Source organism: Theobroma cacao, chromosome 2, assembly GCF_053813885.1.
Source record: "Theobroma cacao isolate CCN51 chromosome 2, ASM5381388v1, whole genome shotgun sequence".
NCBI classification, from domain to species: domain Eukaryota; kingdom Viridiplantae; phylum Streptophyta; class Magnoliopsida; order Malvales; family Malvaceae; genus Theobroma; species Theobroma cacao.
In genome coordinates this window covers 42,206,406-42,277,613 of record NC_142640.1, presented here as the reverse complement: position 1 = coordinate 42,277,613, position 71,208 = coordinate 42,206,406, and the positions used below count along the sequence as shown (strand labels likewise).

The following is a 71,208-nucleotide window of genomic DNA, read 5'->3' as shown; positions in this document are numbered from 1 at the left end:
AAATTTCTTTCTTGGATATTTTCATTACTAATCAAATGATCAATTACTCTTTCAGGATGGACAAGAAAATCTGTGACATCTTGATGTGTTATATCTACTTGGTTATAGTTAAATTTATCTTGAATAAAATTTACTTCGATATTTTTTCTTTTAACATTTAGTGATGCTTGATAAAATTCAACGTTTTTTTCTTTAAGCATTCAGTGATGTTTGATAAAGTTCAACAAAATATTTCTACGTATAATAAGTACGTGACCAATGACTTTTTATTTTCATATCACAACGATGACAAGACATTTTCTATATTCTTGTTATTCTGTCGATTTTGTCTTTTCATTATTCATCCACTTTTGGTGGGTTAAAAGTATTCATTCACTATTGATGAGTTATTCACTTTTGGTGTGTTGATAAAGTTATCCATTCACTTCTAGTAGGTAAAGTTATCCTTAGAAGTAGAATAGTGATTAATGTAAATTATTAAATTATTATGGCGATCTCTTTCATATCCATGACCATAAAAGTGAGTTAACTTTTATGTAAGAGACTTTTTATAAGAGTTGACTAAGTATTCATACTGCGACCTATGTTTTTACTCATATCCAAGTATTTACTATTCGAATTACATTTGTGTAAAGAAGATTAGTTCGGATATCTAACTGATTTTTTTAATATTTTTTCACCTTTAGAAGGGATTTTCGAGTATACATAAATTGTTATAAAATTGTTATACTAAATTACATAAATTGTTATATTTATTCATAGCATTTAACTATCTTCTTTAAAATTTTTAACATTTCTTTTATAATAAATACTTGACAACTATTTGATATCGAGCAATTATTGGTATCATATTTTATGTTGACTTATTAAGATATTGTTTTCTTTTGTGATATTTTCTCAACATATTAAAAGATGCTATCATTTGTATCTTTAGGAGTATCGCTGCCCTGTTTGGGATTATAAATTTGAAGTTGGCAATCCATTATGATTAGAAAATGACATGTGGGACTTGTGTTCAATTTACTTTTGAAAAGTGTTTATACTTAATGTTATTTGATGCCCTTCTCATAATATCTGTCATCTAATTGGCTTCAAGTTATAAATTTATAAAAAGCTTAAACCTTCTATTTTTACTATTTTCATAATGGTAAGTAGCACGGTAACAACATTTACTTCATTAATAATTCTAAGAAACCATATTCCTGCATCAAAGGTCGAGACTAAGTATACAAGTTGGATAACCTTTAGTCAAGGAACATGTCTACTCCCGATGATCATCTTAAATCATCAAACTTTAATTTGTATCATTCGAGTCATCAAACTATCTAATTGTTGTAAATTTGATCGCTCTCTTAAATTTAAGAGATGAAATGCTAATATGGCAGCAACATTAGCATCTTTGTCAGTTTACTATGTCCTACTAACCACTTATTTTCTATTTTTATGCTTTTATCCTTTCTTTCAATTTTTCCTTTTATTTTCTTTTACAATATTCACCATTTCTATCTCTTTGATATCGCTCCCTCTCCATTGCTCGAAGCTCTTACTACTATGCCACTTTCTCTCTTAATTGTAAGTCTCTCTGCCATCCTTATTGACACTTTTATTATCGCAAATGCCCTTCCCCTCCTTTTGATGCAAGGGAGTTATTTCCTTTCCCTTCCTTCATATTTGTTTTTACTCTTTTTCAAACATTTACTATACAAATTACATTTTCTATTCAAAGTGGTGTTGCTTGGCATTGAATATGATATTTAAACCTATTTTGATACTCATTCATAATGTTTAACTATTTTCTTTAAAATTTTTAACATTTCTTTCATAATAAATGTTTGACAGCTATTTGATATCGAACAATTATTGGTATCATATGTGATGTTGACATATTAAGATTTTGCTTTCTTTTGTGATATTTTCTCAACATATTGAAAGATGTTATCTTTTGTATCTTTAGGAGTATCACTACTCTATTTGCGATTATAAATTAAAAGTTGGCAATCCATTATGGTCTCAAAAAGACATGTGCGACTTGTTTTCAATTTACTTTTGAAAAGTATTTATAGTTAGTGTTATCTGATTCCATTATCATAATATCTGTCATCCAATTGGCTTTAAGTTATAAATTTATAAAAACCTTAAATCTTCCATTTCTACTATTTCCATATTGGTAAGTTGCATGATAATAGCATTTTACTGCATTAATAACTATAAGAAACCACCTTTATGCATCGAAGGTAGAGACTAAGTATACATATTGGATAACCTTTAGTTAAGGAACATGTCTACTCGCAATGATCATTTTGAGTCATCAAACTTCAATTTGTACCATTTGAGTCACTAAACTATCTAATTGTTTTAAATTTGATTACTCTGTTAAAGTTGAAAGACAAAATGTTGATGTGGCAACGACATTAGAATCCTTGTCAGCTTCTTATGTCCTACTAACCATTTAGTTTCTATTTTTTTTCTTTTATCCTTTCTTTTAATTTTTCCTTTTATTTCTTTTGCAAAATTCACCGTTTCTATCTCTTTGATGTTCGTCTCTCTCCATTGCTCGAAGTATCACTATTGTTGCATTTAAATGTCATGCGTCCATATAGTATGCAACTTTGCTAATTATTTGTGAATAATTAACAAATATTTAATTAATTAATGTTGAATATTGTTATGATATTTCTTAATTGAATAATTGAAAAATGTTTAGGATAGGATATAAATTTAAATTTAATTTGATTAAATTTAAATAAGGATTATCTATGTAATAGTCCATTATATTTAAATATCATTTGTTTAAATTTAAATAAGGATTAATTACATTTAAATTTAATTTATTTAAACTGAAAAGAAATATCATATCTCTACATCCCTAACACGTTATAAATCGTGAACAGACATACTAATTTTTTCACACAACTAAGAGTAAACATGAGTTGTTCTGTAAGTCAGAAAAACTAAAAACTGTTTGTTACAATCATATTAAGGTTGATTTTTAGGGAATGAAAACACTAAAGAGATAGCAAACCACTTATTTAATTTGTTACAATCAGAAATTAAAGACCAACCATCGAAATCCTTGTAAAGCTTGGAGATGATGAAAACAAAATAATATCAAAACTTGAGAGATTAGATAATTGTGCTAATAACTTATGAAATATAACTTGAAAGAACAACTATAAAAGAAATATAAGACAAAGTATTTAAAGAGAGAAAAAATATTTAAAGAGTGTAAAAAGATCTTATTCAAGTGTGTAGTTACAAATAAAGTGAGAAGCCTATTTAGAGGCAAATAACCCTTTATCTACATAGAATTAGAAAATGATGCCAATACTAAGCGTAATATGAATAGATTAAATACCCACACTCTATCAAATTTACTGGTAAACAAACTTGAGAGTGTTAGTCTGCAAGAGGCTTGTTTGACAACAAAGTCTCTAAACTTACAAGTAAATTAACTTGACAATAAAGGCTGCATTTGGTGCCTTACATCGTAAAGAATGTAATTTTTGGTAAAATAACATTACAACATTTAGTATATTAAGAAAAGTGTTATTAAAATGCTGAGAAGATAATATTGTAGCTTTTGCTTTGCAAGCACTTTATTAGTAATGTAATATTAATTTTCATAATTACCCTTATGTATTGAAATGAAAATTTAATATAGTTGTATGTTTTTTATTGTAAATTTTTATATGATATCATCTTTTAAATAAAATTTTCAACAAATAACCAAGCATTGAGCAAATCCATATTAATATTAATTAGAAAATAACTTTTTATTTGTTATCAATTTTGAAAATTTTAAAATATATTGTTATTATTATTATCTTTTTAGGTTTAAATCTATTTTTTATTTTATGAATTTTTTGATCTTTTATAATTTCTTAAAAATAAAAATTATTTTTATTTTTTATCGTTCTAAAATGTTTTTAATATTTAAAATTATTTTTGGTTTTTTGAATTTTTTTAGAATTTCTAAAAATTAAAGAAATTATTTTATGTTTTTCAAAGTTTATAGATTCTTTTTGTCAAAAATTTAAAAATATTTCTAATTTTTTAAAGTGATAGAAATTAAGTTTTAGGATTTTATTAATTGAAGAAGGACAAAATGTCAAATCAAGCTTGAAAACATTGTAGAATAAGTTATAATCTGAAATTGCATTGGTTTTTTCATACAATTGCATTACATCCACTGACTATAATGTGATTGCATTGCAATATTATATTATGTTAGTTTGTTTAAAAACAAACGTTGCAATGAAATTTAAATGAACACATTATAGAAAGTATGGGTGAACATCTTTGCTACCAAATACCCTAGGTATCATATAAAACTTTGAAAGTTGTGGCCTTAGTTGAATGATAACTCTATAATATAGAGTTATTTGAGCTTAATTTTAATAATAATTTAGCTTAGTTCTTGTAGTAATGCATAAAAATTAGTAGATTTTATTTAATTATTTTAAATTTGTTATTTTAGGTGAGTCAATCTAATCACAGTTAATTTTATGCTTAAATTAGTGTTAATATGGTTAAGATAGGTTGTTATTGATTTATTTGTGCTTTTGTAAGTGTTTGAAAGAAGAATTTTAATGGAAGAAGGAGAGTAATTTTGAGGAGTAGACTTACACTACATATATTTCGGTATTTTGGTCATAATTTTCTGTGCAAAGCTCCAAATGAAGTGATTCTTAAACCATTGGAAAAACAAGAGAAAAATCTACAACTTTTATGTTTACCACTTCACTCAGTTTAGCATGAAATATGGTCAAAAATCTTATCAAAGTTGACATACTGCAGTAGTCCTAAAGCAATTACAATTTCTGTTAATTAATTGGGCAAGGCTGCGACTTACATAGTTTGTCATGACCCGGAACTCCCATCGGGCCTGTGACAACCGCCGCGATGTCAGGATAGGCACTCATTACCTTGAATGCCGATCAGAATCCCACAAGGCTTAGTATCAGCTTCCGTATCTCCCCGTTGAGCGACAGTTATTAAATCTCGCATTTCAAGAAATCATAAGTCGTTTCCAAATCAAAACAATAAAATATTATTTTTTGGTTCACAGGGGCATTTTCGTCATTTTTCTTTGAAAATACCGAAACCCGCCAAAAACATGGTGTAAAAGCTAAATATGTTCATACATACTTTAAATCAGATAACTAAAGTATAAAATTACTTTTACAGTGACACGTGGATTCCCAACTAACCAAGAAGGTGTAGGGCTACGAACCTCTACTTTGTAGGATGCAACTCCGAGATTAATTCTCGTCTTAATTAACTATTAATAAACTATCCTGAGCCTGAAAAAAATGGATAGGAAGAGGGGTGAGATTATATAATCTCAGTGAGTTAATAATTACCATCAAAAGCATCTAAAGCCGAGTAGATGAAGACAATATAAAAACGTTATATTTCAATAATGTTCATAACGCAAAATTTGTTTCAATCTATACCAACAATTTCTTTTCATCAAAATTTCCCTGGCTTATGAGTTTCTTAAACTTGGCCTCTGTCAAAATCATTCTCACGCGTACCTTTGTCAAGGTATCCCACTAAGACCGCCAAGGCTGTTAAAAAGTCCCATACCCATAAACATGTTTTCGCATCTGACACACAGCCGTTCCTTAGCGTTGGCTGAGTCTAACTCTCATGTGGTGGCCCGAACGTGAGGTGCACTCAAATCTTATCTCAAGAGATACTTCATTCAACATCTCCCCCAGGAGGTAAATATATAATTGGGTTACCGTGTCCCTCTCATAGGTAGTCCACGGAAACCCCCATCACTGCCGTGACCGTTTAATATACCACCAGACCCATAAAATTTTTAGTAGCATAATATGACGAATAAAATGTAATCCAGTCTACCGAGACTAATCCAGAACTGTTCATATATTTCATGCCAACCCCAAAAATTTAGCCATCATGCTACCATAGTGTCATAAGCCACAATTTCAATAACATATAAAATCATAAATTCAACACAATCTCCATATACTCAATTTTTCCAAAACAATATTTGATTTTCAAAACGAGTATAAATCTCATTTTTATTAAAAAAATATTTTAATTAGAAAACATAATATTTTATAATTTAAACTCACCATTTAATAAAAACATCAAACAAGCATAGTTACTCTAGATATTTAAGACGATAAATTGTCCACTCACAATTCTAGGAGTTGATGTACTCCTAATCCCAATCTTCAAGCACAATCTCTGTACTTTTACCAGTGTAATTTGCTCACCACCTATCCACAATGTACAATACATAATTCACCACATTAATGCTTGACCATTATAAAATCAATTCAGGCTCGGTGTATATGCATGATATGATATGTAACTTATCCGACTATCGCTTAAATGCGATGCTGACCTAATTCAGCTTATTACCCGATTAAATGACAATTGTGTCCGATTTAGCTCAAAATTGCTCCATTTCATTTCTAATATTTCAATTCTCTAAATACAATTCCAATAATACCAATTTCAGCATCAAAACCCTCTCATTTCTTCATGGAAAAATTCGACCATTATAGTGCACTAACACCGTGATTTTTCCTACTTAATTTTCTAACCATTATTCATCATTTTCTAAGCCATTTCTCTTGAATAATAACAATCCATCACCCACACACATCATAGAAGATTCGGCCAATGAAGATTCATGGGGAAAATGGATTCTTTTTTTGTTGTTTTGTTTCTAAACATGCTTAACTAACTAAAAACACTAACATATCCTAAAATCAAATCAATCCAATATCTTTCTCTCTCCTTACCCATTTTGACCAGCCATGAATTCATCATGAAAACATGTAATTTAAGCATGAAAAATAAGGAGAAATGCTTAAGGAAAATAGGTTTCAAGCTTAAGTTGAAAAATCCTACATTTTTCACTTGTTTTCCTTGATTTTTCACACTTTTTCTCTTGAAATTCTTCACCTAGGGTTTGCTCTTCCTTTCTTTCCCTCTCTTCCTTGCTTGGCCGAATATTTGGAGAGATAATGGGCTGATTTATACTGATTTTTAAGTTAAATAATAAAATATCCTGAGCTTGACACTTGTCATTTTCTTATTGGTACAAATTTTAAATATTTGACTTTTAATTCTTTAATTCTCCACCACACATTTCTCAAGGGTCAAAAATGATGATGGGTGAAGACCTTGTGCTGGAAAAATGCTCTGGGGGTGCAAAATTATAGATTTGCCCCAGGGGTGGTAAAATTACTATTTCACCCATGTACTCCAATTTATATCGAAATTAAAATTTTTCACTTCTAAACCTCAAATCATACTCCAATAAGTCAAATGGGGCCAAAAAATCTTTTCTAAAATTTCCATTTTGTCCCCAGGTGGCAAATGACCATTTTGCCCATTGATAGTGAAAATTTCGATTTGACTCCAAATTGATCCTCGAATGCTGAATCACCATTTTGAGTCATCCCTAGATTGTGAAACTCTTAATTTCACCTTAAAATTCCTATTTGAACCAGTTCGAGACTTAATCGACTTAATGGTACCATTAGGGGCAATATCGTCTTTTAACGATTTCTCGAACTTTCTAAATATGCAAACATTCTATTGAGCATGTAAATGACGTCGTAATTATTTTATAGAACAGGGTTTGACATAGTTTGATGAGAAAATCTCAGCTGAAATTGACCTCTTTTTTCACCCAACTAGGCCTAACTTTAAAGTCTATAAAAATAACCTTTCGAAGGACTTAAAGGAAAACAAAAAAGAAAACACCAGATTAACAACGGAGAGTCAAACCCCAGAGTCATTGAAGCTAAGAAGAATTTGCAGGATTCAAGGAGATTTGGAGATCAAGAATACAATTCTTGAGTTTTGCTATATTTTCTTTTATTCACTTATTTTCTTGGTTTTGGTTTTAATGATTAGAATTTATTCAATGATGATGTATGACTTGATGGGGAACTAAATTTTTAATCTAAGATTATGATTGAACTCATTATGTAGTCTGAATTATTTATCTCTCTTTTACTTATGTTTGATGAATTTAAGTTGTTTATTTTGTTCTATTCTTAATACTTTTAATTGCTTGATCACCAATTAAATTGAATTGGAAACCTAGGTTAAACCTTAACGAAGGAGATTTAGGTAGACCTTGAATAGAATAGCGTATGATCAAACACACTTAGTTGATTAGGTGGTTTGATTTGCATATAGGGTAGACATACACTTATAAGCTATACGTAGCCAAAATTAGAGCACAAACTTAATGAATCTTTTTTCAATTTAATTTGCATAGACATATAGTACATTAATTGGGAGATGTATTTTTTGAGAAACTGGATAGAGACTTGTAAATAATTTAGGACTCTAGGTTAGCAACTTAAATCATTAAACCGAGTTAATAGAGAGAGACAATAATCAGATAAAGTATTGAGGGGTATCATAATCTTAGGTCTGGTAGTCATTCACATTTAATAAAGTAAATTTGCATAGAATAGTTTTCAGGGCAGTGATCACACTAGGCAAATTCAAGTCTTGAATCTATCAAGAGAGTTTAAATTACTGAGAATGAAGGATGATTAAGGTATTCAAGCTTATGCAGATAAGGTTTTAAGAATTTTTAATCAGCTGAGATTGTTAAGAGATGAAGTAAAGGAGAAAAGAGTGGTGAACAAATTTCTTGTAAGTTTACCAGAGAGATTCGAAGCTAAGATCTCTTTTTTGGAAGATTCAAAGGATTTAACAAAGATATCTATGAATGAACTGATCAATGTTTTGTTCACACAAGAGTAGAGAAAAGCCATCAAGAGTGAAAGCTTTATTAAAAATACCTTAGTTGCAAAAACTAAGGGCTTGAGAGTTAAAGGAGGTGGCTCCAAAAAGCTTGACAGTAAAAGAAACAAAGTTGAAAACGGGAAGTAGAGGAAGCAATAAGAGAAATACCTTCCTGAAAAAAAAGTGAAATGCAGTCAAATACTGCTGGTATAAACCAAATGTGAAATTCAAGTCTTGTAACTAAAAAGGACATGTTGAAAAGGTATGCAAGACAAAGACAAATGGAAATGAAGATAAAGCTGTTGTAGCTGAACAAGCTGATAAGTTTGAAGAGCTGCTATTTATGGCTTTGATTAGGGAAGATTCTACTAGAAGAAGCACTTTGTTGATTGATAGTGGATGCTCAAACCACATTACTACTAATAAGGACCTGTTTTTTGAGTTAAACAAAAGCTTCAAGGCCAGAATTAAAATTGGCAATGGTGTTTTTTTTTTGTTAACGTTCATGGCATTGGTATAGTGGCTATTGATACTCCTACATGTACTAAGTTCATTCATAATGTTCATTATGTGCCTGAAGTTGACCAAAACTTACTTTATGAAGGTTAGTTAGATGATAATCAATATGCCTTGTTATTTAAAGATAAGCAATGCACTATATATGATCCCACAAGATGTAAATTGTTAACAATTAAGATTAAAAACACGTGTTATCCTATGAATCTTATGGAAACAGATCACAATGCATTTGTTAGTGAAGATGATTCATTAGATATATGACCTAAAAGGTTTGGGCATGTAAACTATGGCTTTATGATTAAGATGGCTTGTGAGGACTTAGTTGAAGGCCTTCTTGTTATAGTGAAACTTAACAAGGTTTGTCAAGAATACCCGTATGGAAAGTAATGTAGAAATCCTTTTCCAAATAAGAGAGGATGAAAGGCTAGTTAGAAGCTTGAATTGATACATACTAACATATGTGGACCAATGAAAACTCTCTTATTGAATAGCAACAGGTTCTATATTCTGTTTATTGATGACTTGACTAAATACTACTAGATATTCTTTATGAAGTATAAGTCAAAAGCCTTGCAGCATTTCAGAAGATTTAAAGCCTCAGTTGAAAATCAAGTAGAGTTGAGAATAAAAACTCTAAGGAGTGATAATGGTTTTGAGTCCACTGTAGCTGAATTTGAAGATTTCTTAGCAATGCTTAGTGTTAAGCATAAGTTCGTAGTGACTTACTCTCCTCAATAGAATGGAGTTTCAGAAAGGAAGAACATGACCTTGGTTGAGATGGCAAGATGCTTGATGTACCAAACAAACTTACTAAGGGTATTTTGGGTAGAAATAGTGAACACTATAAATTATTTGATGAATATGACCTATACCAGAGCCTTGACACTCAAAACACCTATGAAATTGTTGCTTGCTAAATTACTAAGATATTTATTTTAAAGATTTTCTCAATTCAGCAAGGAAATCATGCAAGTGCACATGGTCATCAACAAGTAATATAATGATAAGTTGAGTTTGTCGATCCCTCAAGGAATTGGTTTCTACATGTTGCTAATTATTAAAATTATAACAAGCTAAGTTTTATCCAAGCACTAAAAAAAAAAAAAAGACAAGTTGTTAAAATGAAATGAAATTTAATTTAAAAATCTAAGTAAATCTAAGACTTGCAAACTAAAATGATAGTGGGGGAAACAATGTAATTAAGGCCTAGGACTATGATTTCAACTATTGCTTTATTGGGATATAAGATCAATTAAATACCTACTTTTTATAGGGATCAATGTTAGTCTAGGTTCCTTAAGCATGCATAATACTCCATCGAGTCATCACGTAATTGCCTAGCTTCATTAACTATCTATATGTTTATAGAAAATTAATTAAAGTTAAGTTAATTAAGTTTAGGTCCTATATTTGACTATGTATAATTAATAGATATATATCTATCCTATTAATTAATTACCCACTTAATTTCTCAACATGGAATGAACATACACTACTCAAATTTAGGTTTGTTTAGACTATCCTTGTCAAGCATCATCTAAAACCTTATACTCAACGTGTTGGCGATCAAGCAACAAATGAAGTAATAAGCACAAATTTGAATAAACATTGATATTCCTATAAAAGCAAGTAGAAATCAATCCAAAATATCCAAACTACGTAATAACATCCACCATAATCCTAGATTAATAGCATCCACCATAATCCTAGATTAAGAGTTATAACGCAACATATTCAAAAGACAAATACACATCTCAGCAAAATGAAATATTTTTTACAAAAAGAGTTAGAGAGAGAAAATCAAACTAGTGTGAGAAATTCTTTGGTGCATCTTTTTGATCCTTCAAAGCTCTTGATTTCCTCTTCTTTTTCCTCCTTTCTTTTTTTGTTTATGATTTTTCTCTTCTTTGGAAGTTGCTCTAACCTCTCTCTTTGAAAACCCTTTTAAAATGGCTTAAATATACTTCCTTTAAAACCCTAAAGTCAAAAATTAAGAATTGTAGATTTTAAAAAGCCTGTTTGGGTGCTGTGGTGCTGAGTGGCCAGCGCTGCGGCACCTAGCTCATTGTTTTGTGTGGGAGACATGTCTTTTTGGCTCTTCAAGCTACGTACTAAAGAGCTGTTGCCATCTAGCGACTTTTAATGAGATTTTAACTATGTTCTCTTCAGAACTAGGCAAAGTGATAAACATAAAAGTTGTAGCCCTTCTTCTTAGCTTTCCACTGGTTTAAGAATCATGTTGATTGGACTTTTTTAGCTTGAATTATGTCTAAAATAGCATAGCATATTTGGTGAAGTCTGCACTTGGCCAACTTGTGCAATTCCTTGCCACTTGACCCCTTCACTTTTGAGGACCTTAAAAACATAGGAACTAAATCAGCCATAGCTAAAAGTAGGCATTTTTACCACACAAATGAACTAAAGTAACTTGAAGTAAACTAGCTCAATCATGAGTTAACTAATTAAAGAAAAACGAAAAAAACTACTTAAAACTTTACCCAAACTCAAAGACTTAGCCATTTTATCATTAAAATATGACAAGATAACTCTATATAATAGAGTTATCAGAAATGTGGTACAATCACAAACTTTTAGTAACTCATTTGAAAACCTTTGGTTGTATCTATTATGCTAATGTACCATATGAAAAGAAAACCAAATTGGATCCTAAGTTAGTGCTACCTATACATCTTGGTTACAATGAACTTTTAAAAGGATATAGACTGTCTGACATTAATTTCAAGAAGTTGTTCATTAGCAGGGATGTTTTTGATGAAGGGCAAAATTGAAACTAGAAAAATGATATAGGTAACAATTTTAGAAATGAAAGTTCTAGTAGAGACAATTAGTTGTAGCTTGAATATGATGAATTTACTAATGATGAAAATGAAGCTCAAGCAGTCAGAGGTACCAAAACCCTTCAAGATATCTATAGTAGGTATAATGTTGCTATAACAGACCCTTCAAGCTTCACTGAAGCTAAATCTGATGCAAATTGGAAGGCAATAATGGATTTCGAAATGAATATGATAAAAAAGAATGAAACCTGGATACTTGCTGATAGACTAAAAAATCAAAGTGTTGTTATAGTCAAATGGATCTACAGAACTAAACTAAATCCAGATGACACAATAAACAAATCTAGAGCAAGGTTAGTGGTGAGGGTTTATACTCAGACGTATGGCATTGACTATTTTGAAACATTTGCACTTGTTACTAGGCATGATACCACTAAGTTACTTGCAACATTAGCAACTAGGGAAATCTGGAAAATATATCATTTGGATGTGAAGTTTGCATTCTTGATTGGTGTTCTAACAAAAGATATCTATGTAGAACAACCTGAAGGATATACAAAAAAAAGGTTAGAAGGCAAAGTATGTAAACACACTAAGGCTCTATATGGTCTTAAGTAAGCTTCGAGAGCCTGGTATGAGAGAATTTATGAGCATTTCAGAAGTCAAGGTTTCAGTAAAAGCATCATTAAATCTATTCCCTAAGTGAAAAGCTCAAATAGCTTAGTAATACTCACAGTAGCCCTGTATGTAAATGATTTGCTGATTACTGGCCCTAATGATGGATATTTGAGTAAGTTCAAAGCATCGATGATGACTGTTTTTGAGATGACAGACTTAGGTTTAATGACATACTTCCTTAGAATGGAAGTTCAACGGGCCTTTAGCAAGATTGTCTTGCATCAATCAAAATATGCAAAGGATCTATTGAAAAAGTTCAATATGAGTGACTATAAACCTATTCACACTCCATTCACAACTTATCTTAAGATTAGTAAAATTGATGGGGTAATTGAAGCTGATGTACAGTTACACAGAAGCATGATAAGATCTTTATTATACTTGTCTATAACTCGACCAAACATCATGTTTGCTACAAGTCTACTATCTAAGTTCATGTAATCACCTTCATTAATACATTTTACTGCTACAAAGAGAATTCTTAGATATGTGAAAGGTACAATCAGTTTTGGTCTAAGGTACTTGAAGCATGAAAGTGGTGAACTACAAGGATTCAATGACAATGACTAGGTAGGGTTTATGGATGACTCAAAGAGCATGGGTGGGTTCTATTTTTCATTTGGCAATGTAGTTTTCACTTGGAACTTAAGAAAGCAAGAGGTGGTAGCTTAGTCATCTATTGAGGCTAAGTACATTTTTACTGCTATAGCAACAAACCGTGCTCAATGGCTTAGAAAGGTGCTTTCAGATTTGGGATTTCATCAAAGCAAAGGCACAGTGCTTCAAGTTGACAACCAATCTGCAATTGCTATAACCAAAAATCTAATACAACATGGACGCACAAAGTATATCAGGGTAAAATACCATGCTTTGAGGGAAGTTGTTAAGATCGGGAAATTGAGCTTAAGTATTGTACTATTGATGCTCAACTAGCTAATATATTCACCAAGGGATTAGCCAAAGATAGGTTTGAAATGTTGAGATCTTGGTTGGGTGTTTACCATACTAATGATCATGGGGCTGTGTTGGAAGATGATCATGAATCTGTATGGAAGCATAATAAAAAACTCAAGCCGGAAGCAACGATCCTTTGAAGCAAAAGAACAATTGGGGATAAGCCAAAACAAAGACGTTTTACATTTACCAGTTTATTCTTAGCAATACGTAAGGGTGTAGTGTCTTTTTGTTAAGTTCATAGGTCTTGGTTGGTTAAACGTCAAGCTTTCTTGCCGTTTTATTATTTCTCTTGTTAATTGAGTTAGTTAAACAACAACTTGTATGTCGTTTCTTTATGTTTGAGACTTAAATTTTTTCTTTCCTTGTTGTTTTGGTGTATTTCTGTTTAAAGCACAATCGGCATGTGTTTATTTTCTTTGTTGTTCGTTGGCAGGCACTGAAAATAAATCTTGTTTTCTATGCACAGCTCACAAAGTATTGATTTTATTTTCTTGAGGCTACATCTTCGTCTTCAATCAGTTTTTCAGTTTTAAGTGATGCACGTAAGCTGAATACGTAATGAATTTTGTTGTGATTTCACATATATCAAACACTTGATCTCTCGTTTTTTCTTCTTCTTCTTCTTCGCTGATTTGTACTTTGTTCATCCAGTGTTCTTCATGTACTAGAAAACTTATACTATGAAAAGTGCAACAGACTCCAGTTGATTATTTTAGGTAGTTGAAAAGGGATGTAAATGTCCCAATGATTATACGACGGTAAGGGTACTCATTTTTCCTTATCTATGGTTTTTATCTCATTGGCTTTTTCCATAGGAAGGTTTTTAATAAGACTCTTCGATTAAGTACAGGGACTTAGGATGAGTTGATTACGATGAGTGGATACTGATGTATACATTATAATTTCAAAAAAAAAAAAACATTTTAATTCAAATCAATAAAAAGTTTTTCCAAGGCGCCAGCTAGTTTTATTTCGAATTGTGCAGTTTCAATTGTCAACTTAATTTGCAAAGCACGATTGATTTCTATATATATATGATTAAATATGTTTTAAATATAAATTTTAACAAATGCTCTTAAAATACAGATCTAAAAGTTGATAAAAAATAATTAAATTTATATCTTGAATATTCCCAAGCAAGGCCATTGATTATATGGTCAAATACATAATGACAGATATCTTGATCTTAAATGACCAGCACTTCTACCTATATATTCTAACATATCACCAGAAAATTTTGTTGCGAAAAACAGTAAATATATAGCAGAAGAAACAGAATCGCACTCCAAAGGATGGACCGACCTTATTTTGGGTTCCCCACCGATATATAATATGCCCAACAATCAGAACAAACAGCTAAATCCATTTTCTATTCATTGTTCACACACCATCTCGTATTTGTGAATTTAATTATTGTTAGCTAGCTTCGACGTTAATTCCAAGCACTGTGAGACCAAAGATTTCAAGTTTGCGTTATTAGGGATAAAAGGAGATGGCCTGGTGGACTCTGCAAAAGCGTAATCACAGTTGTCGTAGCCATGCAGTGCTGCGGTGATGCTGGCTTTGAGGTTTCCGGTGTCTATGCCTGCAGTGCCTTTGACGAGACCCATGGCTTTGTTCAGGCTTTCCAATGACGACGCATAGGCTTTATCGCAGGCCTGAACCATCTGACTGTTCCCAAGGACAGAAACCTTGTTCTTTACGCGCTGTGTGCTACTGATCAGTTCGTTTAGAATCATTTCTACAGCATCTTTGGGATTCGCTGCTCCACCAACTTCAGCATTTAGGATTTCACGCCGAGCCGTGGCCTGACCGGCCAGGACGAATAGGGCAACCGCAAGAAATGCCAATGAGAAAGAGATTTGCTGCTTGTTAGCCATGTTTTTGAACTTGATTTATGGGATGCCCTCCTGCAACTGTAATAGGGGGCTGATTGGGATTTATACAGGAAAGGTCATGAAGCTCCGTTCGAATCAAAAAGAGAGCAAAAGGCAGAGGTCATGAACCTGTCAGAGGTGTCCTATTTTTGGTGTATCGTTGTGGTACGTTGTTTCGTAATTTTCTAAACTCGAGACAGCTTTAAATAACCGTAGGGCCCCCCATTGTTATAGTGGACGGTCTCCGGGTATCGGCACAATGTTCCCACTGCCCCCTCTCTCCTTTCACAATTCTTACTCTGATTAGATTTTGGTCAAAGATAGTCCTCATAAGTAGGGATGATCATGAGCTAAGTTTTTGAAATTTGCTCATCAGAGATTTGTCAGTTGTCATTATATAAGAAATAAATATCAGGAGAAGCTCTTGGAAACACGCTTGGAATTCCTTCATGAATTGAGTTGAGTGAAACTGCAGCATTATCGTTTCAGTTTCACCATCATCTCAGCTGTGCGTAATTTCCCCTCTGGACAGAGCAGATTAAATCAAGAAAAAACTAACGCAGCTACTGCTGCTACTGCTAGAAAGCCAAGTCAAACACGGGGCAAATATTGAGGAGAAATAAATAGTAAGTTCAAGGCATTAACAATGAAAAATATTGATGGCAGTAATTAAATGACATTTGAGTTGACGAAATAATTCTACTATTGGCCAATATCCCTCAGCAAGATTGTTACGGTCTTAATATCCTATATAATAATGAAGAATCCAGCTGGATTTGCTTGTACTCTTCTTAAAAATGAAAAAACAAAGCAGAATCTTGCCAAGTCAAAGAATCCAACTCCCTCGGTTCTTGGACAAATTAAAGCTTTGCAAACTCCAAGTCATGCTTCATCGAACTTGTTCCTTTAACATCTCTATCACTTTGGCATGAAATCCGTCTGAGTTCACACCACCAGCCAATAAGAATCAATTTCGAACACACTAGATGCCGTTAATGCACAAACATTGTTTGAAAGGGACAGGTCCAAAAATTAGTTCCCACGTGACATCAGTTGCAAGTTGTAAGACTTAAAAGCTCTATATGGTTTCAGCTCTGAGACACCGTTTACTTCTCAACCTTTCTCCAGTAAAAGAGGAAGAAAAGAATGCGCTAGCTTAATGGAAAGAAAGCTTTAATCTTCCAAAATTCGCATACAGCTTCTTCTATTCTTTCACCCCATATAATTATGGAGGTGCAGGGCACTGTACCGGAATCTCACCCTCCGAAATTCACTCTCCCGGTGGACACAGAACACAAGGCAACAGAGTTTAGGCTATTTTCAGTGGCAGCACCTCACATGAGAGCATTTCATCTCGCATGGGTTTCCTTCTTCTCTTGTTTTGTATCCACGTTTGCGGCTCCTCCACTCCTTCCTATTATACGCGACAACCTCAACCTCACATCAACTGACATTGGCAATGCAGGGATTGCTGCTGTCTCTGGTGCGGTCTTTGCCAGACTTGCCATGGGGACCGCTTGTGACCTGTTCGGTCCCCGTCTTGCATCTGCCTCATTAATCCTCCTAACCACACCCGCAGTCTACTTCACTTCCATTGCTTCTTCACCTGTTTCTTTCCTGCTTGTTCGCTTCTTTACAGGCTTCTCAATTGCTACTTTTGTGTCAACTCAATTCTGGATGAGCTCCATGTTCTCTGCTCCTGTTGTTGGTACTGCTAATGGTGTTGCAGGTGGCTGGGGCAACCTTGGAGGTGGCGCAACCCAGCTGATCATGCCTATAGTGTTTGGCCTTATCCGTCACACTGGAGCAGATAACTTTACAGCTTGGAGAATTGCATTTTTCATACCTGCCTTGTTTCAAACGTTATCAGCATTTGCAGTTCTGATTTTTGGCCAAGACTTACCGGACGGGAACTTTAGGGGGCTTCAGAAGTCGGGGGACAAACCAAAAGATAAATTCTCACTTGTTTTCTATCATGGCATCACAAATTACAGAGGATGGATTCTGGCATTGACTTATGGATATTGTTTTGGGGTTGAGCTGGCAGTGGATAACATAATTGCCGAGTACTTCTATGACAGATTCAATCTTAAACTCCACACTGCAGGAATGATTGCAGCAAGTTTTGGATTAGCAAACGTGATTTCTCGACCTGGAGGAGGGATAATATCTGATGTAGTGGCAAAGAGGTTTGGGATGAGAGGTAGGCTATGGACTTTGTGGGTGGTGCAGACCTTAGGAGGCGTGTTCTGTATCATTCTTGGGCAGGTGGGATCTTTAAGTGCATCCATTGCTGTGATGATTGCTTTCTCTTTGTTTGTTCAAGCTGCATGTGGGCTCACATTTGGAGTGGTTCCCTTCATCTCCCGAAGGTAAGGTTTCCATGAATTCTTAGCTATATTTTTCTAGTTTTCTGCTTTGATCATATGATTTTGTCAAATAAAAATATCTCAATATCAAAAATTCATAAAGAATACTTCTTTCCAAGAGTTTTGCTGTATTGAGAATGCACCAAAAGAAGATATCCTCTTGAGATTTGATAATTGTTTGAAGCACACATTAGCTCATCTCTTGACTTAGCATGAGTCTTAAATACTATTTATAACAGGTAGAGTGAAGAAATCGGACGATGTTTAAAGATTTTTTAGTATGATTTCACAATCTCTGTCCCTTTTGGATGGATAATTTATTGACTTCAATGAACAAATGGAATAATTCAACCCATTATAGCGTTAAGTCTTCAGTTGTTAGGTTATTTATTTTGCTGTTATTGTTATCAGTGGGAGCAAAAAAACAAAAATAAACCTTTCATTGTCAACTAATCAATTCAAAGACGCAAAGCTAGACAAAGTGGGGTGAAATAATATCTTTTCCTATCTGCTGTCCTTTAGGGGAATCGAAATTCTTCAACCAATCACAAACCAGTTCTGTCTGAACAAGATCCGAACTGTCAACATAGCAAGATCATTTGCATTAGCAGGAGTCGTTCAGAGATTTAGGCCCAACAGGACCAAACAGTCTTGTTTAGCTACAGAGGATGCTGTGTCATTGAAATTGAAATTACTCCTTTTTTTCTCATTTAACCTTATCTTTGTGCATATTATTTTACATACGTTTCCCTCAAAAATTTGGTTCTCCAGGTCATTAGGGGTAATATCAGGCATGACAGGCGGTGGAGGAAATGTGGGTGCCGTTTTGACTCAATTAATTTTTTTCAAAGGATCCAAATATTCAAAAGAAACGGGGATTACTCTTATGGGCGTCATGATCATATGCTGCACCCTTCCTATATGCTTGATATACTTCCCCCAGTGGGGTGGAATGTTTTGCGGTCCATCAGACAAGCAGACGGAAGAGGACTACTACATGTCTGAATGGAGTTCAACAGAGAAGGAGAAAGGATTACATCATGCGAGCTTGAAATTTGCTGATAACAGTAGAAGTGAAAAAGGCCGAAGAGTAAAGGCTGCAGCCTTGCCTACAGATGAATCATCACCTACACAAGTTTAAACAGTCTACAACTCTCAGCAAATGAAACCAAGTAACACCAACTTATTGCCTTGATCCTTAACTCTCAAAAACTGAAGGAAGAGGTTGGTTTTTAATGTAGCCAGCCTATTTGTGGCTGGGCAGTCCTAGTGCACAAACTAAGGCACCAAGTTCAGTTAAACTTATGAGAGAAATGTAACACGTGATAGATTCAATATCATCAAATGGGAAAATGAAAATATATTGGGTTTTATGTTGCAGTTTTGGGTTATTAAATTATGGTTGTGGCACCAAAATATGATAGTAAAATGTTGCTAATTAACATAAGCCAAAAATTTTTGCTGTGGAAGTCAATCAGTAGAACTTGCTTTCCTACTAAATTAGCACAGAGAGTTTTTCTGTTTTGGCGTCTTCTCATGTGCTATGGCATTCAATGCATCCAATATTTCCTAAAATAAGCTAGCTAGGATGTTTACCTTAAAAGTCATCAACAGCAGTTTTCCATGTGTGAGCGCATCGCACTGCACATGGTAAAACTATGTTCCGAGAAGTTAAAAGAAGAATTATCTTAGGATATGGGCTACACACACAAAAATGCTGTACGCAAATGTCCAGCACAAACAAACGCTCACAGGACAACCTGCATGAAAGGGGTCCAATAGCGGCTAAAAAGAGTAGAAGTTCAGTAAAGTAGTCTAATGTATTTAGAATATTTTTCATATTTAAGTTTTTTTTACTTGTTTATTGTTTTACTTGCATAATAAGTAAATTTAGTTTTTAAGATATTTATTTTTATGTCATTTACTTTATTTGTACTCTAAAAAGTCTAAGATTAAAATACTTTCTTATTTAATTTACTTGTATTATAAGTAAGTTTAGGATAGATTATCTTTATAAATAATCCATTTTATGTTTCATTGTAAAATTGAATAGAGCTTTCCTTAGTTTTATTATTTTGAACAGGGTTTCCTTGATTTCATTCTCCACAAATAAGGTTTCTTTGTTTTCATTCTCCATGAACAAGGTTTTCTCTGATTCCATCCATCCTTTTGAGATAACTTTTTTTATGGTATCAGAGCAAGTTCCAAACCGAGCTTTTTTTCTTTCAACCATGAGGTTGATTTGGTTGTGGTAAAGTGAAGTCCTTTTCTCGTGATTTGTTCTCCATTGGCAATTGCGGTGTTGTATGTGATTCATTTTCCATTAGCAGTTTTGGCACCATATGTAATTTATTCTTTGTCGATAGCTTCGACACCATACATGATTTGTTTTTCGATGGTAATTTCGACACCGTACATGATTTGTTCTTCGTCGATTGCTTTGGTGTCATGCGTGATTTAAGAAAATTATGACTGGATTTAGATAAGCGATATACTCAGGGAATTACACTCCAAGTATATGAATTGAAGTGATTCATTGCATTACTACAATAGATGCATCTAGAGTTGAAAGTGTTTTCGAAACAGCCACTGAAAAGCTACCTTAAATGAACTTACGAAGCCAGTGGGGACACCGAAGAAGATTGTGGTGAAAAGAGACCATGAGGCAATGAGGGGGTTGCTTGAATCAAGTTGTAACAACCCACTCCTACGACTGTTACCGACACATAAGTCATGTAAGCAAGCTCACACAACCCGACAAGCCTTTTAAATATATTAATCTCACCAAATAAATTCTTTCCTTCATTGTAAACTAACAACGCTATATAACCAGAATTGCAAATTTAATTCTTAAACACTCATAAAAATTCTTAACAAGAGATTTAAAATATATGTATAACACATCTTAAAATGTAAACCTTCAAGCATTACGCTATTTAAATTTAATCAAACAGTAGGTCTCGACCTCAAAATAATCTTATGAATACATCACTTTATTTAAAAACAGTAGACAACTTGACATCTAGACAGTAGAGTGACACAAGGGAAGTGCTATGAGACGTCAATTAACAATATAGTAAGTTGAAGTGCCTTCACCATGGCAGCTCCCAATTAATTATATGAATAAAATATATGTTTCATGCCATACTTATTTTAAAATATGTTGTATAGTAAAACTGCTCCCAAATAACATGTATATGTGCATACCCAGTAATAGATATAATTTATAATAACCATAGCATGCTAAAATCATTTCAAACTCAATATTTTACTTGAATTATCGCAAAACACATGGAAAGTATATATCATAATGTGGTTTCAAAACATTGTGCACATAAGACATTAAATCAAGTCACTAGCACATGTAAATGTAAAACCATGCCATGTAAAACAAATTCAAATCACAATGCCTTGGTTCATTGCTTTCAGAATAGAATAATAGATGATAACAATGAACAACTCTTGGGTAGGTTTTGTCATGACTCGATTTTTGAGCCATGACCGACGCATGAACTCAATGGACATAGTCCACTAAGCCTAAGCAAGCTTATTTACGTAATCCTGCTCATCATCCCATCAACTATTCTTAAAGTTACATCTCACAATTTCAACCCTTAAGTACTTTAATAATAACTATAGCAATCAAAAACTACATTTATATTAACCCAAAATAATATTAACCATTGCCACTCATGGTGGCTTACCGATCAAAATATACATATATGGTCTAAGGCATGCATCTTAATACTTTACATCACATGTACATATTTATAAACAAAAATGACTCTGGGCTTCGAGCGGAGTGACCAAGGTGAAGGTACGGCTACTGAATGCCAAGATACCTACTAGGAAGACGAAACTACAAGGATACCTCAATCTAGGCTCCAATTGCCTCCTGATTTGAAAACATGAAGTTGAAAACAGTGAGTACAAACTCAATGAGTGAATATAAGAAGGGAACAAGCAACGATAAGGAAAGTTGATAATCATAATGCACTTATTTGAAAACAATGCAACTTAGTTCAAGTTCTTACTAAAATCCTTTCATTTAACCCTCGGTTGTAAAATCATTTAATGATGAAGGAACCATGTTCGGCATGAAATTGGAAAAAGAGAAAATTTTCAGCAATCATCCAAGCAAGGCAGCATAAACATCATGTTTCTCACTGTAATAAAATCAATTTGCAAGTCAATGGGAAATTTTCAAGATTCATCATACCATACAATCACATATTATAATCATGATCTTTTTATTACATATACATATATTTAAGCATATACTAATTCGTATACCACCCCATCTCACCCAGCTTATGTGCATCCCCCCACATCGTGCACATAGCCGGACATCCTATCTCATCCAGCTCATGTGCATCCCTCCACATCGTGCACATAGCCAGAGTCATCGTGTGCATCCCTCCACATCGTGCACAATTAATGCAATCGTGTGCATCCCCCCACATCGTGCACACGGGCAGTATCACCATCCATCTCCCTCACCACCGTCATCACTAGCAAGTGCACACTCACCCCGCACATGCACGGTTGCATTTGTCACATAATGGTACCATTTATGACATAGTATATATATATATATATGTCAACATTATACAGAAACATATGAATTCATCACACAATCCATTTCATAACATAAAAACATTTCATAAGGGCTTGTTCCCGTGCAAGTTTTGAAGAAAGAACCAAGTAAAACGTTTTAAGGGATTCAATCAAACATATATGTGTATATCCCAAAACCTTTTAATGCAAGTTCACTCACCGGTATTTATTAAACCTTTAATCGACTCTAACTTCCCTAATGGTCCAAATGGGGTTGAGGGGCCTTGTTGAAACCTATCACGCATAAAAACATCACAGCCAATCCAATTTACATTAATATCACTACAAAAGTTGTTTCCCAAATCAAACTTCAATAGCTCTTCCTATCTATCTTTCAATTACCATTTGATTGGCTATTTCGTTTCTCTACTTTAGTAACCCTAGAAATAGATAAACAATTTTAGCAAATAACATAACTCATAACTCTAATTACTAGCCATTATCAACAACTTAAAAATAGTCCTAATTCATCACTCACCTTGGTGGATTGTAATGAAATTTCTTCCCAAGAGTCCTCAAGCTAACATGAAACCTCTCTTTCTCTCTCTACAAAGTTCAGTTGGTGAGAGAAAGTATTGAAGAAAGACTTTTAAGGGTTTGTTTAAGGTGAAGGAGTAAAAGAGTATGAAAAACCCTACAGCAAGGTGTGTAAAGCATGAAAATTAAGGTTAGTTTGAGAGAGTGATGGAAGCTTGAGAGAAGCTTTCATGGAAGATGAGAGAAATGTGAGATGGGAGGAGGAAAAAGAAGAAGAAGTTGCTAGAGATATGTAGAAGCAGCTGAAAAAGATGAGATTTTTATAGTTAAAGCTTATCTAATTTCTCATGCAATTACAATAATGCCCTTATCAAGGCCACTTGTCTTCCTCCTTTTTTTCTGCAATCTTTTTACTCTTTTGACATTGGGAAAAGGTCCAAAATCCTCTGAAAGAGGTCCCTTAAGTAGCCCCCAAAAGTCCAAGTTTTAAAAATCCCATAAACTTGTTATTTGTGAAAATTACGGTGAGGGCTGCGGCTCTTAATTTCCAGCGCCGCGACGCTCAAATGTTCTGTTCGAATCTGTTTTTTTAGCGCAGTACTTTTACTTCAACAAAGATTGTGACCACCTTTCCATCAAAACTAGGCAAAGTAGTAAACATAAAAGTTATAGCCCTGACTCTTAGATTTATAATGGTCCAAAAATCATATCATTTGGACTTTTGTGGTGGGAGATATGATTGAAAAACCGAAACATATGCAAATAGAGCAACAACCCACTATGCACCTTTCTTCACCAATTGAAATTATTTTTTAATCCTACTCTTATAATGACATAAAATAATTATAAGTAACGTAAAACTAGCATCATTAGCTCAAATTAAACCTTTAAACATAAGTTCTATCTCTAGTTACGTGTCTATGAAGATTGAGGTTTCACAGGTTTAATATAGCCCTTAGGCTTACTTTCTCATGTCAATAACATCATCGCCTATTCCCAAGAACTCCCCACGCCACCAAGTATAATCGGGGCTTTAGGTCGCCCTTTATTTACTCGTGGAAACTCCTTATGCCACCAAATATAAATCAAGGATTCAGGTCCCCTTTTACCTACTAGTGGGACTCCCCACATCACCAAATATCTAATTGGGGCTTTAAGTCCCCATTTATAATCAAACATCAATTAACAAGTAACTATTACTTTATGCACAAAGACCACACAAGCCTGGTGTGGTAACAAGCCCTATACCCAAGTGCTTATTAATGTAAAATCATATTCATTTCATTCAAGCGTAAAACACACTAATGGAGCAGTAGGTAATATACTTTATAATTCAACATAGTATGCACAAACTCATTTAAAAGCCATGATGCATATCCTAAAACCATCATGCATATTCACAATTTCAAATGGGTGAAAGTTGAATTTTTTTTTTTGAATCACTCAATGGCTATTCTCAACCTAAACAACACACAATCATTTGCAAGGTAGATTTTGAAGCAAGGTCTTAGTTAATGGCTTGTTTCCCATTTTTAAATCAATAAATATAGTCTAGTATGTACGTTCTTATTTTTTTTCGAAGGCAATTGATAAATCAATGGCACAATCACAAAAAAACCTAGTTGTTTTCTATCAACTCATGCTTTCCACAATAGATTCAAGTATCTGAGAAGATGTTTATGTATTATAATTTGTATGGAAGTATAGTTCAAGATAGTTCACCCACTCATCTCAATTGGTGCGATTTCTCACCAAAATACCAAATACACCTGAAATGATCAATGTTGTATCTAATTCAAGGGCCAAGTATCTTAATTCAAAACTAGAAATGTCAATATCGTTTCATTTTACACATGCTTCCCACAAAAAAATTCTCAGCTTCGGTTTCATATTTCACTTACCATTCTTACTTTCAAGAATTAATTATCCCAACCAAATCTTTAGTGCTAGCTAGGCCTTGGATTCAGTTTTCCAACAAGCTTTAAGCTCTTAATCAAACCTGTATGATAGCATTTCCAATATTTCAGATCAATTTCCAGCACCCCATGTCATCATTCAATCATCACTTTGCACATCAATTTATATAGCATATATGTACACCCAATTATTTACTCTTGGAGGCCAATCAATTTCAATAGTATCACTTATTTCAACCTCAAATCAACATTCCAACCATTATACTACGTTTTTGTCAATTTTTCCTAACGTCAAATATTCAATAAAAATTCATAATTTCAAAACCATCTATCATGCTCCATTCATTAATGATAAAATCTAAGATTCAATTTTTGTATCATAACTTAAGGTTCCTTACCTCAAGAAATCAAAGTAACTTGGTATCCAATCCAAATTCCAACTTACTACATATGAATGGGCTGCAAACATAAATAAAATTTTAAACTCTTTAAATTGATTCCAAACAACTCAACCAAATCAGCTTTTATTTGAATTCACTTACCATTTTCCCAACAAAACTAGTGCACATTTCCAATCAAACCCCAATCATTATTTCTTTTCTCTCCTTCTTTTTTTTTTTTTTCAGTTGAGCCTTTTTCACTTTTCTGCAATTCACTTTTCGACGTAGCTCTCTTTCTCCTTTATTTTATTCTTGCCCAAGCCCTCTCTTTCCCATTTTCTATTTTCAGCTTTAACCTTCACCATTGGTATGAGAGACTTGAAACTTTGAATGCTTGTAGTGTTCTAGTTTTTAGATTTCGAGGTAGGTTTGGTTTTGGCAAGAGAAGAGATAATAAAATTAATGGCCTTTCAATCTAGTTTCACCATCTTTGCTGTTAATAACTATGTAATAAGATAAGATTTGCATGCAATAGACAGCCAATAAATAAGGATTTCTTGCATTTGCTACCAAGAAGACTCGGCATTATTAACTTAGAAAAGAAAAAAAATTGCATGCATATTCTGCCAAAGTAATGTGGTCTTAGTAATAGTATTTTAGTTTCTAGATTTCAAGATAAGTTCGGTTTTGGCAAGAGAATAGAGAATAAAATTAATGGCCTTTCAATCTAGTTTCCCTATCCTTACCATTAATATCTATGTAATAAGATAAGATTTGCATGCAATAGATAGTCAATAGATAAGGATTTCTTGCATTTGCTACCAACAAGACTTGGCATTATTAACTGAGGAAAGAAAAAAAAATTGCATGCATATTCTACCAAAGTAATGTGGTCTTAGGAATAAAAAGAAAAATAAATAAAACATGTTGGATCAATTACTCATTAGTCATCCCAGTTTTACTTACTTTTTTCCACTTTAGCCCTCCAATCTTTATTTTCTTTTTAATTTAGTTCTAAAATATTTTATCATTTACAATTTAATCCTCCAATGATTTTTTTTATTTTTTATTTGATCTTTAAACTTTTATTATTATTATTATTATTATTATTATTATTATTAGTATTATTTAATTGTTTTCAATTCAATCATTCACTTACTCATTTTATCCACCATTAATAAAGTTTAATCCTCCATTGTTTCATTGCCTTTCTTTTATTTTGCCATTTCATCCTCTTTCCATTCCATCTTTATTCTTTTATTTATCTTAAGCCTTTCTCCTTCATTTTCTACTTAGCACATAATTTAAATCTTTAATATTCTTAACTTGGAACCTATATTCACTCTTGAGCCTAGTGAGCAACTTCAATCATTCTAACATGCGGAGGTTAAGATGTTACACAAGTGGGAGAGAATGTCATGGTGGTTTGCGATCCCGTGACTAGTCCAGCTCGACAAAAAGCATGGACCAACAACACACATTTGTGCTGCACATGCCATTGGCGCACATATCAGCCTTGGAGCGACATCACTAGGGGACCCATTGACAACTAGCATCTAACCATCATCGATTGGAGGTTTTTAGACACTTCACACACTTGCAGAGCCAAGTCGCACTAGTAAAGAGCCCCTAGACAAGCCCTACAGCACAAGTAGTAAGAGCACAAGAAGACTGTACACTTGAGTGCTGCACATGCGCAAAGAACGCGTATGTGCCGCGCACACTGAAAGCTCGCATGCCAGAAGAGCATGCAGACACAAGTTGCACGACAGTGAGCTACGCACATCATAGCCCCACGACAAGAAGAGCTATGTGTAATACAGTCATGTATACTTGGAATGCGCACCTACAACAAGCCCAAAAGGCATGGACATGGGCATCATATGGGAAGAAAATGCGCACGAGCTGTGCACACATGGTGTTCAAAAAAGGAATGAATTAAACAAGCATTGAGACTTAATCAAGCCAAGAGAAAATTATGAAGACAAAGACACTAACTAATCTGTTTTTCATTGAATATATATATGCAGTAGTTACAGAACCGAGAGAGAGAAAATACAAAACAAAAAATCAGTACATAACTAAGTAATTAAACCACCAATAACCGTTTAGCTGTAGCATGATATTAGTGGCTGACATCCTAACAAACACAACTCAACATGGTAAATCCATGTTGCTAAATTGACATAATGCTGAAGACAAAAAAACTGAAAATAACCAACACATAAACTGCTACTTTAGACTAGTCACATGCTGCTGCTCGTGACCTCATCTCCACCTATTCAAACCATCATCAAGTCACCCTCCATTGAAGCTAAGATATATTCCAGTTTTAACACACCTCCTTGGAATTTATCTCGCATATTCCAAGCTTGCTCTTGAGAAAATAAAACTTATCTTTGTTCAAGCTTTTTGTAAATATATCAGCAACTTGATCATTGGTGCTGCAGTGCTTGATTACAACTTCATCATTCTTCACAGCCTCTTTGATTGAGTGAAACTTCACTCGAATATGTTTAGTTCTTGCATGCTGCACTGGGTTCTTTGCTATCGAAATTGTAGACATGTTATCCACCCATAAGACAGTGCCAATAAATTGCCTAAAACCCATATCATCAAGCAATTTCCTGAGCCATAACACATGATTAGTTGCAGAAGATGCTGCTATATATTCTGCCTCAGCAGAAGAATGAGCTACCACCTCCTGTTTCCTTGAGTTCCAAGAGAAGATTTCACTTCCAAATGAGAAACAATAGCCAGTGGTGCTCTTTGAATCGTCCACACTCCCAGCCTAATCACTGTCACAATGGCCTTGCAGATGATTACTGTCCTGTTTCACAAACTTAAGCCCAAATGTTGTTGTGCCTCTGATGTACCTCAAGATTCTTTTTGCAGCTTTCATATGCATTTCTGATGGTTCCTGCATAAATCGAGATAGGAGACTTGTGGCAAACATAATATCAGGCCTGGTAGCTGACAAGTATAGAAGACATCCTATTATACTTCTATAGAGTCGAGCATCAGTTTTAATCTCACCATCATCTTTGCTGAGTTTCCAACCCATAGTTAGTGGCGTTGGAGCTGGTTTACAAAAGTTCATCTTGAATTTTTTAAGTAAATCCTCAGCATATTTACTTTGATAGAGACAAATTTGACCTTCCAATTGCTGAAACTCCAAGCCTAGGAAGTAAAACATCTTTCCTAAGTCAGTCATATCAAATTCAAACTTCATTTGAGCTTTAAATTCTTTTAGAAACTCATCATCAGGCCCTGTTATTAACAAATCATCAACATACAATGATACAATCAGTTTCACGGCATTACCAGATTTCTTAACATAGAGTGTAGCTTCATTGTTGCTGCGAATAAATCCTTTTTCTCGCATGTAGCTGTCAATTCGGTCATACCATGCTCTTGGGGCTTGCTTGAGTCCATAGAGAGCTTTGACAAGCTTGCACACCTTGTCTTCTTTTCCCTGTACCACATAACCTTCAGGTTGTTCAACATAAATGTCCTCTGATATAACCCCATTCAAGAAAGCTGATTTCACATCCATATGCCAAATGGACCAATTTTCTTTGACTGCAAGTGCTGTTAAGACTCGAATGGTGTCATATCGAGCCACCAGTGCAAAAGTCTCTTCAAAGTCCACTCCTTGAACTTGTGAATATCCTTTTACAACTAATCTGGCCTTTAATTTGTTAACAGATCCATCTGGATTCAGCTTGGTTTTAAATATCCATTTAACACCAATTACCTTTTGCCCTTGAGGTTTGTCTACTAAGTACCAGGTCCTGTTCCTTGCTATCATTTGGATTTTAGCATCCATTGCTTATTTCCATTTCTTATCTTTTAAAGCTTCTGCAACTTCATTTGGTTCAATTACTGCCATAATACATCTACCATAAATTTCTTGGAGTGGTCTTGTTCCTCGAACAGCCAAGCTTTCATCATTCTCATCCATACTTTCCTCATCATCAAATAGATTCTCATCACCATCAGCATTATTCTCATCAACAGCTATTTCCAAATTCCACTTCAAACCTTCATTCACATCACTAGTGGTATTATTTGACTTTGATTTCTCAGTAGCAGTAGTTTTCCAATTCCACTTCAAGTCTTCGTCGAATCTCACATCACGGCTTACAAAAACCTTCTTAGTTTTCAGATCATACAATCGATATCCCTTTGACAAGTTGTTGCAGCCCAAGTGAATTGCCAATTGAGACTTAGGATCGAGTTTTGTTCTCTTACCATCAAGAATTTTGGCATAACAAATGCACCCAAAAACTTTGAGGTGCGCTACTGATGGTTTTGTACCATGCCAAGCTGCATAGGGGCATTTAACATTTAAAGCTTTTGTTGGGAGAACATTTAGTAAATACACAGCAACATTAGTAGCCTCAGCCCAAAATTTCTTTGGCAAATCTTTCTCAAATAACAAACAGCGTGTCATCTCCATCATTGTCCTATTTTTACGCTCACAAACTCCATTTTGTTGAGGGTTATAGGCAACCGTCAACTGGTGTTTGATTCCTTTTCGAGCGAGAAACTCTTTAAACTAGGTTGAGTTGAAATTTCCTCCATTATCTGTCCTAAGAATCATTAAATTGCTCCCAGACTCATTTTCCACTGCTGCAACAAACTTGGTAAACAAATTGAACACATCAAACTTGTGTTTCATAAAAAATATCCAACTGTACCTTGTATAATCATCTACAAAAATCAGATAATATAAACTCCCATTCAATGATAGAGTCTTCATAGGACCTCCCACATCTGAGTGCAATAATTGAAGCCTTTGTTTTGCTCTCCAATTGCTAGATTTTGGAAAAGAGACTCGGCATTGCTTACCATATTGACAAGTGCTACAGATTCTATCTGTTTGAGTCAAACTAGGGAGTCCTTCAACCAAGTTGTTGGATATCATATGCATTAAAGACCGGTAATTTACATGCCCCAATCTACGGTGTTAAATTTCAGAATTAGTGGACAAGCATTGGTAAGCTTTATGCTTAACCTTCATCCAATCTACAGAGAAACACTTATTTCTCATTTCAACAGAGAAAAGTTCCTTGCCTGAGGCATCAAGGATAGTGCAAGCATTGGTTTTAAACAACAAAATATATCCATCCTCAATCAATTGCCCCACACTAAGTAGATTTTGAGAAACTTCAGGTACAAACATAACATTGGAAATTGATTTCATACCTGCAAGTGTATGCACCGCAACTGTTCCTATCCCTTGAATCTGCAAATTAAGTCCATTTTCAATCTCAACCTGAGATTTATAACTCTTGTCCAAGGTAATAAAATTTTCTTCCTTCCCGGTCATATGATTCGAACAAGCGCTATCAATTAGCCATGTGTGCTTCTTGTTTGAAACTTCAGATTTCCTTGCCATGAATAAAAATTCATCAACTGTTTCCTGATGTTCTGCAACAGCAGCCTTCTCCTCAGGTCTGTTTCCCTTCAATTTGCAAACTCTCTCAACATGTCCTAATTGATGGCATGACCTGCATTTAACATTTGGACGATACCAACAATATTTTTCAAGATGTGTTCTCTTTTTGCAATGAGAACAAACAGGATACTTAACTCTCGGCTTGCCTTGTTTTCCATCTCCAGATCTCCTGTCCTTGTTTCTCTTCTCTGAATCATTCTTTCTGTTGTTGTCACTCCATTTCTCCTTTGTTCGAGTCATGAAGGCTCCTTCTACCGTGTTTTCTTGCCTAAGAGCTCGTCTTTGTTCTTGTGCTTGGAGAGCATTAACAAGCTCTGTGACAGTAAGGCGTGAGATATCATTGGACTCTTCAAGTGAGGATATCTTAGCTTCAAACTTATCCGGTAGGCTTACTAGGACTTTATTCACAATCCTTTTCTCTAAAAGGTCTTCCCCAAGTAGCCTCAATTGATTCACAACTTTCATTACTTTATTAGAATACTCCTTAATAGTCTCACTGTCCTTCATTTTTAAAACTTCAAATTCCCTCAACAAATTAAGAACTTGCATCTGTCGAGTCCTATCACTTCCATGGAATTCCTCTTGCAACTTGTCCCAAGCATCTTTAGGATTCTCGCAAGCCATAATCCTAGTGAATATGGAGTTGGATACAACAGAGTGGATACACGAAAGGGCCTTGTATCTCTTAGCAACCTCTTCACTATGCTGCTTCAATTGTGCCATTGTAGGATTGGCATGCCTTTGAACCGGAGGATCTCCACCCACCTCCACAACTACCCAAAGGTCAAATGCACGGAGATAAGCTTTCATCTTCACTGCCCAAATTGGGTAGTCATCTCCGTTAAACACTGGTGGAGCTACAACATTGAAACTGGTTGAAGCCATAGGTTAAGTATTCTAATGGAAGAAATGAGACAGCAAGATTAAGTATTCTAAAAAAAAAATTGCTTTCACAAGTCCCTTAAGAACACATGAAAGGCTCTAATACCATGTTCAAAAAAGGAATGAATTATACAAGCATTGAGACTTAATCAAGCCAAGAGAATATTATGAAGACAAAGACACTAACTGTTCTGTTTTTCATTGAATATATATATGCAGTAGTTACAGAACCGAGAGAGAGAAAATACAAAACAAAAAACCAGTACATAACTAAGCAATTAAACCACCAATAATCGTTTAGTTGTAGCATGATATTAGTGGCTGACATCCTAACAAACACAACTCAACATGGTAAATCCATGTTGCTAAATTGACATAATGCTGAAGACAAAAAAACTGAAAATAACCAACACATAAACTGCTACTTTAGACTAGTCACATGCTGCTGCTCGTGACCTCATCTCCACCTATTCAAACCATCATCAAGTCACCCTCGATTGAAGCTGAGATATATTCCAATTTTAACACATGGGAGTCTCGCACTAGTGGGTCGTGCACACCTAATTCACACCCAACGAGGCCACGCACACAATGGACGGGCCCCAAACAGCCTCGTATTGGAGTACTGCGCACATCAAGACCCCAAACTGATCAATTGCACATTAAAGGGTCTTGATTAAAACACTCGCGCACTTAAAGGCCTTGCATGAGAGAGATGTACCCCGGTGGCCAAAATGGTTACAACGTAATGCCTTATTATTGTTCTTTAGTGTGCAATTGGGAACTCCATAAGTTAAATGTCAATAGCTTTTTTTTTTCATGGTAATCTTGAAGAAAGAAGTCTACATGAAGATTCCTTAGGGCTTTACCAAATAAGGGGAGCATCGAGTTACAAACTGATTTCCTCACCCATGAATCAACAACATAAACTTGATCTTGATTCAAGACAACTTTGTGATGATCCCAAACAGTGTAGATGTCTCATTGGTAGATTATTTTATCTCATGATCACGTGTTTGGATATTAGTTATGCAGTGCACATCCTGAGTCGATTTATGCACAAGTTGAGACAACTACACTTTGATGTCGTCATATGAATTCTTCAATATCTCAAAATGCACTCAGACAAGGCATTTACCTCGATTGATTTCATTTTAATATCAACTAGTGGACATATTCAATAAGACACTTGGTTGTGAGCAATTTCAAACTTTTTTAGGCAAGTTGGGCATTTCCAATCTTCATACTCCAACTTGAGAGAGAATAAAGGAGAATTAACTTAAGATATGAGTTATACACGTAAGAGAGCCATACGCATACAACTCACATAGACAAACGCACACAGGATGGCCAACATGAAAGAGGTCCAATAGTTGTTAAAAAAGTAACAATCAAGAAAAGTATTCTAAGGAATTTAGAATATTTTTTATATTTAAGTTTTCTTTACTTGTTGATTACTTTACTTGCAAAACAAGTAAGTTTAACTTTTAGGACACTTATTTTTATTTCATTTACTTTACTTGCACTCAAAAAAATTAAGATTAAAATACTTATTTAATTTACTTACGTTACAAATAGATTTAAAATGGATTATCTCTATAAATTGTCTTTTTATGTTTCATAATAAAATTGAATAGAGTTTTCTCTCGTTCTATTATTTTGAACAAGGTTTTTCTAATTTCATTTGTCAATAGGGTTTCTTTGGTTCCATTTTCCATATACAAAATTTTTCCTTATTCCATTCTTTTGAGAATTTTATTTTTCAGATGCCATTGTTCGTTATAGGTGATGCTTACTGGGAGAGTTTAGACTACTCTTTGATTAGTAAGTATTGTTTTGTCTCTGACAGACTTGGCAGGCTTAATGTGGAAGATCTCCTATTCATTCTCCGCGGCCTCAAGTATGGGGAAGCAATTTAGAAGATTCTTGTAAGTCCCATGTGCTTAAAATCATTTGTGAAGAAAATGCACCGCTAATATTCCACTGACATTTTTTTACAAGTATTTACACTTTAAATTAATCTATCATCTGCACCACCATTTGTGGTCTGCTAATGGGGATACTGCTCAACACCTATCTGCAAAGAATTTGAACGACTACCCACAACAACCAAATTCCCCAGACAGTGCTTTTTACAAGGTTTTTAACTGTAAAAACTACTGCTCATATGATTTAAGAGGTTCAAGCATTAAGATTAAAAAAATACTCAAACAATCAAAGTTCAATTGCAACATCATCGCATTAACTGGCCATTAAAGTTGCTTTGCAATTCCGATCCCTCATAAGTTTGTTTCGTCCTTTCTTTTTGTCCCTTGTATGATTGTAAGTTGGATTCAACCGATGGCAATGGAGAAAAGGTTAGTTGGAGTAGTCAGGTGCTACCAGGAAAGTTGATGACTGGCAAAATCAATAAATAATTGTGCCAATGTTTGGGTAGAAACTAGAAACGCTAATATTTTATCCGAATCCCACACCAATATTTTCACGTGAGGCAAATCAGAATGGCCATGCTTATGCAAGTTTGGACAGAAGCTAGGAACATGCAATCTTTGTTTCTTGTTATGATCTCTCTCGAAATCCGTGGGAAATGGGAGCTTTCTAAAGTTGCCAAAAAGGTTGAGAAACACTAAGCTTTTCCCAAGTTCTGCTGCCTAAATTTTCAAAAGAATTGATCGGATACCAATGAAAAGGCCGTATTATTTGTATAGAATCTCAGCTTTGATTCAAATCAGTCCCCCCCACTGTGATCAAAATTTGACTTCCAGGTAAAAGTGGAAATACCGTAAACCACGTTTACAATTCACACGCAACATAAGTACCCTTCCCACCAAACCCAATAAAATAAGTCCACAAGATTACAAAAAAAATATCCAATTTGAGATAAAAAAAAAAAAAAAGAAAACTGCTTGGGGCAACCGTATAAAAAGTCAGCAACTTATTTGATTGAATGGTCCAGCTTCTGCAATTAAGAGCATATTAGTATTTAACTTTGATATTATTGTCCAACGGTGGGCAATAAAAATCACAGATTGCAGTAACTTGACAGAGACGGGAAGAAGAAGACACCTTCGTAGTGCTAGTAATTTCCTTCAACAAGGACTATGAACCGAAACCTGGCCTACTGGCTACTGCTAGTAAAAGATATCAACAGGTAGTCCAAGGACGAAGGATCAAAGCTGTCTCCTATTAGTCATGGTCGACGGACAACTCCTTCCTGCTAAATTATTAAAGGGGCATGAATGCTGCACCTGTTAGGTAGGAGGCTTGAAAAGAAATTCCTGCAAGGCAGCAGGGGGGCCCAACCTGTGAGCAAACTGATAGCTGACTTTGACTCTGTAGGCTGCGGCTACAAGTTTGGATCATCCACGTGGCACTGGCACTGGCACTGGCACCGCCTGCGGCCCGTACGATTCAAGACTACAGCAAAAAGCAATTGGCCAATAATTCTGTAATCGGCATTGAATATTCTCAGAATTATCTAAGTGATTCTATTAGCCTCGTTGAATATTCCCACCCAACCAAATTAATGCATTATTTTAATAAAGAAAAACCAAATGTAAAAAGACCAAAATACTCTTAATTGCAACAGTCTAAACAAGTTCAAGCCATTACTCCTCAACCTGGATTATTGCCTTATTGGAAGAAGTGCCCAATTAGCCTAGATTTTTTTTCACTAAAGGTAAAGAAATCAATATTCTGAAAAATTTGATGTAAATTGATTGAATTTACCAAAAAGTACATTAACTGTAGGAGAATGGAAACAACAAAAATATCCTATTGTTAGTCCACATCACTGTTTGTCAGAATTATTGTCCTACTCATGTTTGGCTCCCACAATTCTTGTGGAAAGGTATCATTAAGCACTAAATTACCACATGTTTTAGGAACTTGGTTGTACCTCTGCTAGAGAAAGATCCGGGCACATTGGTATTTTCACACCACGAAAGGAAACGTCAGAGAAGAATCTGATACCAAGTTCAGTTTCGAAACTGAGGCCCCCAGCTCCCAGACCTCCAAAGTCAATGTTTGTATACTAGCGTTCTCTTCATTTAGTACACAGAAATCGTTCTGGTTTGATGCCATCGGCCGCTAAAAGACTAAACTAAACTTTGAATTCCAAACTTTTCAACTTCTTTTCATATTAAGGTATGGTTAAACAATGAGACTCGGCGCATGGGCAGAGCTCTGCTCATCTTTCAAGGTTGCCTTTTTCACCATCAAACAGTCATTGCTGAACAACACAATCCTCCAAGTCACACATTGTAAAACCATTACCTTTGTGAAATTTCATAGTGTTACCGATTTTCAAAAGACAATGACAGCTACCTTGTATCTTTCAATAGGCAACTTGTTCTTATTTAATACATAAATATCCATATTCTTTCCACAATTTTATAGAAGACATATCCTATTCTGCTAAAATAAAAAAAAAGATTTGCGTATGTCACAAGAAATTAACACCATGGGACTTAAAGTGCCAGACTCAGCACTATAAAAGAGAATTTTCCCTCAAAAATGAGCCAAGAAAGAGTGCAACCTTAGAATCTTTCCAACTGCTTTTTACCTAGTCCATCTCTATCCAAGCATAAGAGATGGAAATATCCAGCACCATTACAGAAACACAGCCTCAAAAGTTTGCTCTTCCAGTGGATTCAGAACACAAGGCAACTGAATTCCGATTATTCTCAGTAGCTGCACCCCACATGAGAGCATTTCACCTGTCCTGGATCTCATTCTTTGCCTGTTTTGTATCCACTTTTGCTGCTCCACCCCTCCTCCCTATCATTCGTGACAACCTAAACCTCACAGCAACTGACATTGGCAATGCAGGGGTTGCATCAGTCTCTGGTGCAGTCTTTGCCCGGATTGCCATGGGAACTGCTTGTGACTTATTTGGACCACGTCTTGCTTCTGCATCCCTGATCCTCCTCACTGCACCAGCAGTTTACTTCACCTCCATTGCCTCATCACCTGTCTCCTTCCTCCTTGTCCGCTTTTTCACAGGCTTCTCCCTTGCTACTTTTGTGTCAACACAATTCTGGATGAGCTCCATGTTTTCAACTCCAGTAGTTGGCACTGCTAATGGTGTTGCAGCCGGATGGGGCAACCTTGGAGGTGGGGCAACACAGCTCATCATGCCCCTTGTTTTTTCCGTCATCCGTGACATTGGTGCAGTCAAATTTACAGCTTGGCGAATTGCATTCTTCATTCCTGCCCTGTTTCAAACATTAGCAGCCTTTGCTATTCTGATCTTTGGCCAGGATTTACCTGATGGGAATTATCAAAGGCTGCAGAAATCTGGGGCTAAACAAAAAGATAAATTCTCACGTGTATTCTACCATGGGATTACAAATTACAGAGGATGGATCTTGGCGTTGACTTATGGATATTGTTTTGGGGTGGAGTTGACAGTGGACAACATAATCGCAGAGTATTTCTATGACAGATTTAATCTGAAACTCCATACAGCAGGAATTATTGCAGCAAGCTTTGGTTTAGCAAATTTGTTTTCAAGACCTGCAGGAGGTATAATCTCTGACAGGATGGCAAGCAGGTTTGGAATGCGGGGTAGGCTGTGGGCCTTATGGATAATACAAACCTTGGGAGGGGTGTTCTGTATCATTCTTGGGCAGGTTGGATCTTTGAGCGCATCCATCATAGTGATGATTATTTTCTCAGTCTTTGTCCAAGCTGCTTGTGGTCTTACATTTGGAGTGGTTCCTTTTGTTTCCCGGAGGTATGGTTTCCATAATTCACCTAGACTATACTTCTGCATCGTTTTCACAAATAATTTGCCACACATTGCTGCTCATGATAGCAAATTGATCAATATTGATAATTTGAGGAACAATTATACAGAAACTGAAATGTGACTAGTCTTCAATCAAAAACTCATCATCAATGAATAAGAAATGCAAGGGCCAAACTCAGACATCATCTAACTCATTGTATAATATATATGCATATTAGCAATAATGAACTTATGAGCAATTGATCAAAACAGTGAAAAGTTTTCTTTAACTATCTCTGTGAGAACGGAAAAATATTCAAGCAGTCTTTTTTGTCCGATATCTCCCTTATTTCCTTAGGTCTGTTTGCTTTCCGGTAGGGTATAACTTATGACTTTGTTAAATTGTGGGATCACCAATTAAGCAAGGGCAGAACAACCAAACCAAAGAAAAAAGAAGATGCTAAACTTCTGATGGATCACCTTTCCAGACAAACAAAATAGATGGAGAACTTCTACTGCCTCTCAAATCATATGACGTACATCAATGGGCTTCTCTTCTCAGTCATGACATTTCTTTACTTCACACATGCACAAAGAAATAGAAAAAGGCTGATTTTACTGTTTACATTGATACCTCATTGCAATTGGTGCAGCCTCTCATTTAAAGCCTATTTCTCTTAATCCTCCAAATATCTTGACTTTGCTTTCAGGTCCTTGGGCGTAATATCTGGGATGACAGGAGGAGGTGGAAATGTGGGTGCAATTTTGACTCAATTAATTTTTTTCAAGGGATCCAAATATTCTAAAGAAACTGGAATTACTCTCATGGGTGTCATGATCGTATGCTGCACCCTCCCAATATTTCTAATATACTTCCCACAATGGGGTGGGATGTTTTGTGGTCCATCATCAGAAAAGATTGCCACAGAAGAAGACTACTACTTGTCCGAATGGAGCTCAAACGAGAAGGAAAAAGGTCTACATCAGGCAAGCTTGAAATTTGCTGATAACAGCAGAAGTGAAAGAGGAAGAAGGGTACACTCTGCAGCTATGCCTTCTAATGGTACTCCACCTACAACTGTTTAGCCACTCCCACAAGTTTTCCCACTATCTTTGCATGTAATTTTTGTCTATATTTCTTATGCCAAAGTATTTTCATGAGCAGGTTAATGGTTGCAAGTAGTCAAAGTTACAATAAAGACATTTGTTAATTAATCACCTTAGAGATCTATGTTTATATAGGGTTTCTCTCTGTTCTTTTTTTTTTTTTTTTGGTTTTGGTCCTTCTGATTTGGGTTTTCTCCTTAATGTTTTTTAAACCCTTTATCCTAGCTATTACATAGGATTTTCATTAATTGAAAATTTTCTTGTGAACAGCACCAAAACCGTTTTTTGAACTTGAAAAGCAAGAGATTTGACTCTATATACAACAAAACGTAATATTATATTTGACTAGTTGAAATGATTTATCATTACATGTTAAGGGACCAAATGTACGAATATATGGACATGCAATCCTAGAGAAAAAGATAATTCTCCTCACTAACGCAAATCCTTCCTAATAGGTTAACTTAGGTCTTAAGTTCATAAATTTCTTAATCTATCTATTTCCAATTGGAGATCAAAGTGGTCATTTCACTAATAATCCTATCATCAGAATTGACATAAATTTTATCACAGCACCCAAAATGGCTTGAGAACCAAAAGCAGTATCCCAAACATCACAAGATTAGCTTGAATTGGGTTGTGAGTCTCATTTTAAATGCTAAGATCACCGCTAAGTCAATGATAAATTTCAAGAAATCAAGAGGAGCTTATCCACTCATTACCTAATATAAATAAATCCAAGTCAAGGTTACCATATGTTATTATTAGTTTAAATGTTAAACATAAGTGACAAACAAACAAGCACCAGTCAACTAATTCTCGCCGATTTGGAAGATAGCATCTTGAGATAGCTGCATTTAAAATAAAAACCCCACAAACCAAGAATCATAACATGGCAAAACGAAGAAAGGCAGAAGGAAATCATAGCCAACCCCCCGCGCACAAAGAAATCTACTCGTTTATGCAAACAGATAGAGTGATGTGACAAAATCGAAAAGTTTTTTTATTATAATGGCTTGGTGTACAATTGTCAAAAAATATTTTATCAACAGCCATGGAAGTGTAGTTTAAAACTAAGAAAGAACTACATGAGTCAAGTTGTCTAATATGGTCCATTTTAAGGTTGTAACAGTGATTACTTGCACATAGAAACCAACAGGAAATACCCTTAAAAATTCCAGCAATTTTTAAGGAGTAAAACATGTTGGTTAAGACAGTAAATCAGCAACAGAATGTATGGCCCATGGAAGAAAACATAGGTTTTGAGTGTATTTATAATGCAAGATCAAATCATGTGAAGAAAGAAGGAACATAATACCTCCGCAGTATCGAAACCCTAGAAGATATTCCTTTGTTAAACAAATCAAACACTTTGTTTCTGTCAGAGCGTGTCTTGTATATAATTATATACATATATACATAAAGCAAGCTACAGACTTTCCCAGTTATCCATCCTAAAAATGGATAACGAACGACCGTGAGCGCTAAGCCGCTAACCAGAGGTAAAAGATGAAAGGTTGGGCCGAGAGATATTGGGGCCTTTGATTATTAGTGAGCCCATTTCTCAATTCACCAAGAAAAATACTAATTAGCCCATTTACACGACATGTGATTTTCCTCTACTATTTTTCTAACCATTAAATGAGCCCATTTAGACGAATGTGACTTTTTTCTTTTTTGTTTTCTTTACGGAGGGGCGAGAGATTCCAATTTCGCTTTTCGAATAAAAGATCTTTGATTTATTTTAATTAGTTAAAATTAGAGTTCATTTATAACATGTCAATTTTTTTATGCATGCGGTTTATATTACACCATGAAAAATAGCGCTTTCTCATTTTATAAATTTCATCTCGATTGACAACTGTTTGTAACATATTATACATGGTTATCTATTTAGATTTAAGAACAGAAAACTTTTTTTTTATTTTATGAAAATTATAATAATTATTTAAATTAATAAAATGTCAATTTAACTCTGATTCAAAGTATTTCCAATTTTATTCTCACATCCCAAATATTAAAAATGTAGAAGCAAAAGTATTGAAAATATCACAACTTGATGTTCCTATTTCCTTTCATGTGTTTCAGTTATAATGTTTTAGTATACACTATTAACCCCAAAACTTTTTCCTTTTAGATTATGACGTCTCAAGTATACATTCAAGTTTTACACCTATACTATAATGGATCCTTATAAATTTTCAATATTGGATTAGAGGTGCCACAATCTCCCTGCTAAGCCTTTGGTGTTCCTATCAAGTCTCCACTGTTGAGTGCTCTAATACTGACGGTGGATATTGGCATATTTTACTCCATTGTAATATATTATCTGCGTTAATTTATAAAATTTTATAATTTTGTTCATAAAAAACATCTTATAAATTTAAATTTTTACATCATACAACATAACTAATTCTCACAAATTCTCATAAATGTAAATTCAAGTTAATGAGATTGCTAAATCTCCCTCCTCAAGGCTTTGACATTCCATCAATTCTCCATTGATGAATGCTTTGACAGTGACTATGAAAATCCACACCCCAATTAAAGGGGTGTTGTTCGCTTTGATTTAAAGTCTTACAATTATTCTCAACACGAGACTTGGCTGCCACAATCTCATAAGGGGAGATTGGCAAGCCCAGGAATGATTGAGGAATAACTAATAAGGACCCACGTTTTTATTTATTTCCCTTTCTGGTTCGATGCCCCACGTTCCTCTTTTACCCTTTCTGGTTTTAGTCTTCCTTTTATGTTTCCCTACTAAAAGTTTGTACTTAGAAACCATGCGCGTGCAGTGAGATTCTCAAAAAAGGGATGGGTTAATGGACGGTGCACGCACCACTCCATCAGCCCCATCACCACCAAAAACCTTTTCGGTAACCAACACCCTCCCAACTAACTCAAAAAGCCAGCACCAAACCAACCTCTGCAAGAGGAGGAAAAAAAAACCTGCACCAGCTGGTACATGACTAATTAAGATATGTAGCCCTGGCAGTAGCATATCATGAAACCCAAGGCTCTGCCTTCTTCTCAACTTTTTTTTCAGTGAACAGAAAAGGATTATTGTAGATGCATGTTTGAATGCTTACTGCTGTTTGGGAGTTGGTTTGAGCCTTGAGCATCTAGGGCCTTGCTCTCTAGCTCGTGGCTGTTGCCACTAGAGCAAGAGAAACATATTCTTGTCACTCTTTGATCAATTTATTTTCGTGTCTGTATAAAACGAATTGAGTTGGTTTTTTTTAATTGCTTTTCTTAGCCTTTGGAGATAATTTTTTTAATGCAACATCTGGATAAAAATTTGCAATCACCCCTTTTTGTACCGTGGCAATGATATAGCCAGTTGAGGAGGGTAAGCCCATAAACAGGATCTATCCCCCATTCTCTTACTTTGTTGCATTGGTGGAGCGCAGACTAAAGGTCGTCTAAGACGCCGTAGCTCTCAGTCTCCTTTTTACTCTCGTGGGATGGGAACCCCTGTGCTTCCACAACCCTAGTCATTTGGGCACTCCGCTACCCTAGGCTAGCCATTTTTGAGGTTTGGCCTCTCTTTTGTTACTTTTTAAGGGGAAAAGAAAATTAGTTAATAATGAACCTCATGTCTCTCTCTTTCCCCAGAATCTCTAGGACTACCTACAAGAACCATGTGCCAATACCTAAATTAGTTAATTTAGGCACGATGGATTAATTTGCAAGCTAGAAGCAGCTACTGCTTAATTTGCTTGTTAGCATCTCATTGTAGAAGAATAGCATTATGACTATATGTTAGTATATGTGGTTTCTTTACATAATTAAAAGGTTATGTTTGGGGTAGTTAGATGGGTTTGTTCGATATTTTGATCAGAAAGAGCTTCCTTAATTTTCAACCTACCTTGTAAATTCGAATGCCATCATTGTGAACATTAGATTATCGTTCCTTATTAAACTTATACTTTGCTCTGCCATTGTAACAACGATCACTAGAAAATTGTACCATATTCTTTTTACTTTATAAACACCAATTAGCTAGGCTACATTAATTACTTCGGAAAACAAATTACATTCTTTTACAAAGCATCACCTTCTCAGTGACAAAAAATTGTAGAAGGGAAGCATCAAACAGCATATGTAAACCTAGGAAACGGGGCGCAAATTAAAAGAAGCCAATACATTAAACCTGACCTAACTATTATAATTTCTAAGCTAAAAACAAACATGCTCGCGAGATCTAGCTATTCTCTTGACTGAACCACCATCCCTTCTTAGGCAAGAGTCTATGTTTGAAGGAAGCAAAGGGGCCTGTGATTTCCCATAAGAGTTCCAACATAATGCTTGATGGAAACCTCGATATCTAAGGGAGGGTTTTAATTGAATATCGATAAGATCAACGTCAGTGCATGGGATGTCATTGCTACAAGCAAGATGAATCGGTTGTACCGAATAAGTTCCGATTATTTGATCATATGTAACACCAGATATTGCCACGGCTCCTGTTTGGTTCTTGCAAACATTCTTGTCACAGTAGTACTGGTCAATTATTATAGGAACCTTTACGTCAGAGACTTGAATATTGGAGAATGAGACGTTCTTGACAGATCCCATACCACCCTGTATCATAAAATTTCCAAAATTGAGGTTGAGCCTGGTGAAAGCTGAAATCTACTGTGCCCCTCGTTCGGAGGTGAATATCGGATATGGGTATGTATCTGACACAATATGTTCCATTTTCATCGAAGTTTTTCATGGATTTAAAGGGTTGTACTCCATATCCATATCCGTCAGATACAAGAATTTAGAAAAAAAAATGAAGAGTTGAAGCAATCGTGTAACATCTACTCCAATTTTGAAAAAGAAATCAGTTTACAATACTTATTGCATGCAGAAACTTTGTACCTGCCAAGTCTTGATTCTAACTCCAGCTAGTGTATTCAGCAGTGAGATCTTTTCAACAACTATATCCGAGACACATGCAACACTCTTGTCTTTCCCCAGCCCTCCCAAACTGTGATTGTAAGGAAAATGCATATCCAAGTGTCAGATTTCATTACCACATTAAAATTAGTCCATATTGCTGAAGCAAGCATTTTATGTACTCATATTTGGCTTTCAAACATGGAATTTAATTTACCTAATCCCATGACCAGGGCCGCAATTAACATGGTGAATATGAACGTTCGAGCAACCTGTCTGAATGGATACACAGTCATCTCCTGCCGAAAAGAGAAACCCATATAATTAATTAGTGTATTAAACTTTGGCAAAACATAATAAATTAATAATAATCATGTCTAGGCCCCCACAGGCTCGAGTCTACTTTTTGTCCATGCTTGTTTCAAAAGTTAGTTTGGTGTGACAGTTATTATACCGTTTAAAGGGTCTTGAAACCAATCATACGTCTTCACTATAAGATGAGTAACTTTTTCACTGAAAAAGTATAACGTGCTGTGCACTATCTCAAGCTCTGATTATATTTTACTGGTTATGTATCGACAAAGCACAATTAACTTTGTTTTTGTAGCTTACTAGCTAGTATGCATATTCATTGTGTCCTATTTTAAGATGAATATTGATCATGAAAAATTTCTTTTGGACCTTACCACAGCCAATATTGGAATACAGAATTTCTACATCTCGAGTGTTTTGCAGATGAATACCATCGGTATTTGGACTACTCTCTGGAGAAGAAATTGTAAGGTTGTTTACTTTGATACCACCTGAGCTATCAAATTTTAGGTGGCATTGAGGGCTGTTTATGATTTGGATGTCGCGAACTGTCACATTGTAGCTTGAGTAGAATCTTAAAGCCTGTAACGGCCCGCCAAAGTAAATCAGAATCGTAATTTGGCATAGCAGTGACTAGTGAAATAGTCGCACTAAAAAGAAGCTAATTAGCTGTAAAAGATTAATGAACTCTTACGGTTGGTTTCCAATTTGGAATGTGTTTGAATTTTTTCTGCAAAAGGGACATTAAAAATGAGGTTTAGCTATTATTTCAGGTACTTGTAAAATCTTTCAACTCGAAGTTTCAAGAAATAAGATGGTATGTATAGATAATTAACCTGAATATAATAAATCTGATCAGATGGAGTCCACCACTGAGAGCCTTGACCATCAACAACTCCAGTACCTTGAATAGTAAAATTATGGATCCATTTGAAGTTTATCCATTGAAACAAACTGGACTTTGGCCATGAACCCACTTTTGGGGGGGCTAACAGAGCTCCATCTATCTGTTGGAATTCCATCCGGATTAGCTTCGTGCATTGGGCATTTTAATGTAAAGAGAGATAGTATTAAAATCTGACACAGAATATACTTCTTGCCGTTTTTATTTCTTTTTAGGTAAAATACTTTTTGAGAGTCAGGGTGAGGGAGATCAGCTAAAAAGAAGAGAAAGCATACCTGAAAAACAAGGTTAGGCATGCATGGACCTTGAAGAGTTAAGGGCTTGACCAGGAATTTGAATTCTGATGGAATTTCTACTGTAGCCCCAGGCACCTTGCAGGCAGCTTTCCATGCTGCTAGAAGTGCCTGTTGATTAGTTGACATTTTCAAGCATTACAACTTTTAGAACATTAAGTCACTACTAAATCATCGTCTCCTTCTCTAAAGACAGATTTATTTGCACCACTAATTTTACCTTTGAATCATCAGAAACTCCGTCACCCTTGGCTCCAAAAGACAAAACATCAAAAATGTTCGAACCAGTTGGATAATAGTCGTAACCAGGAAGAGGCGCTGGTGCAGGGCTTGAGTGTGGAGCGCCGTTACCTTTGTGGTTCTTATCTTTTTGATGCTTATGAGGCTTGCCTTTATTGACATTATGCTTTCTTCCCTCGACTGAGGTTATAGAAGATGTGATGAATACAAGAAACATGATAGCCACAAGTGCTAGAAGATATAAACTCTTATCTCTCCTCATCTCGAGCTTTCTCCTTTTCTTTCTAGTTAGCAAGTGATGAAGGGAGCTCAGGTGGTATACTCTGTTTGAAACAAGGAAGGTGAGGCAGTTAAAAGACAGTTTATATAAAGCCAGTTTTACAAAAATAGCCTTGTCTGGGTTCTAATTTGCAAGGGTACCCTAAATCTGAACTTGTTAAATAATGCCCCTGTTAACCCCCAGGGTGCAAACATTAGCCACTTGGACTGGAAATCGTACGCAAAAGCTGGCCCTTCAATTAGGAATATAAGATAATTAATAAATGTGATTAATTCTTTTTTCTTTTTTCCATCGTAGTGATTAATTCTTTTCAAGTAAGCAGTGGATAATGTAGGTATAGCATCAAGGTTCAAAATTAGTGACTGTTGGATAAAATCCTCAGCGATATAGTACTAGAGTTTAACAGTTTGTTTGGCAATAAGTGATTTTAGTCGCCATTGTTAGAGTTAAAGCATGCATCGACTTTATCATTTTGTCTATTATGTATTTTGCTTCATTGTACTGGTTGTTAAGTGTTGTACACCAGTGTGTTATGAGGTGTCGTTGTGCATGGTTAGCTTTATAACACTTGTCTCTTATATTAACAGGTGTAATCTCGTATAACTTGTATAAACATTTTGGTCATAGTTGAATGAAGACAATGAACCTTTAACATATTCCTCTCTGTTTTTAGCTTTTCTCTTCTCCGTACCAGAGCAATACATGATTGCATCTGCTCTGTTATAATTTCATCTTTCTTTCACTGTTTCCTTACAGCCATTGCCTCATTTAGCATGCATATGTATACCTAAGGGCACTCCATTATTTGGCTTAATGGAAGTTGGATAAAGAAAGCAACCTAAGTTATATCTTTTGATTGGATAATTTTACTTAGTCGCCTACTGTATTATTGGATAGTTTTCTAATGGATAATGATCTGGACACCCCTAGTTTGATAATGGAGGTACCTTTACTGTGCTACTACTTTTCATTCTGTTAGAGGGTTCACCAATTTTTATTGAAACTTTTATTTTATCTCTTTGAAGAACATAACTTTTGGCAGGACTACAAAACACTTACGAATTTATTAAAATGAAAAACAAAAACGTATCCACCTCACAAATGCCTGTTATTCCTAACTTTTTGATGAAAAATGTGCTAAGATAAGAGCACAAACTGGAGGCAGGTCATCGTCGTCCTAGGTTTTAAGTTGCAGACAAATGAAAGTTGGCCACTTGAGCGGTCACTCTGAGAGGCACCTCTCACCAACATTCTGCTTGTTTAATAGCAAAAAGAAACTTACTTTTAAATATTCCAGGACAGCCAGCATTGGTTTAAAGAATTATAGAAATTAAGCTAGGTAGACTACTTTAAAGTCCAAAAAAAATGAAGAAACGATACAGAAGTAGACATAAAATATTGGAGTGAAGTAACAAAAGTTAAGGCAGTTTAGACTGTTGAGTCATTAGATGAGGACCCCTAACGCTGGGCTTGAGGCAGGGAAAGTGGTTCTCACGTTCACGAGACGTGGGGGATAAACATGGGTGAAAAAGTGGTTTTGGCTCCCTCCTAATTTGAACCCTAATTTGTAGGTTGTATGGGCAGCCAGGGATTGTTGAGCTACACTGACGATTTGTCTCTGGCTTTCTCCTTACACGCGGACAGGTCACAGATTGGTGCCATACTTTTTCTTTTATTATTAATAAGTATAGTATGTATCTTATACGGAAGCTAAGAAACAAACCTTTCTTAATTTTTTTTCTTTCTTTTTTTTTTCTCATTTGTACTCAACATTAGTCTCTTTCCGCAATTATAATGAGAAATTTACACACACACATATATATAACTTTGGATAGATTTGAATTAAGGTCGAGTTAAATTTTTCTAACTTTTATTACGATTTACAATGTGTATAAAAGTAGGTTACTTTTTATGTAAGAGACTTTTTATAAGAATTGACTAAGTATTCATACTGCGACCTATGTTTTTACTCATATCCAAGCATTTACTATTCAAATTAGGGGAAATTTTTTTTTTTAGCTCTTAAAAATAAAGTGTTTTTGTAAATAAGCTTCTAGATAATTTTAACTATTTTTAACTACAAGAATAGATTTTGGGACAAAAATACCCTTAATGAGCCATCTTAGTTGAGGCGCACTCTCAAACAAGCAGAAAATGAGAAAATAAATATGTAAAGAAATTGCGAACATCTAATTTTATGCAAAACATCTATTTTTTTCTCGAAACTTGTGCAAAACAAAATAATATTGTATGAAATGGTTTTTCAGAGATTTTGGACATGGTATTCAGATAATAGGAGAAAAGTGATATTAAACCGAACGAGGAACCGGTCGTGATGAATCGAAAGTTTGGAGAATGATGTGAAACTAGAAATCCCTGATACGGTGGTGAATCGAAAAGAGAAAGATGTGAATCCAAAGCACGAAGTGGTCGTGCTACAACAAGCCATATGTGAGACAATTGTGGTAGGGTAGGGTTTAGAGTTTGTGAAATGACATGTTGGGAATGTGTGACACGACATTGTGGGAATGTGTGACACGGTTGTGACACATCAGGGTTTAGAGTTTGTGACACGACATGGTTGAAATGTGTGACACGGCTGTGACACTGCAGGGTTTAGAATTTGTGACATGCCATGGTGGGAATGTGTGATACGGCTGTGACACGCTAACGTTTAGAGTTGGTGACACTTTATGGAGGGAATCTGTGACATGCCATGGAGGGAATCTGTGACACACCAGCATTCAGAGTTTGTCAGACTCCATAGAGATCCGTGACACCACTAGGTTTAGAGTGGGTGACACGGCATGGCAATTGATGGGTGACATGACATGGTTTGAAAAAGGAAAAAAAAAGCAGGCAAATAACGAGGAAACCGATTGGACTTCAACTAAATGAATTCAATAAATGAATATTTATGGAGAAAATTGTGAGGCCATTTCATTTTAATTAAATATTTTCCATAAATCGCAAACGTTTATGTTCTTCCTCATTCCTCATTCCCAAATATAGCAGAGTGTTTGACTTTCTTCTTTGCAAGCTTGAAGACACCACAACAACAATGTCGGTTATCAGTGAAGAGGTCAGTCAGTCTGAAAATAAAACTTTTAAAACTTTCTTCTGTTCGTTGATTTTTTGCTGGGTTTGTGTGATATGTTCGTGTTTTTTCAATCTTTTTCAATTGTTATGTTTAAATTGTTTTCTTCCCGGTTTTAGGGTCGTACCAAAGTTTTGAAATACAACAGATATGGCGTGTAGTGGGTAAATTACTTTTTGGGGTTTTTAGCTTGTCACGACATTAGTTATTTTAAGGCAGTTCGTGCAACGGGTCAAGAATTACACTGATTGGCATGTCACACTCCACGGGTATTTTAGGCCAGTTCGTGTAAGGACACAAGAATTATAGTAATTGACGTGTCAGCGTTGGCGTGTTACAACATTTGACTTGATATGCATGGCGTGTTACAATATTTTACGTTATATGTATGGCGTGTTACCACATTTTACGTTATATGCGTGGCATGTTACAACATTTTATGTTATATGCATGCGTGTTACCACATTTTACGTTATATGCATAGCGTGTTAAAACATTTTACATTATATGCATGGTGTGTTACCACATTTTACGTTATATGCATGGCGTGTTACAACATTGTACGTTATATGCATGGTGTGTTACCACATTTTACGTTATATGCATGGCCTGTTACAACATTGTACGTTTTATGTATGGCGTGTTACCACATTTTATGTTATATGCATGGCGTGTTACCACATTATACGTTATATGCATGGCGTATTACCATATTATGGGTTAACTCACTCGTGCATGTGTGTCATGTTTTGCAAATGCAGTCCAGACAGTATGAGGATCTTGACAGTTTGCTTATTATGCTGAGGGAGAAGTGGGCATTCAATGTCGCTATTAACACCCACTGTAAATGGTCGCAACTGCATTACATCAACAAGACCCTCTAAGAGAAAAGGGAGTACAATGCAGTGAAGCGTACATGCTTCAAAATGCTGCTGGACGTATATCCTCAAGGCTACTTATCCGCTGGTCACCTACATAACATCATGATCCGTCGAATCACTATGACAGATTCAATGGAGCATGAGTTATGGTTTTCCATTGGGAAAAGTAAGGTGCACATATCAAAGCAAGAGTTCTGCCTTATCACCTAACTGAAGTTTCGTTGAATGCCGGATGTGTTCACAGGATCGTACGAGGTTGTTGTAGATGAAATTCATGCGCGATACTAGAACGGGCAGCAGAGTGTTAAGCTACAAGCCTTGCTTGATACGTTCCGCTGAGGCAACTTTGAGCGACCGAGAGACGCGACCAAGATGGTAGTCATCTTGATCACAAATAACATTTTATTTGGTCAAGATTACGATAGACGGGTGACGTTTTGGCTCTTGTCGTTGGTGGAGGACATCGACGCTTGGAATGTCTTCCCATGGGGTCATTACGTTTGGAGGCTGACCTTGGACTACCTTTTGAAGGGGTTCGAAGTGCCTTCCTGAAATGTGCAGAAGGATCATTTACGATACAACATTTAGGGATTAACGTGGGTGATACAGGTACTATCACGTAACATTTTTCATTTTCCTTTTGACATAATAATTTATGGTTGCAATCGTTTATCATTTACAGTCTAGTAATAGTTACATTTGACTTGCAGTTCTGGGCAATGGAGGCAATTTTGGCCTTGTGAAAGATAGTTGCCCCCTCTACTCCGAAGGACATCTACCCACACATGTGCAGATGGCAATGCAACTAGAAGCCAAAAGACTTCTACAATGCAATTGAGATGTTGGAGTCATCTCAACAAGTGAGTGAACAACTACTGATTTTTTCTATGAATTTGTATAATAATTTTTCCAAAAATTTAATCGCAATCCCTATTTTATAGTTGTGGTAGTGGAGACCTTGGAACCCACCCCGGATGAGGCCAACTGAGATTATTTTGTGGACATTGATGTCCCGTTATTTGAGGGCCACCAATATGTGCCAATAGGGCACATGGAGGATCGGGATGGACTAGGGCTTAAGTGCGAGGGAAAAGAGGAGAAACTTGAAGTAGAAAAGAGCCACTAGTTCCATGAAGCGGAGGTGCACCGTCGCTGCTGTCGATCCTCGAGTTTATGGAGGAAGGTGACGACTATGGCAATGGTAGTGAAGAACCAATAAGGACGATTCTAAAGGTTTGTGTTAAACAATTCCATATGTGATTATAGAATAACATATCTGTGTTTGCAGTTGGACCATGCGACGACAGCTCCACAACCTCCGATAAGTCCTCCTCAAACTCACAATGATAACGAGGAGCCGGTAAAGACGGTTATAACGGTTTATGTTCAATAATTTCATATGTGATTATCGAATAACATATTTGTGTTTGCAATTGGACCATATGATGACAGCTCCTCAACCAATGAGAGGTCTTCCTCAGACGCACAGTGTTAACGACCCCGTCGGTAAGATCGGTTCTAACAATTTGTGTTCAATATTTTCACATATGTTTATCAAGTAACACATTAATTTCTATTATTGTAGTTGAGGGAGGCAACCACAACTCCTCAACCACAAATCGGTCCTGCTCAACCCAAAGTGGTAACGAGCCACCGGTAAGGATATTAAAGTTCTAACGAGTAATGTTCAACACTTTCATATATGATTATTGAATAAAATAGTAATATATGTTATTACAGTTGACCCATTCGACAAAAGTCAATGACGAAGTAGTCACGAAGCGTTAACTGCGACGGATCATGCACCGGTATAAAAAAGACATGTCGGAGCTGAAGGCTTCAATTCAGTCGTTGACTCTGGTGATGCAAATGTTTGAGGACCGTGTCGTTGGTTGAATTCTAGACGGCCTGAAATCACAAGTATGTTGTTCTATCTTTGCTCATATATTGGTCGTTTACGTTTAGTAGGTGCAGTTCTATTTTTGTTTCTCGGTTTATGGTTTGTGATATTATATGAGCTAAGAAATTTTTCCATTTGTCTCGTTCTATAGGGTAGTCCTTCATCTCACGGTGCTGGTGAGGACCACGATGATGCTGATGATGGGCACCATGATGAACCTGGTGTGCACATTTACGATGACATTACTAGTGCTGAGGGAGACCCTATTCCTAAGGTCGATCTGGTTATCGATGCATCTGTTGGAGGGGAGGGGGACATTCACTCAGTCGTGGCTGAAGGAGAGGATCTTCTTTTGGCCGATGCATTAGTGGAGGCAACAGCAAGAGGGGACCATCTTCCTCAAAGCACTCCTGAAGCCAGGGGCTCACGGTTGTCATCACCAGAGTCATCTGATGTCCATCATCGTGCAGCAGAAATTTAAGACCCAACTGAGTAGACACGGGTGAAAATGGCAAGCAAATATAGGGAAAGCCCATACGTTAACCCCTTAGTGAGCCGTCGGGATGTAAAAAGACAACGGTTGAAACGTACAAAGCTTTCAAGAAAGACGAGTACGCGAGGTAAACTCATAAATAGCATTGTAAATATTGTTATTTAATGAAACATTAATCCACCAAAGCTTTTTAAACTCATTCTGTTACATATGCAGGAGTAACGTCGGGATCTTAGAGGATCAAGGGCTGACTTTTTCACAACATTAGAAGATCCCAAAGAAGAAATGAGTAGTGAACATATAGACGCATGCCTCAGCGTACTTTATAAGCGGATGACAGGGCCGAAGTCGAAGCTGTACACTACCCGTGCATGTGTGGTTGACACGATATTCTTCGTAAGTTTATTTGAAAATTTTTCAATTCTGAAAATACTATGTTTTTTATTACATTAAGTGTAAGCTAATGTATACATGTTTCACAGGACACCATCCATATGCTACACACCTCATTTCCAATTGAAGATGCCCGGTCGACTATGGAAATTCTAGATAAGTTGCAAGCGTACGTGGAGGGTGAGAAGCTGACATATGGGAAAAAATGGGAAGATGTCGATTTCATCCTCGCGCCTTGCAATGTGGGTGGGCATTGGATGGTAGCGAAGATCGACTTGGTGAGGTGGGCAATCAAGGTGGTGGACTCCGCAAGAACTTCGGATGTTAAGGATAATGAAGTGCGAGCGGCTCAAATGACACCCCTTACGACAATTATGCTAATCATCTGCCACCAAGTCGGTTATTTCAACAAAACACGTCGGAAGACACGGGATTTGACGCCAATGCCATTGGAAATTCATTTGCCAAAAGCTCAAGTGCATCGACAAGATGATAGTGTCAGTTGCGGTATGTTCATGATAGGGTACATTGACGATATTTTACAATTGGAATCGATTAGAGTTAAGCAGAATATGATTGCAAATATGCGTCGTCAATACGCTCTAGAAATTTTTTCCAACAGTTGTGAGAGCTAACCTTGAACATATCGACCCTTGTCTGTACATTTTTTGTATATACAATTAATTTGATTAATTTTAATATTCGTACATTTTATACATTACTTTTTCTTTCTCAATTCAAGCACACTACCTTTAAATTAATACTACAACCACGTGGCATGTCACATAATTGGGGCATGGAGTGTCACCCCTGAAAATTGGAACAAGTCAGCTTGTCACGCCAAGTATCTGGTTCCACTCAGCATGTCACCACAATTAGGGCATGTCGTGTCACCCCACAATATAACAAGAAGTTAGTGTGTCACCACAGAAATCTGCATGCACTTAGCATGTCACACCAACTATCTATTTCCACTCAACGTGTCACCATAAGATGGGACGTGTCGTGTCACCCCACAATACTGCAAGAAGTCAGCGTGTCATCGTAGAAATCTGCATGCACTCAGCGTGTCATGCCAACTATCTGGTTCCACTCAGTGTGTCACCACAAGATGGGGTGTGCCGTGTCACCCCACAATATTGCAAGAAGTCAACGTGTCATCACAAAAATCTGCATGCACTCAGCATGTCACACTAACTATCTGGTTCCACTCAGCGTGTCACCACAAGGTGGGGCGTGCTGTGTCACCCTACAATAATGCAAGAAGTCAGCATGTCACCACAAGATGGGGTGTGCCGTGTCACCCTACAATAATGCAAGAAGTTAGTGTGTCACTACAGAAGTCTGCATGCACTCAACGTGTCAACTTAGCATAATATATTTTGCAGGAATTTTGGTCCTTATATTTTAATTTTATTTTTTAAATATTTTAATTTAATAAAAATTAATTATGATGATTCATAGATGAAATTTGATTGGATGATCCATAAATTTTTTAAATTTGTTTGGTCAATCTTGTGTTTTAATATTAAATTTCATATCATATGTTTTTAATTAGTCCAAAATTTTCTCTTTCTAGACTTGCATCCTTTGAAGTAAACTCCTTGGTACAAGATTATTATTATTATTTTGTTAAGTGATTGGCTTAAAGTTTTATATGGAGGTATTAATAAGATAAAATAAACGTTGTGATTAAAAAATTACAAAAACAAATTGAATATGAGGATTTAGAAAGCTACTAAAGTTAGATGAATTAATTTTATATCTCTTAAGAGATTTGATTGTAAGAACATAAAAGGTTAAATCAAATGAAATAGAAAGGAATTAAATTAAATCATTAATTGTTTAATACAAGTCATAATAAAATGTGAGAAAGGAGGCAACAGTATATGGACTTCACAAGTCTATTCAATATTCAAAACTACGGACAAAATGAAATGAATAATCAAATAATATATCTACAAAATTAATAAAAAAAATAAAGACTCATCTACAAAAGGAAACTATGCTACACATCTATATACACATTTAGTTAGGCCAACAAGCTGTCTTCATCCATAAGACACCCTAGTTTTTAGACATTGTCTTTCGTATTGGACAGTTGTTGCGTGTGTGATTGGTTTGTCTGCAACTTGAACATGCTTTCAGTCGGTGCACTCTTGGAGGCGCTAATTGACTTGGAGATGGTGGCGAATTTGTGGATGGAACTGCAAATGGTGATGGGCAATTCTGTTTGTTATGGCCGTACCTCTTGCATTGCGAGCATCTCCGTGCTCAACTGCCTTCACCAGTCGATGGAATCCTTTTCCTCTTAGGTCTTCCCGCTTGGCCTCGCCAAGGTGGTGGCAAAATGACAATTTGTTTCACATGAAGAGGGATGTCCCACTCACTAGGATGCCCTATCGAGTGAATGAACCCCGTATAACCCTCCACCAAAACGGTTGTCTTGTAGTCGTTATCGTAAAATTCAATGGCTTCACATTTGCATTTAATGAAAAATACAATGAACTCAATGTTCAAGCACAATGTAAATACTATGTCAATTAAGATTCAAATAAGAAATAAAGATATTCTGACCTTATTACTGCAATAGCACGGCTGCATGGTAGTAAATCTATTTGGAACTCACAACATGAACACATCTTCGTGGACAGGTTTACAAGTCCGTCCATCTTTCCGTCTTTAACTTCGAACTCCACTCGGTTGATAGGTTTAACCATAAAGCGATGTCCATCATTGAACCATTTGCTCAACTACCTGGCAACCCCAAGGCTAAGAGGCGTGGTCACCTTGACAACCTCCTCGTAATGGTCATGGAACCAACGTTGGAACATGTCTCTAATGAACTTGATCAAAATAGTGATTGGCATTTGTCTTGCATGCTTCAAGCATGAGTTAACACATTTCGCAATGTTGGAAGTCATTATTTGGTATCGCCTTACCGGTGAACAGGCACGTGCCCATCTCACAGGGCCTTTTCTCATAAAGTAAGCATGGGCTCCCGCGTGAATCTGCTTGAGCTAGTTCATATGTCTGTTGAAATGGGAAACCTTATAGCAATCTCGAGCAAGGGTGAAAATCATAGAAACGTCATCGCGCTTGAACTTGTTTTTAAAGTTTTTCTTCAAGTGGTACCCGCATAAATCGTGGTGCGCTTCTGGGTATGCATTTTGGATTGCTTTTTTAATGTCGAGATGCTGATAAGAAATGAACATAGTATTTCCAGGACAACCAATCGCATCACGCAGCCTGCTAAGTAACCACGTCCACGAGTCTTCGTCCTTAACGTGGCCAATACCAAATGCAACTAAATATACGCACTCGTTCGCATCTTTGCATACAATGACAAACAGAACACTTTTGAACTTGCATTTCAGATGTGTCACATCAATTGCAACCGTAGGACACATTACATCCCTAAACCCCCGAATACAAGCCCCGCATGCCCAGAAACAATATTTGAATCTTTTTGCCTTATCAGTAGCCACTGCAGTGGCTGTGTCGGGATTTTCTTGTTCCAACATGTAAAAATACGAGGGTAGTAGTTGAAATGACTCTTTCGGGGGACCAAAAAAAAGCCTCTCCGCATACTCATTCGCTTGCTAGGCCTTATTATACAGGCATTCCAATCCCCACTGAACCCTCATCTCACCGATTATGTCCTTAGGCCTCAATGCTGCTCCATTAGCCTGAAGTTTGTGTGACATAAGTTTACCTATTATCTTCGCACTCGTGGTTGCAAATCGCCCTTACAAACCATCAACAGTACACGTGTGTACTTTGTGGAACGTCCGAAATTGCCAAAATTCTCCTCTTTCAGGTAACTTCGTTGCACGCACACTGAACTTGGATGCCTTGTATTTGCAACCAACCTCATAACGAGCTTTACATGACCTTTTTACTCTTATCTCAAACTGCTCTTTTAGAGCCAACATGTTTAAAGCTCGTTTCAACTCGACCTTCGAGGAAAATATTCTTCCTTTGTATAAGCAATCATCGACACATGTCGACTCCTCAATTGTAATTGTTTGGAAGGAGAACCTTCCTGCACCTGGAATTACCCACGCACGAGATATCCTTGCATTTTTCCTTTCCTGATAACTGTCATGAAGCAATGTACTAGGGGAATGAATCCCGTTCTCATCAGTGATGGGATTATTGTATGTGGGGTCATCACACTGAACATCTCCTACATCAACACCTCCAACAGGTTCCATTTTGCCTTCAACATTATTGCAAATTGGAATGTCACTATCATAAAGCTAGCCCTCTTCTGAACTCTCATCATGCCATTCATCAGGCCCATTATCTGAATTGTCATCAAATCTATCTTCACCAGCAAGGAACAAATCCTCATTTCCCTCATCAGATGCAGTATTATCCTCAAGCGTCGCAGTGTCACCCTCTAACGTCACAGTGTTGTACTCAAGTGTCGCATTCTCATTTGAAATGCCATTACACCCTAGACAATTTCACCCGATCATTTCATTTGTTGGACACAAGTAACTAATTATTTCGATGCATATCCTGATCGAAATTGTGCAGCCAACTGTTTTATGAATGTCGTGTGTCTACCAGGCTGCACAAACTCTTGTGCATATGCCAATTGCCATTGTTGTGGGTTATGGACCGAATGTTGTGGTATATGTGAAGCATTGTATATCTCATTTTGATTGAGCTGCTTACCATGTTGTTCAGCTTCTTCATGTGGTATAACATTTGTTTAGCGTCCCTTAATGCTGACATACACAGTTGGAACATTCCTTTGTTCTACCAGAATTAATGCAACATCCTCATCGTCTTTGATAATTGGCCGTGATAGCTCTCCGGGTGTACTGATCAATGCATGTAACTCAATCTCGCCAATTTTTTAGTTTACCCCAACAACATCTTTAACCACCTTCATCAATCCCACAAACGACAAATCACTAACCAGCGTCATTAATCCCACAAACGACAAATCACTCCTAACCCCCCGCATTCTTGACTCACCACCCTTGTAAATGCCATCCACCCACTGACCACTGTGTTTTATCACAAGTCGCACAATTAGAATCTCACTGAAATTTTGAAAACAACAATAATTTGTCAATCATTTAACACATTACATGACATGCCGTGTTCTAGAATTTGTCAGTCATGTTGTAACATGCCATGCATATAACGTAAAATGTGGTAACACGTCATGCATAAAACGTAAAATGTTGTAACACGCTATGCATATAACGTAAAATGTGGTAACACGCCATGCATATAACGTAAAATGTTGTAACACACCATGCATATAAGGTAAAATTTCATAACACACCATGCATATAACGGAAAATGTGGTAACACGCCGTGCATATAATGTAAAATGTTGTAACACGCCATGCATATAACGTAAAATATTATAACACGCCAACGCTGACACGCCAATTACTATAATTACTGTGTCCTTACACGAACTGGGCTAAAATACCCATAGCTTGTGACATGTTAATCAGTGAAATTATTGACTTGTTAAATGAACTACCCTAAAATAACTAATGTCGTGACACGCTAAAATAACGTTATCACATGTTATAGATGCATGGCGTGTAACAACTCTAGGCGATGTTTTTAATCCATGTTCTGATTTACACCAAATGTGTCACGACCCGAAATTCTCATCAAGCCCGTGACAACCGTCGCGACGTCTCGATAGGCATTCATACCCCGAATACTGATCGAAACATCGTAAGGCTTTCGTACCTGTTTTCTTATTTCCCCCGTGAGTAATCATTCCATAAATCATATTTTAAGAGGAGTATTTTATTTTTATTTTTTTAAAACAATAGAAAAACGATTTACACCTCACAAGGGCATTTTTTTTTGCCAAGACTTCCGAAAATTGATCAAATTATAAATATTCAATAAAAATATTCTATTTTCTTGAAAGGCAATATTTATAGAAATAACAGTAAATAGTTTTTATAACGTGAAAGCAAAGTAAATTTACACATAGTGTAATACAGTAAGTCAAAACATGAACTTAAATTACAGAGACACGTGAGCCCACAAATGAACAAAAGTAGTAAAGACAGTGAACCTACTGCTGGTGAGGTTGTAGAGCCAACTGTAGTCCACGACCAACTCAATTATCTACACACTACTTAGGGCCTGTAATGGGTGAAAAGAATGGTGGTGAGATTAAATAATCCCAGTGAGTAAGCAAACATCACCTAAACAATCTAAAGGCGAGTAAAAAGAGACAATCAAAATAATTCATTCTAACATGTTTTCTTTTTTTCACAACACGAATATTCACTTTATTCAAATAATCAATATGGCTCGTGAATTTCTCAAAACTTGACTCATGCCAAATCCTGTACTCAAGGACACCTGGACTAGGGTATCCAACCGAGTCCGCCAAGGTTGTGAAAAATTTTCTATAATCATAAAACTTGTTTTTATTTTGAAAAAAAAGAGCAGCCGTTCTTGGCGTCGACTGAGTCTCACTTCACGTGGTGGTTAACGTGAAGTGCACTCAAAAAGCCCACCTTAGAAGATACCTTACGCGCCTCTACGATCGAGGTGAGAATATAAAGGAGTTTACCGTGCCCCTCTAATAGGCTGATCCACGGAACCCCGCCACTACAGTAGCTAATCTTTATTCCACCAATTAATCAAATCTCAATAGCATAGCATAGCAATTACATTACTAATCAATTTATCAAAGCAAAGCAAACAGTTCATATTTTTTTTTTTTCAACATAATTATCAAAGCAGCCAATCATGCCATAATATCATAAGCCAACTGATTTAAATCATAATTTATAATAAATCCTTTGGTCTCCAATTACTCTAATTTTAAATCCAACATTTAATTTTCAAATCAACTTATAAAAATTCAGTTTATTTTATAAATTCAATTTATTTCATAAAATTCTCATAAAATAAGAAATTTCACCATTTAAAGTAATTTTCACAAAATCATCAATTTGAATAAAATTACTCTAGATAATTAAGGTAATAATAAGTTTACTCACTATTTTCGAAAACTAAATTCGGGTACTCTAACTATTACTCATGGGGGTGCGATTTCTTTGCCCTTGCTAGAGGATTCGTCACCTTGATAAATTGCACAATTAAGAGGTTTACTACTTTGGTACTAAACCAAAATAAACTAATTTATACTACTAATGCATGATATGAAGTGCAAAATGTCAAAATTTTGCCTAAACGCGGTGTTAGCCTATTTCAGTCTTTTACTCGATAACTCGATATACGCGTCCATTTAAATTCCAAATTAGTTTTTTTTTTCAGTTTCTATACCTCAATTGCACCCAAATTGACTTAATATCCCTCAGTGTGGAGCAAATCATCAGTCCCGACAGTAAATTATGAAAATACCCCTAGTGGGTAAAAATTCGTATTTTTGCTCCGAAAATTCTCATTATTTTTCTAGGCTCATAATTCATCATAATTTCTCAAATAAACATCAAGATCAGCAACCAATATTCCACTAGAAAATTCAGCATAATGGGTTTCAATGGGAGAAAATTATTTCTCTAGCTTATTTTTGCTATATTTCAATATAGCCTAATTAAAATCACTTAATTCAATTAAAATCAACCAAAACTCAAGCTCAAAACTCATCCATGGAGGTTTGGCCAGCATGGGTGTCCATACCCACTTTCTAATTTTGCATGAAAATGAGAAAAAAATGCATGGGTAGTGAAAATCACAAGGAAAATCAATGAAATTTACCTTTTTAATGCTTGATTTCTTGATTTCTCTTGATTTTCCCCAAAATTTTCAGCTAGGGTTCTTATTTCTTTTCCCCCTTTTCTCTCCTGGTTTGGACGGCTTGAAGAAGAAGAGAATTCTGGAAATTTTGACCTTTTTAAAGGCTAAAATAATGTAATATTATTTTTTTCATTTTTTTGTTTTATTAATTCCTTAAATTCTAGCCATCCCTTTATTTCCAAATTTTCACCATACACTTGTCCCACATATCCATAGCTTAGATAAAATTCTCAGACTTATCCAAAGTCTTGGTAGAGTAATTTTTAAAATTTACACTTTTGTCCCCGTAAAAGTCCAAAATTACATTTTTACCTCAAAAACTGAAAAATTGCCTATAGACATATTTTTCATTCCTTATACTCATACCATTCTCCAGTTTGTCAAATTTGATCTAAATTCTCTCAAAATCTCAAAATTTGTCCGCGGGTGGTAAAATTACGATTTTACCCTTACACTTCAGAAATCACCGGAATTAAACTTTTTTACTGCCAAACCCTCAAATTATACTCCAATAAGTCTAATATAATCAATCTTAATCAAACGGGATTAAAAAAATTTTTTTTTTTGAAAATTCCATATTCGTCTTTAGGTGGCAAATTACCATTTTGCCCCTGAAATACTTAAAGTCCAGATTAACTCCAAATCAGACCTCAACTCTGAATCCTCATTTTAAATCAATCCATGGGTTTTAGTTTTCTCAAATTCATCCTCGATTCTCTGTTTAAATTAGTTCAAGACTTATTTAACTGAACCGTACCATTAAGGGCAATACAGTCATTTAACTTGTTTTTCGAGGCAATTCAATATACAAACATGCTATCCAAAGCATGTGAATGATATATCACAGATAATTTAGGGTCGGGTGTTACAAAATGTTTCAAAAATTTAAGTGTGTTGCAGTAATAAACCCAATAACATACCTTGATATCATCTCTACTATAGGGTATATTAATCTACGACAATATGACTAGATGCCAAGAGATAGACCACAGCCCGATGACGATGTTGCTCAACAGAGAGTTGATAGAGCTCATACAGTTCAGAAAGCTAAGAGAGCTGATGACGATGGTGCTCAACAGAAAGTTGGCAGAGTTGAGACAGTTCAGAGAGTTGAGAGAGAAAGATGATCGAACTCAAACAGCTGAGCATTTATTTATTTCTATTTTCTCTTTGGCGAGAGGGAGATATTGGGACCCTAATTTGAAATAATGTTTTTAAGGGCATTTTGGTCTACTCATGCTTCTTTTTGGCTAGAAATAGATAACTTTATATGGGTGGTTATTTCTGAAATCACCTTATCAGGAGGTCCATTTCTCACAATTTCCTCTTCAAATTACATTTGTGTAAAGAATATTGGTTCAAATATCTAACTGATTTTTTTAATATTTTTTCACCTTTAGAAGGGATTTTCGAGTATACATAAATTGTTATAAAATATTGAATTTGAAAGTAATTAGTTGCATGGCTAACTACCAATTCGTGGTTTGAAATGATTTAAATCACAGAGGAACTTAACCTATATATGTCATCGCAAACTGCAAGTCCAAATTTTAGGAGTTTGATTAGAGTAGTGCAGCGAAAGTATGGTGAGCTTACAACTAGTATGTTTTATATTTTGAATCCTTATGAATTATATGTCTATGAAGAAGCATCGGCATTAGAAAATTGAAATGATTCAGTTTTGAACTCTTTTGATTTGAGATATATGTATGAAGGATATGTAACTGAGTTTTGAAATCGTTATGTTTTGAATTCATTTGTATGGTCAACAAATTGTAGGTAGGACACTTATTTGACCTTAGAAATTATAATATTTATGAAGTATGAGCAAAGGGCTCACAAACGGAATATATATACATTTATATACATATATTTACATATGTACATACATATGTATGAATATCTATATATATATATAAATATATAAATATACATATATCTATATAATTTATATATATATATATATATATATATATATATATATATATATATAACTTTGGATAGATTTGAACTAAGTCCAAGCTAGATTTTTCTAACTTTTACTCTATTGTCTATTTAATTTATTTCCCTTCCCCTTCCTCATATTTGTTTGACTAATGATTTACAATGTGTATAAAAGAGGACAACTTTTGATTTAAAAGAACTTTTACAAGGATTGTCTTAGTACTCTTACCGTGACTTATGTTTTTACTCATATTCAAACATTTACTATTCAAATTGCATTTGTTACTCGTATCATGGCCTATATCTTTAGGAGTATAATTGTTGTGTTTGCAATTATAAATTTGAAGTTGGTAATCCATTATAGTCAAAAAATGACATGTGTTACTTGCATTCAATTTACTTTTGAAAAATGTTTAGGGTTAGTGTTATCCAATGCCTTTCTCATAATATCTGTCATCCAATTGGCTTTAAGTTATAAATTTATAAAAATCTTAAATCTTTCATTTCTACTATTTCCATATTGGTAAGTCGCACGATAACAACATTTTACTTCATTAATAATTGTGAGAAACCATGTTTCTACATTGAAGGATGAGACTAAATATACAAATTGGATAACTTTTAGTCAAGGAACATGTCTTCTCCCAATGATTATCTTGAGTCATCAAACTTCAATTTGTACCATTCAAGTTATCAAACTATCTAATTGTTTTAAATTTGGTCGCTCTGTTAAATTTGAGAGACGAAATGTTGATGTGGCAGCGACATTAGCATCCGTATCGGCTTACTATGTCCTAGTAACTACTTATTTTCTATTTTTTATGCTTTTATCCTTTCTTTTAATTTTTTCTTTTATTTTTTTTACAATATTCACCATTTCTATCTCTTTGATATCCCTCCCTCTCCAATGCTTGAAGCTCTCACTACTATGTCGTTTTCTCTCTCAATTTTATGTCTCTTTTCCATCCTTGTTGACACTTTTATCGTCACAATTGCCCTTCCCCTCCTTTTCATGCAAAAGAGTTATTTCTCTTCCCCTCCTTCATATTTGGTTTTACTCTTATTTAGACATTTACTATACAAATTACATTTTCTATTCAAAGTGGTGTTGTTTTGCGTTGGATATGACATTTAAACCTATTTTGATACTTATTTATAGCATTTAACTATCTTTCTTTAAAATTTTTAACATTTCTTTTATAATAAATACCTGACAACTATTTGATATAGAGCAATTATTGGTATCATATGTTATGTTGACTTATTAAGATATTGTTTTCTTTTGTGATATTTTCTCAACATATTAAAAGATGCTATCCTTTGTATCTTTAAGAGTATCACTGCCCTGTTTGGGATTACAAATTTGAAGTTGGCAATCCATTATGATTAGAAAATGACATGTGGGACTTGTGTTCAATTTACTTTTGAAAAGTGTTTATAGTTAATGTTATTCAATGCCCTTCTCATAATATCTATCATCCAATTGGCTTTAAGTTTTAAATTTATAAAAAGCTTAAATCTTCTATTTCTACTATTTTCATAATGGTAAGTAGCATGGTAACAACATTTACTTCATTAATAATTGTAAGAAATCATATTTCTGCATCAAAGGTCGAGACTAAGTATACAAGTTGGATAACCTTTAGTCAAGGAACATGTCTGCTCTCGATGATCATCTTAAATCATCAAACTTCAATTTGTACCATTCGAGTCATCAAACTATCTAATTGTTTTAAATTTGATCACTCTATTAAATTTAAGAAATGAAATGCTAATGTGGCAGCAACATTAGCATCCTTGTTAGCTTACTATGTCCTACTAACCACTTATTTTCTATTTTTATGCTTTTATCCTTTCTTTCAATTTTTCCTTTTATTTTCTTTCACAATATTCACCATTTCTATCTCTTTGATATTGCTCCTTCTCCATTGCTCGAAGCTCTCACTACTATGCCATTTTCTTTCTTAATTATAAGTCTATCTTCGATCCTTATTGACACTTTAACTATCGCAATTGCCTTTCCCCTCCTTTTGATGCAAGGGAGTTATTTCCTTTCCCCTCATTCATATTTGTTTTTACTCTTTTTCAAACATTTACTATACAAATTACATTTTCTATTCAAAGTGATGTTGTTTTGCATTGGATATGATATTTAAACCTATTTTGATACTCATTTATAACATGTAACTATTTACTTTAAAATTTTTAACATTTCTTTTATAATAAATGCTTGATAGCTATTTGATATCGAACAATTATTGGTATCATATGTTATGTTGACTTATTAAGATTTTCCTTTCTTCTGTGATATTTTCTCAACATATTGCAAGATGTTATCCTTTGTATCTTTAGCAGTATCACTGCTTTATTTACGATTATAAATTAAAAGTTGGCAATCCATTATGGTCAGAAAAAGACATGTGCAACTTGTTTTCAATTTACTTTTGAAAAGTGTTTACAGTTAGTGTTATCCGATTCCATTCTCATAATATCTGTCATCCAATTGGCTTCAAGTTATAAATTTATAAAAACCTTAAATCTTCCATTTCTACTATTTTCATATTGGTAAGTTGCATGATAATAGCATTTTACTTCATTAATAATTATAAGAAACCATCTTCCGGCATCGAAGGTCAAGACTAAGTATACAAATTGGATAACCTTTAGTTAAGGAACATGTTTGCTCCCAATAATCATCTTGAGTCATCAAACTTCAATTTGTACCATTCGAGTCACTAAACTATCTAATTGTTTTAAATTTGATTGCTCTGTCAGAGTTGAAAGACAAAATGTCGATGTGGCAATGACATTAGAATCCTTGTCGGTTTCTTATGTCCTACTAATCATTTAGTTACTATTTTTTTCTTTTATCCTTTCTTTAATTTTTTCCTTTTATTTTCTTTTGCAAAATTCACCATTCCTATCTCTTTGATGTCCATCCCTCTCCATTGCTCGAAGCTATCACTATTGTTGCATTTAAATGTCTTGCGTCCATATGGTATGCCACTTTGTTAATTATTTGTGAATAATTAACAAATATTTAATTAATTAATGTTGAATATTGTGATAATATTTCTTAATTGAATAATTGAAAAATGTTTAGGATAGGATATAAATTTAAATTTAATTTGATTAAATTTAAATAAGGATTATCTATGTAATAATCCATTATATTTAAATATAATTTTTTTAAATTTAAATAAGGATTAATTACATTTAAATTTAATTTGTTTAAATTGAAAATAAATATCCTATCTCTATATGCCTAACACGTTTATAACTAGTGAACAAACATACTAATTTTTTCACACAATCAAGATAGAACGTGAGTTGTTCTGTAAGCCAGAAAAACTAAAAACTCTTTTCTCTCTTTTTCTCATTCTCTTCATTCGTGAGGCACCATCAAGGCCAAAGTGTTTTGGAATGTGTAATACCTTGTGGAGGATTCTAATAGCTACTCCACAACAATGAGAATGAAGAAATCGATGTGTACACGAAAGAGGATTCGTAAGGTAAGCTTCTTATAGTAATACCTTGTGGAGGACTCCTTTTGAATTCAAAAATCACTTGTGATTACTAGTATAGTAAGATTTATCCGTATAAAAATCTGTTTTTATATAAACCATTAGAAATTGTATTTGAGCTTGCATATGAAAAAGAAAACACTTTGAGATCTATTTCTAAACTACTGAGAATATGAGCTACCAATATTTGTTCCAAATATTGTTGATATTTGAAATATATGTATTTTGCATCCTATATCTATTTTAAGGTTATGATTTCATACATTAAAAGCTATGCTTCTAAGACTCTTTGAATCATTCGATTTAGAACTTTCAAAATACCATATTCTATAGTACTTCAAAATGCCCCAATTTGGTCCTTTTTGCTTTTGCTTATGGTATCTAGGTGTCATTTCCTTAACTATAACTAGTTTACTTGTTGAGATTTGTGGCTCACTAAATTTGTTTTTTTTTTTTCAAATTAAGCTTCAGATTGGTTTGGATGCAAGTTTGAGTATATAACAAGGGTTTGCGAAAAAGCAACATTAGATTTAGAAAAGATTTTCCTTAGCAATTTGGAATAATTCATGGAACTTCGAAATTTAAGCTTTTGTTAGTTGGGAACAATGTATAAACTCTTGTGAATGTATGAATATATCTTTTAGCAATAAAATGCTAATTTGGAATAAGTTGATACAATTAAGGCATTTAATTTGGAATAAGTTATGATCTGCTAAGATGTTCACACTTGGAACTATAAAATAAGTTATGGGTTTTGAGTGTGACAGAGATGGTGTGATTGCTCGAAATTTTCATATGATAGGTCTCAAGAATAATTTATTTGTGAGGTATAATTTTAAACATTTTTTTATTTATTTATGTTGCTAATAACTAAAATTAATAAAATTTTTATTTTGTTACTTAAATTAATTAATTAGTAAAACTGATAATAAGCAATATAACGTAATGATTGTTCAAAATTCTCTCAAGGAAGTTTGTAATAACATTTTTTCAATAAAATTTTAGGGTGAGAAATAATTTAATATAGGCTCCACCAATTGTTGGGAAAACTCCAAAAATTATTATTTGGATATGTCAAACAATTCCAGATAATCATAAAGAAGAATGTGGAATAAACAAACTAAAAGGAAAAGAAAATTAGAAAGGACCGTAATCAAGAATAATAAACATAAAATACACGACTTTGATTGTGCAATTGGAAGAGAAAGAGGAGACGACAACTTATTGGGCCTGAATTCTCGAGAGTTGAGGGACTAATTGAACAGCTGGGCCCGAGAATAATTGGAATTGGACACATAGATGGAGGCCCATTAAACCATAAGCTGCCCGTTTCGGTGTTTTTCCATGGAAATAAAAATAATATTGAGATAAGATAGAGGCACTGGCCAACAATTCTACCTATTATTGCTTTTTCTTGTGTTGGTATAATTCTTTGTCAAATAGTTAAATCTGTCTTTACTACTTACCATAGAATTATGATTAATTTTTCCAGGCTACTTTATAAATATTTATTATTCTTTCTATGAATTTATTTCCATGCCCCCCGGAACCAACAATAAATATATACAATAATGTGTATCACAAACGTTGGCACAGAATTAAATTTGGTAAAATTTTGAAAGATGCATTTCAAGCTGACACACCTTTTAAAGAAATTTAAAAACGATGCAAAAGAATGAAGAATGAGGGACAGTAGTGTACGTTTGGTAAGTTCTCCGTAATAATGTGCCTAAAGAAGAAATCTGGTCTGGTCCCTAAGTCCAACCCAAAGCCCGATAGTAGCAGTATTTCCGTAATGCTTATGAATAATACTTCAATAAAAAGTTGGATATTTTATAATGTAATATAATTATAAAAAATATAATATTATAGTGTTTGATATATAAGTAAAGTAATGATTAAAATATAAAAAAGATAATATTACAGTGTTTGGTTTACAAGTATTTTATTGAAAATATAATGTCAATTTTCAAAATTATTGTTATTTATTAAAATACAAGTTTAACATATTTATATTTTTTATTATTAATTTTTATATAATATCATTTTTAAATATATTTTTAATGTTATATATTTTATTTTTATTTTTATTTTTATTTCTTAATATAATTTTTCATATTATATATCTTATTTTAATTTTTTTATTTAAAAACTAATATAAATTTTATTGATAGACACCACAACTACTAAGAATAATAAAAAGATATTTTCAAAATCTATATAAAAAAAAATTATAACATTAAAACAACAAAGAGAAAAATATCTTTAATAACATTATAAAATTCAATACAATCTGATTATATTACAATCTTACGTTGCCTTGATTTATTATAAAATAAATATTATAATATAATTTAATTAGATAAATTATAAAAAATGTATTTCTATTTTTCTCACACCAAATACTATCTTAGTGTGTAATGGATGATTTGTGAGAAAAAAATCATGGGTCTTTTTCAGCAGTTTCCGTGAAAAATCAGTTTGAATAACTTAATACCGACAAGAAATCAATTGGTCAAACAATCCAACTGTAAAACAATGTGCCATCCCATTCACATTATTATCTTTTTAATTTTTTTTTAATTATTGCGTTGAAAGTTATAACCCATTTGCTGCGAAAGCTGTTAAGGTGCTGGGTCGTTATTATTACCCCACTCCAAAATGTCAAAAATCGTCAACATTCAATAAATATTTTTTTCCCTTCCTGGTTGAATCTTCAAGAAAGGGTATATACAGATATAGTGGGGACAGTCAAGCATGCAAGACATGTTCAAGTTAGATTATTAGATTTTCAGTTATATTGAATTTAAATTTTTATAATTTGGATTAAAACAATTTAAATTGGAGATTAAGACCTTGTTCTGTAAATATTATATAATTTTTTAATTATCAATACTATATAATATATTATTCTCTATTTATATAACCAAATAGTCATTCAGTCAAGAATCTCCCTTCAAAATTGATATATACTTTTCTCAAAATATTCTTCGATTATTTATTTACATACACAAAATTATTTTATCGATATAAAAAATTCCAAACAGTTAATAAATACTCTATAAAGATCACAAACTATCAAAATATAAAGTATGCAATTACTCAATTGAATATTTTTGAGTTTTGAAAGAAAAACATGGTTCCAATACCTCTATATTTCTTTGGCCTTCTTTTAATAAAATTTTTTGTCTCTATTGATTTTTTTTTTTATTTTTTGTTGTGTTTTATAACTTGTTTGGAATACAGAAAGCAATGGGTGTGGTAGAAAATGACTTTTTTACTTATACATATCTACTTTTTGTTGTTTTAAAATTTTCCTAAGCTTTAGTAGATCCCATATCAACAAATTAATTAATTATAAAATCTTCTTATTTTATTTACATATTATATCCTATTATTTTATTATAATTATATCTTTATTTTTTTTTTACATTTGTAATGATGCAATATATATATATATATATATATTTTTTTTTTTTTTGTCAATTTCGATGAAAATCAATACCTATAATTAAAAGGAAGCTCTAATAAAACTCAGTCAAAAGACTCCTCTAATCTCTCTACTCTTCAATTTTATTCAATTTAATCTATGTACTCAAAATCGAAGCAATTTAATCCTTTTATTTTGAGAATTGCGTCAATTTAGCCCCTCCATCTAACGACATCTAATTTTGCCATTAAAGGCTGACGTCAGCGATGACTTGTCACATTTTGATGACGTATAATGCCATGTGGCACTATACGATGACATGGTAGTGTTGATATGGCATTGGCATACTGACATGGCAGTGCCACGTGGCAGATTAAAAAAAATTCTGTCATGTCATAGGGATTAAATTGAACAAAAATAGATAGTACAGGGATTGAATTGAACACAATTGAGATGTTGAAGAATTAAATTTTAAAAATATTTGAAAAATATAAAGCTTTAAGTTGATTATTGATATGCTTATTAATAAGCTAAATATTTAAGTGTAAAAGATTTATGATGTTAATATATATATATATATATAAATAGTTTCTTACTTGATTATTTGATTCTAGAATATGTAAATTAATTTATATTTTTTAAAAAAATTAAGTTTGAATACTCATTTTATAAAAAAAAAAATTGAAAAAAATTTCATACGGAAGTCAAATTTAGATGAATAACTTACATTACTTTAACATAAAACAATATATTTTTTAACACTATAAATTTAAATGTATAAATATTTTCTTACTTGATTATTTGATTGTAGAATATGAAATTAATTTATATTTTTTACAAAAATTAAGTTTGAATACTCCTTCTATAAAAAATTTTTTTAAAAAAATTCATATCTGAAATCAAATTTAGATGAATAACTTATATTACATTAACATAAAATAATATAAAATGACTAAATAAATTCTTTTTTCTTCTATTTATTATAGTATAAAAATTTGAAATTTATTTAACTTAGTTTTTAACTTGAGCTAAAGTCAACTTAGCAAAATATGTTGATTTAGTTTTTTTTTTTTTTAAATGAAGAATAGAGATATGGAGCTAGCGATGATTATAAAAATAATTTTTCATTTTGACTTACTTAATTTGGACATGACAAATCTCTTATTACAACCATAGAACCTGAACTCCACCCTTCCAATTTTTTATCTATTTTTTATGTTTTTATGTTGTTTAATATTTCAAGTTATATTTTTTAAGTTGAAATTTCTTAGATTAAAGACTACATTTATGGTTGATAAAATTAAATATAACTATAAACATTTGTACCATTTTATTTTATTAACAAATTTTTTATAGATCCAAATTAATAGTTTAAATTTAAATTTAGCAGAATTTGATTGTGGTATTTGAATTTAAATAAAATCGTTTAGTAAGAAATTTTGAGTAAATTTAAATAAAAAGAAAATTGGGTAAGAGTTGAATAATTGCAAAAAATGTGTATTTGTAAATTGTGAAAGTTGTAACTAAATCAACATATTTTGCTAATTTGAGTAAATTTAAATAAAAGGTAGATTGGGTAAGAGTTCAATAATTTTAAAAGAATGTGTATTAGTAAATTGCGAAAGTTATAACTAAATCAACATATTTAGTCATTTTATATTATTTTATTTTAACGTAATGCAAGTTATTCATTTAAATTTGACTTTAGGTATGAAATTTTTTCAAAATTTTTTTTATAGAAAGAGAATTCAAACTTAATTTTTGTAAAAAAGATAAATTAATTTACATATTCTAGAATCAAATAATCAAGTAAAAAAATTTATACATTCAAATTTATAGTGTTAAAAAATATATTATTTTATGTTAATGTAACATAAGTTATTCATCTAAATTTGACTTCAAGTATGAAATTTTTTTCAAAATTTTTTTCATAAGAAAAAGTATTCAAACTTAATTTTTGAAAAAAATATAAATTAATTTACATATTCTAGAATCAAATAATCAAGTAAGAAAATATATATATATATATATATATATATATATATATATATTAACATCATATATCTTTTACACTTAAATATTTAGTTTATTAATAAGCATATCAATAATCTACTTAAAGATTTGTATTTTTTAAATATTTTTTTCAATTTAGTCCCTCAACATCTCAATTTTGTTCAATTTAGTCTTTGTACTATATATTTTTGTTCAATTTAGTCCCTATGACGTGATAGAATTTTTTTTTTGAAAATTTTTTGATTTGCCACGTGGCACTGCCATGTCAGCATGTCAATGCCACATCAACACTGTCACGTCATCGTATAGTGTCGTGTGGCA

The 71,208-nt window shown here is 34.3% G+C and overlaps 5 protein-coding genes, 1 long non-coding RNA gene and 1 other non-coding gene across 7 annotated transcripts; 3 read left to right on the top strand and 4 right to left on the bottom strand.

The window, feature by feature from the left end:
* Positions 1–14,801: 14,801 nt before the first annotated feature.
* Positions 14,802–15,837, bottom strand: LOC18609521 (uncharacterized). The gene has a single exon (XM_007044667.3). The coding sequence runs from the start codon at positions 15,584–15,586 to the stop codon at positions 15,113–15,115; it is 474 nt and encodes a 157-aa protein (XP_007044729.1). The 5' UTR covers positions 15,587–15,837; the 3' UTR covers positions 14,802–15,112.
* Positions 15,838–16,683: 846 nt separating this feature from the next.
* LOC18609520 (high affinity nitrate transporter 2.5-like) lies at positions 16,684–19,332 on the top strand. The gene is made up of 2 exons (XM_007044664.3): positions 16,684–17,955; positions 18,724–19,332. Exons 1-2 carry the CDS (start codon positions 16,811–16,813, stop codon positions 19,091–19,093), a joined length of 1,515 nt encoding a protein of 504 aa, XP_007044726.2. The 5' UTR covers positions 16,684–16,810; the 3' UTR covers positions 19,094–19,332.
* Positions 19,333–30,314: 10,982 nt separating this feature from the next.
* Positions 30,315–31,691, bottom strand: LOC148764298 (uncharacterized). The gene has a single exon (XM_088803575.1). It carries the CDS (start codon positions 31,689–31,691, stop codon positions 30,315–30,317), a length of 1,377 nt encoding a protein of 458 aa, XP_088659701.1.
* Positions 31,692–35,990: 4,299 nt separating this feature from the next.
* On the bottom strand, positions 35,991–39,984 carry LOC148764297 (uncharacterized). Its single transcript, XR_016024659.1, has 2 exons — positions 39,845–39,984; positions 35,991–37,493 (listed from the first exon to the last, which is right to left on the bottom strand). It is a non-coding gene; the product is annotated as an uncharacterized LOC148764297 (long non-coding RNA).
* On the top strand, positions 36,281–38,671 carry LOC18609519 (high affinity nitrate transporter 2.5-like). The gene is made up of 2 exons (XM_018114495.2): positions 36,281–37,425; positions 38,130–38,671. Exons 1-2 carry the CDS (start codon positions 36,281–36,283, stop codon positions 38,503–38,505), a joined length of 1,521 nt encoding a protein of 506 aa, XP_017969984.1. The 3' UTR covers positions 38,506–38,671.
* A 2,562-nt stretch (positions 39,985–42,546) lies between the features above and the next one.
* Positions 42,547–45,465, bottom strand: LOC18609518 (Pectin lyase-like superfamily protein). The gene is made up of 8 exons (XM_018115112.2): positions 45,143–45,465; positions 44,905–45,033; positions 44,562–44,732; positions 44,420–44,455; positions 44,100–44,307; positions 43,631–43,712; positions 43,396–43,504; positions 42,547–43,110 (listed from the first exon to the last, which is right to left on the bottom strand). The coding sequence occupies exons 1-8, from the start codon at positions 45,422–45,424 to the stop codon at positions 42,706–42,708; spliced, it is 1,422 nt and encodes a 473-aa protein (XP_017970601.1). The 5' UTR covers positions 45,425–45,465; the 3' UTR covers positions 42,547–42,705.
* A 24,504-nt stretch (positions 45,466–69,969) lies between these two features.
* On the top strand, positions 69,970–70,062 carry LOC148764296 (small nucleolar RNA snoR8a). Its single transcript, XR_016024978.1, has one exon. It is a non-coding gene; the product is annotated as a small nucleolar RNA snoR8a (small nucleolar RNA).
* Positions 70,063–71,208: the final 1,146 nt, after the last annotated feature.

Coding starts and splice junctions, on each gene's coding strand:
- LOC18609520 (XM_007044664.3), top strand. CDS start 16,811: ATGGAGGTGCAGGGCACTGTACCGGAATCTCACCCTCCGAAATTCACT. Junction 17,956..18,723: donor GTTCCCTTCATCTCCCGAAG/GTAAGGTTTCCA, acceptor TTGGTTCTCCAG/GTCATTAGGGGTAATATCAG.
- LOC18609519 (XM_018114495.2), top strand. CDS start 36,281: ATGGAAATATCCAGCACCATTACAGAAACACAGCCTCAAAAGTTTGCT. Junction 37,426..38,129: donor GTTCCTTTTGTTTCCCGGAG/GTATGGTTTCCA, acceptor CTTTGCTTTCAG/GTCCTTGGGCGTAATATCTG.
- LOC18609521 (XM_007044667.3), bottom strand. CDS start 15,586: ATGGCTAACAAGCAGCAAATCTCTTTCTCATTGGCATTTCTTGCGGTT.
- LOC18609518 (XM_018115112.2), bottom strand. CDS start 45,424: ATGAGGAGAGATAAGAGTTTATATCTTCTAGCACTTGTGGCTATCATG. Junction 44,733..44,904: donor TGCCTAACCTTGTTTTTCAG/GTATGCTTTCTC, acceptor GAATTCCAACAG/ATAGATGGAGCTCTGTTAGC. Junction 44,308..44,419: donor TTCCAAATTGGAAACCAACC/GTAAGAGTTCAT, acceptor GGGCCGTTACAG/GCTTTAAGATTCTACTCAAG.
- LOC148764298 (XM_088803575.1), bottom strand. CDS start 31,691: ATGGCTTCAACCAGTTTCAATGTTGTAGCTCCACCAGTGTTTAACGGA.